The sequence below is a fragment of the Rhea pennata genome, chromosome Z, assembly GCF_028389875.1.
Source record: "Rhea pennata isolate bPtePen1 chromosome Z, bPtePen1.pri, whole genome shotgun sequence".
Lineage (NCBI taxonomy): Eukaryota > Metazoa > Chordata > Aves > Rheiformes > Rheidae > Rhea > Rhea pennata.
In genome coordinates this window covers 36,449,992-36,522,080 of record NC_084702.1, presented here as the reverse complement: position 1 = coordinate 36,522,080, position 72,089 = coordinate 36,449,992, and the positions used below count along the sequence as shown (strand labels likewise).

The following is a 72,089-nucleotide window of genomic DNA, read 5'->3' as shown; positions in this document are numbered from 1 at the left end:
TGCTCTCTCCCTGGCAAGTAAGCATTAACTCTGATGGAGAGGGAGAGGGGCCTTTTTCCCCCCTCCCTCAAAAAATAGTCCACCTACACTTCAGCTGAGATTTTCAGCACTTATTTCTCATTTAATGTCATTTTCAACTCATACATTAGGTGTTCCTGCACTTATGAGCCTTGCAGATCATGCTTTCCCCTGACAGCCAAGTTCAACCCAAAGCACAGCTGTCACTGCCAGCTTAATGCAAAAATAAAGCTAATGTTACCTCCCACACTTGTTTTTTTCTGTAATTGCTCTAACTATAAGACTCTCACTCAAGAAACAGGAGACCAAATTTAATTGTCACTTCGGCGTGAGGAATTTCAAAACCAGTAAGTGCCCATATGCCCAGCTGACTGTCCTAATAACCTGCGTACACTCTTAAAGCTATAATGTTTTGCAGAAAGGCATGCAAGATTCATGAAACTGGAGAGAGGAAACACACAAAAAAACGCTTAACTCCACAGCATGGGGATGAAGGCAGTTTGCTGGGAAGAGGGAATCCTGACTTCCAGTCTGCCTTCCCAAAACAGCTTATGATTTTGCATTAAAGAGATAAAAAATATCGAAAACACACTGAATGACCTGACATTGCTCCCCGTCCCCTACCCCAAAAACTCCTTCAAAGAAGGTAAAAGAAACGTATAGACACTGTTGGAATAGAATCAGCCTGCATGCACCAGGTAACTTCTACAACCAACATCCCCTAAATATTCTCTCTCCAGCGTAAGTTCAAGTTTAATTTTTGCAGTTCATTTGGAGCCCCCCCTTTTATTAATGCATACGGGCAGAGTGAAAGCTGAAACAAGAAGGTCATAAAGGAGTTCCTTAAGGATTTAGGAAGACTTTTGCGTCTCAGTTACATCGGCACATTTTCAGAATAACTCCACTGATGTTGGTCTTTTCAACAGTATCACTTAAACAGTTACGTCAGTTACTTAAATTCAGTCCTTGGACCTTAGCTCTTGCAGGCTGTTTTTTTTATAAAATTAGCAAATCCTGGTGAACATATGTTTATCCATTTACAAGCAAAGGCTGAGATTCTGGCCTCTTAAGTGCGCAGCGCTGACTTTAAATCAAACACCTACTCCTGGTGCAGATGTTGACCTCTGTTCTTTGCTCGAGTGAATTAGTATTCAACCTTCTAAAAAAGTCATCCCTTCAGATCGAAGGTGTGTTCTCTTACAGCATAACAGGACTCGCCAAAATGAGTATCCTGTTACAAAACATTTGCATAAATAAACAGAACGTAAGGCAACTGATGTGCATAAACTACAATTAACAACAGAAGGAATAAATTACACATTATGCCTCCTCATATGTAACCAATGGGGAGCTGTCTGGCTACATTAATTTTTACATGTTACAGCTAACTATGAGATGCTAATGCAAAAGCTACTATGAGAGGTTATGTATTTGTGTCATTCTCTGGAGGACATGGGTTGCCGAAACAAATGGATAATCAACACTGATCTGTAGGTGGGAGATGCAAAGAAGCAAAACAGCTTATGACAGTTGTGCAGAGTGGTTATCAAAATATTACTCTGCTAAATTGTTCCTATACATTTAGTATAGGACATACAATTTGATGCAAACCTCAAACGTGAAATGGGAGAGCAGTTAAAAAAAGTTCATGACTCATGCAAGCAGCTTCATGTCAAATCTCAATGTTTTAGCAGATTCTTTTAATTACTTTATTCTGTCCTGGAAAGTGTAATATTAAAATAAGACAGACACTGCAGCTAAGCATCCTTAGTAGTGCTCCTCCCAGTTTGGATTTTCTACTGATCAGATTTTTCCCAGGAAAAAGCCCCTTAATCAGCACAGAACTAAAGAAACGGTCTGTTTGGCAAACTGCACATCAGACAATAAAAAAGCAAAACCCAAATCTTTCCAATTTTACAAGTATCAAACTTTTAAGAATAATCTTTTCCAACACCTAAATTCCAAAATGTTTTTGAGAAGAATCCAAAATGCTTTGCAGATTAACTTTTATGAAATAAAAGAGAGTATCCCCCTTTTCACATGACCTAAAACCAACTAGTCTTTTTCCCTGGGGTACAGGGTGGGGGGGGGGGGAAGCTCTCTTAAAATTTCCTTAAACATTAGATAAAACCACAGGGTGCTTTCTAAGTTTCTTTCTCTCTCTCTCTCTTTTTTTTTTTTTTTTAAATAGAGCTAACCCAAAGCACCCAATTTCTTTGACACAAATGTCAGTATGTGGAGATTTGTTTGCAAAGAGAGTTTCTCCCACTAAGGTGTCACAAATGTTTGCAAGTGAAGTCCTCAGCTGGGATTTTGCGCCCACTCTCTGTTCATTTTTGCTTTTTGTAGAAATAAAGCATAGCATATGTATACATATACATACGCTTTGTGTGTGTGTGTGTGTGTGTGTGTGTGTATTTATACATGCATACAAACACACACATCTATACATCTTTTTCCTCCCACGTACTGGAAGCCAAAAACAGGAACTTGAGGTCAACACTAAAAATTCAGAAAGATACAATCATAAACACACGTTAGCAGCAGGACAACATAATACAGAAAATACAGCTTTCTGTGCCAAACAGCTGGAAATTTTTGGCTGGCCCCCATCTAAAAACAGCCTCCACCACACTGCACAGCATCTGAGGAACCATCTGCCGTGCTTTCCCCGAGCCTGTAAAAAATTTTAATGCTGGGCTCTTGTACAGTGAGCTACCAGAGCCAAACACAGTTCTTGTTTTCACCGAAACTCCTTGAGGTTGACAAAGAAAATGGACTTTAATAACGCAAAGGTAAAGGGGGTGAACTGACTCTTTCTACAACTTGGCTTGTTCATACAGCATTCTATTCGATTTCATTACAAAATAAAAAGGAAAAAAAATCATCCTCTGTCAGTTTAACACTAAGGTTCAGATTATTTTAAAACCCTTAGTCCTATATACTACCATGCAAGGAGATACAAAAAAAGCACAGATATTGGTTTAGACATCTTAAATGGCAGACGTGTCATTACAGTAGTACTGAACGGCAGCACATGTCATTAAAAGAAGCTGTAGCATGACATGTCTTTCAATTATTTGGATGCACTGGAAATACTGCAGGAATTTCTTTTAAACGGTGTAAAACTAATGGCATGCCAGTCAAAGCCAGGGGAATGTCACGTAAATGTAGATGGCACAGCAAAAGTAAATTGTAGCGCTCGGTGTGGTGGGTTCTCCTCCCCCTGCTAAGAAAGAGGCATCACTTACTGGGTAACATGAAAACAAGGCAAGCCGGCACTCACATCCCACTCGCATCTCTTGGCTTGTCTAAATGCAAAAAAGGAGTTGGCATAAATCTTAGCGCACCGGGATTATGCAGCAGGTAAAGAGAGGCACCAGCTCGCCTTGCCTAACAGCAGGAGATGCTTGCCCGGAGCTTGCAAGCTCCCAGCCTGGCTGGAGACACGGGATTTGACAGACTGAAACGCAGGGCGAACATCTCAAGAACTAAAAATATCACCAGAGGCCAGAATGGGTGTCAGTGACTTGTAACCACATGCGAAATGAGGCAACTATTGAATGGAAATGTTTGATAAATGATTAAATTTCTCACAATAATGGAACTGGCATGGGGCATTTCATAAGGCTTCCTACCCAGCTGGGGTGAACGGTCCTTGGCCATGCTTCAGGCCATCATCATCCTTCTGTTGATCATTAATCCTTCTTAAATGCCTTGGTCATTACTTTTTCAACACTGAAATATTTTTACCTAGAACATTCTGCTCGCAGTGATATAATTTCCAGGTAAACTCAACCAATCAGGGTATTTAATGAAACCAGAACAATAAATGAGACGAGGCAAAATAAATGCATACTCCAGTCTCATGCCAAAGCCTGGAACAAAGGGCAAAAGAACACTAACTAATATCCCATTAGCGCTCCATCTACAGCGGGGAAAGCAGAAACAACAACGTGGGGGTGGGAGCACCGAGGGGGTCAACAGAAGAGTTGCTCTTGCAGGAGCCCGTGTGTTATTCCCAGGCAAACTAGGAAGACACTTGGCAGGAACTGAACAAGTGCTGTGGAAAGATTTTTTGGAAATACAAAAATAGTTAAATAAATAAAATAAAAGGAAATTTGCAACTTCAGTGGGGCTTTCAGTGCCAGGGGTGAGAAGTTTTCCCAACAGCAGGGTTCCTAATTATGATTAGCTATTTGCAATTGCAGAGAAAAAAAGTGCGTTAAGCGTCCGCGTTTTCCTCACCATGAGAGGACGTGCTGTTGAGTTTTCTTTGCAGGAAGCACCGGCCCTTTGCAAAGCTTACCATTTTCTAAGGAGGAATGAGGCTGTACAATAGAAATATTACAGAGTGGGCCTACTTTTGACAATTTATATCAGCAAGTGTTGTCGATTATGCTGCACACAAGCACACCCTGTCTCTATTTCCTCTATTACAGATATAATACAAATGTGCAGACTCCTCAAATTAAAGTTTGTCATACCTTTATTAAAACTACTCAAATGTTTCCACAGCTGACACAGGGGATAACAAAAAGAAAAATCTTCCTAGAATAATAGAATTGATGTGAAAGAGGGAAAAACACCAAATTTTCCATTATGCCCTTGCTATGGAGCACAACAGTTCTGAGGTTGAGAGCAAAAGGTAAACTGCTGGGAAAACTCTACTTTATAAATTTATTTATTTATGGTATTCCCTCAAGAATCTCAGCATTTTCACATAGTCTTAATGTGTCCTCCAGCCCCAACTCATAGAGCAAAGGAGAATACCTATTGCTTATTGTGGTGATCTGGCAGAATCACTGCATCCCTGCAGCTGTCATCCATCTAACTCCACCTTTGCTACAGTCGTTTATCACAATTCATGTCTTGAATGCAATGATCCTTGCAATTTTTCAAATGCACTCAAGCTATAGCACAGCAGAATGATGGAAAAAACAAAAAATCATGATTTTTCCTATTCTATGTATAGAAGACTTTCCCATCAGAAATGTAGTTCATTTTTTACATGTATACATACTTGTTAAAAAAAATCAATAATCATGATACAGGAATTATACCATTGGTAAGATGACATTCCAGCATTCAACTGACTATTATATAGTCAACTGCCATAACTTGTTTACATCACTACAATAAAAATCAAAATTTAAGATGATAATTCAGAGCACAGCCAGCAGGAAAAATAGGAGTATAAAAAATGAACTGTATGTGACCCAGAAAATAACCTTGTTGGCCACGGTCACAGTGATACTTAGCCTTCATCAGGGAATGATTCTGTAACATGGTTTTATAAAATCAAAACTATTAGGCTATGTTTTATGTTTTATTTATTGGGTATTATTGTCATTCTAGATCTAGATAAGCAAGTGGCTTGAAATGACAAGGAAACCTGCCTAATTGATTTTCTCTCTTTAGAGTACTGCAAAGGTAACTCATTTGCCTGGAGAGAATCATCTTCACTTCCCGATTAAATGCAATCAGAGTGCTTTGGCTGGCAATCCAGTCTAATTTAAAAACTACCATACCAACTGATCACTGCTAATAATGACACAGCTTTGAAATGAAGGTCCAGAGCTGTGGCTTGAAAGCCAAAACAGGATCACAGTTCTACCATTTGCTCAGGGCATGAACCCGCATTCATTGGCTTGAATCCAACTGGTCCCTATGACAAATCCCCATGGTAGATAGTTTACTCAGCCCTCACATAAAGAAGATTAGCAAAAAAGAGAAGACTCAGACCTAGAAATGTAGAAATACAAAGAATTAGCCCCCACCACCCAAAGCAACTGGGTCAAGGCAGGTGGTTCCCTTAGATCTACCAGTCAGCCTCAGACCTGGTATTATATGGCAATGGACTAAGTCAGTGTCAAAAAACAGCCAGTCACACAGTTTGTATGTTAGTAGCTCTTAAACTTTTGTGGCCCATAACATAAAGCATGACTAAAAAGTTATCCTACAATTGTTTCAAGCCAAGCAGAAATCTCAGAACAATTTTCATTCATTCTGTCATCAGCTGCATGTTTTAATTACGAAAGCACAGACAGTGCAGAATGACAGAAGAGGGGCCCCTGCACAAGACTGCTTACGCCTCCCCCTCTTCAACCTTCAAATGCTCCATCTCCTACCACTACACAAGAATGCACTTTTCACAAAGTTCTTCCCATGCTGCTTTTACAACGGTCCTGATTTTTTTTTTTTTTATTACAGCTCAGATTTCTGATGACCAAATGTGAATCTAGGGGCTGAGGCCATCAACACTGTTTCATAATATTGCTGTTCTGCTCACGTCAATTCTGAGGCCAACAGGTGTTTTTTTTTTTTTTTTCTGTGGGAACCCATAGGTCCCACCTACACTGCAGTGCAGCAAGCAGTAGGGAGGGTTTTCCTGGTGCCTGGGTCTGGTGCTGCCTCTGGTCTTTTAAAAGGAGCTCGCCTCCAGTCCCACATCATCCCAAAACCAAAAAAGGTGGTGGTGGGGGGGGGAACTAAGTGCCAAGTTTAATAACAACAATAAAACAGGCTGTGTGCCCACACACCTACACAAGACCCCTTTTAAGCAACCAGAATTCACGCTAAATATGCTAGTTCACAGGAAAGATATCCTACACCTAAAGCCTGCTCATAGCAAGTCCAGAGAGGATGGACAGAGACATGTTCCTTTTTATCCACCTATGCCAAAGAGCTTTCACACCTGCCTGAGCTTCAAATCTCTGTACAGCCATAACAAGGGCATGGTATGGCACAGGCACAATTTGTGGCACATCCTGAGATGCTCAGATGAAAGGTCCTATATGAACGGAAACGGTTATTATCCATATAGCTGACAGATCGCAGCTCCACTGTAATACACTGCTCTCCTCAGGGGGCTCAGGCATGCAAGCTGCTAAGTACTCTCCATCCCTACTACAGCTCCTTGGAGCTGAGTGCACTCAGCACCTAGGAGGATCAAGCGCAGAAAAAAGTCAGGTCAAGCCCCGAATCTCGCAACCCCTTTGCATATGCAAAACGTTCATCAAGGCTTTTAATCTGTGGTTTAGGCTGTGAGAAGCAGAGCTGAAAGAGGAAGGGTAGCAGCAGCATTACAGAAAAGCAAAATATGATACAAACCATAAAGATGTAAATTAGTTAAACCATTAAAAGGCTTATTGCTGTTTGAAGACTAGATTACTGAAATTACTGTCCTCCCATCAGATGACTAAATAATGCATCACATAAGCAAGAGACATTGTATTGGCCATAAAACTCACATAACAAAGAAATATACATTTATTAAATGACACACAAAATGAAATAATAATTACATTAGCATTAAATGTAAAAAATAAGTGAGAAATTCAAAACGTTCTTGTGCATGAACTGAAACGTTTGCTTTGTTTTACCCGGTGTGTACACACAAAGCAGTAAATTTGTCACTAAGGGTTTGGGGGAGTTGAGTTTCCCCTCCCCCACTGGGAACAGCACAATTTCAAATCCTCAGTATTTCCACCTCTAATTGCTAGAAGGGTTCATTATCAGCTGTCTAAAGTGCAATACATCAACCTTGCAAAGCTGATATACAAAAGACTTTCACACATCTGATGGGCTGCTGTGCTAAATACATCTTAATTTGTGCTGCATCTGCCGTTTTCTAATTTGTTTGTCATGCTGTGAATGCTACAGACTTTGCTACAGCAGCTCCCTGATTTTTTTTTTCCCTAAAAACCCAGCAGTTACTCAGAAAAGAAATGGCTGAGTGCCACCATTGTTCCTCTGATCCATGGAGCGACATCAGCTCTCTTCTCTTCAGCACAAAATACTCGGTGATAGGCATGTTTAAATATATCACATGCATATGCTTACACATATCTCAAAACACAAACTATAGCGATTTGTGTACTATTTCTATCTTTTATGTTAACATATGCTAGACCATAGGTCTCTTCAAAGCAGTTTCCTGTGCGTTTGAGCGCGCTTCGTTTAGGCTGCGTGCTTTGTGTGCCTTCAAATTTTGCTGGCAGTCCTTTCTTTGTTTTTTGCCAAAATCCTGGAAGGGAAGTGTTGCCCAAACCCTAATTCTTAATGATTCTTTTATGCGAATAAAGGCCAATGGCTTTTTAGCTCCTTTGAGGGCATTTGTGAATCCACCTACGGTCGTTAGTGAAATGAGTTTGGTGTTCTCTGTTTAGTCCCCGCCGAGCTGAAAACCAAATGATAGAACAACACATGTAATTCAGCGTGATTGAGGATAGATCAAAGTCTCTGTACAGAAGAAGCCTCAGCTTGAGCTGGCAGGGAAATTAAATTTCTACTCTCTCCTCCTTAAAGTGGAGAGTTTTTCCAGGTACAGTGCGCACTAGGAACACCAGGGAGAGCCTGGATGAATTTTTAGAGAAGCTGCTTGAGCTGTTATTAGCCTTCACGATTGCAAAAAATGCCACTCACACCTCCTCGAAAATGAGAAAGAAATGCCTGAGCGGTATTTTGCGTGTGCGCCCCTGCAACTTTACGGGGAGGCGAGGCTGGGAAAGCCTGACATGACACCCAGCTTCCACGTGGCCTGCATCTCTCAGGGACCTTTCTCCATGGCCCACCACCACCAGCTTTCAAATCAGTTTAAAAACCCTTGCTGCCGCCAAGCAGAACCCTCGCCGTCAAACCCGCGCGTCGCCTACGCCGGACGAAAGGCCGTAAGCCCAGGCGCGATCCTCGCGGCGCACAGCGCCGAGGTGGGACACCCTGCCTCGCGCGCCGCGGAGGAGCGGCCCCGTCGCTCGCGCGCCGCCCGGGCCTCGGCCCCGCGGCGGGAGCGCGCGGTTACCTCCCCCGCTTCCGCAGGGCGGCCCTCGGAGCTCCGGGCCCGGCGAGCCGTCTGCGTAACGCCAAGGCGTCTCCGGGGCCGCAAGCGCTCGCCGGAGCGCGTACCGGCTACTGCGGCGGCGGGCTTTACGGCCGGGGAAGTCGCAGACAAATCAGCGCTGCCGCACAGGAGCGCGTTTAATCAATACGGCATATTGCTCAGCCGGCGCTGGGGGGGAAAGAGGGGGAATCCTCGTAAAGTAACAGCATTTGTAAAGGTTAATCAATTCAGCTAATTGTAAATGCTCTCAATTGTCAGTCCCTGAACAGTTCCTTCCCTTTGTAGCTAGTAATTCACTGTGGGATGCGGCAGTGCCGGGCTGGAGAGCAGGGAAGGAATAGAAAGCGGTCAAATTTCTCATTACTCTCCATGTTGTTCTCTGCCTCTGCCTGTAACATCAATATATTTACCACAGGGAGATAATCTTTCTTTCTACCAGCACTACCTTACCTCCTTCGTTACGCACAAAACAAAGTAAGAGCTCTACGTTTCGTGGTCCAGGCAGATGAAAAGGAAATCAGGGTATTGATCTTTTTGTTCAGTGCTTTAAAGGCCACGTGGATGACTAATCAGTGGGGTAGTTATTGCAGTGTTCTTCTGTAATTCGCAGCTATAAGGAAAGACTTTTTTTGTAAAGGCACCACAGCTCTTTGTGAAAAAAGGACAGTCGACATGTTTCTGTGTCCCCGAGGATTAAAGACAGGCCTACACAGCAACGGAGCAGATCCAGATATTAAATGTTGTCTCTCAGTGGTGCTCTGATCCACAATTCTGGCTTGGCCTCCACTAGTGTTGAAATGCCAAAGGTGGTTTCCGAAAGCTCGAACGTCCATGGCACTTCATACACCCGCCTCTCCAGCGTAAAGCAAAAAACAAGGGGCAAGATCTTCAGCAGCTTCAACAACTCCGTTACGTTTCTTTAGGATAGCAAGAGTTTAACAACCTGATGGATGAAATCAGATGGCAACTTACTCGTTGCAGCTTCCCTAACCCCTACAGAGAAGACAGCAGATGTGGGACACGATGGCAGTATCTAAAGGAGGGGGCTGGTCCACGCTGCGGCACATCCTGCAGTGTCGGTCCCTGAAGAAGCACCTTGGCTGAGTGCTGACCGCATGCTGCTTTTGAACAAAACTGTGCTAGGAAATACGTCATTACAGGATACTACTGTGATTTAAAATTGGCCTGTGAAAGCAGGCTGATGCTGACACTCTTGAGCTGTACATGTGCATTTGTTATTTCTGAAACACTTAGCGCTTTACAAGGTGATGGCTGCTCCCACTTCACTGGACAGCCCAGTCCCACTTCCATATCCTAGCTTTGAAATACAAAACATTTTCCTGATGACATCCGCTTCTGTGTGTCTTTCAAAGAATAAAATAAAGTTATTGTATGAGCTTGAAAACAGCATTTGTTTTTGCCCCTCATGTATTTCTGGTGTCTTCAACAACTGAAAGTCATTAGCATGTTTTAATGCTACTTTTGCAAAGCCAGCCAGAGGTCAGAGATTTCAGGTCTTCACAGAATCAATCCACATCGATTAAAGGTCAAAGTAAGTATTGAAAACACAGCATGCGCTCTCACCAAACAAAGCACTACTTTTTAATTGCAAAAAGGATAAGGAACAGAGGGAGAAATAGCTGCTTGTCTCATCCTCTTCTGCCTCCTGAACCCCAGTTGCCGACACCTTCCTTGGCCACCCAGTGCCTCTCCATGGCCACCAGAGCCCACCCCTCTGCCGGGATATCCCACAAGAAAAAAAAAGCTCTGGACATTATTCCTGTGAGAACCTCAAAAATCTCAATACAGGCTGCACTAGTCCAAAGGCTGCCCGGACCAGGCCCTGAGGATTGCTAACAACGATAAATCCAGAAAAAATACATACTTCTATAAAGTAATTCAGTCAAAGCTGCCATTTAAGTCCTCCTACTTGGATTTCATATGAAAACTGAGACATACACATTGGTTTGTTTTTTCTAGTGTTAAATGGCCTAATGTCTTGCCCTTTTTTCTGTAAACTCTAGGAAGGTCTGTTCGTGCTAGCCATATTAATATGTCAAAATGCAAGACAAATAATTAAAAACAAAAAGGGTTACAGTAACAGAGGAGACATCTGAAGTACAAATTTCATTACTGTTATGGCAATTATGTTTTTAATATGTTGTGTTAAATGAACTGGCATTTACGTTCCCTACTTCTATTAGAAATATGGGACATAATGCTAAGTTTGGGTGAATCAAAATTAAGCAACATCCTCATGGAAAATGTGTTCCATGAGACAGAAATGCTCTTATTCTTAGAACTGTTGTTTTAGAAATAAGTTCGCCAACTGTTTATTTTACAAAACTAATTACAACTTAAGAGTGCCATGCAGCTTTATAGCCTGAAGACCTTCAAGGAAAAACATACATCTGCATATCAATTCAGTATCAGGCTAGATATTGAAAAGCCTAGGAGATCTTTGGTCTGTCAACTGTGCTCTTCCTAGAACACATGGATTCCTTTAATCTGTCACTGTCCCACCTAACTTTAAAAGTCCTATTACCATAACTTTAGGGAAAGCTTCCTGGTCATGTTTAAGCCACTATTGTCATGTCTGGAATTCTATTAACCTACTTCTCAAACAGCAAAGAAAACCAGGAGCCTGCTGGGGGTATATTACTTCCCCTCTTCTTCATTCTCCTAATCTCCAACCCAACAGACTCTTACCTCTTAGACCTTCTCCCCTTCCCTTTCTCTCTCCATCTCTCCTGTTCTCCTTTTTTTTTTTTTTTTTTTTTTTTTAAAGAAACAGTTTAATTTTCTTTCCAGATGGTAAATTTTTACATCAGTTTAATAATCTCTTGAAGGTATACTGGAGTACTGCTCAACTCACTTCTAAATTAAAGTACTTATTAAAAAACTTTGAAGTACTTTAACAATTTTAAATCACTCTGCACATAGCAATTTAAAATTATTGGAGCAGTTTTATAAGCACTTGAATTTGGAGGTGATCAGAGACCTGAAAATGTGCAATATAGAGTAATTTAAAATTATTAGAGTACTTCACATTTTTTATAAGCTCTTCAGTTTGGAAGTGATCAGGTTCTGACTTGTGAGCTTGCGCAGTGTAATGCGAGTGCTCCTCATTCTCCGAGAGATATAGCCTATTAAATCAAACTACTTCAATAATTGTAAATTGCTATACATAGAGCATGCTCAGAACCCTAACTTCACTTCTTAAATTAAAAATATTTTTCACTCCAAATCTATAAAAAAGCTCTTAAGTGACACAACAGTAATTTACCCCTTTGAAGAAGGTTGTTTGAAGTTTTCCCAGGATAAAAACAAGTAGTCTACACACAAAAAAAAAACTTAAATCATATAAAAATATCTTCTATAAACCTGTGCTAGGAATCTTCAATGTTCAGAATCAGCCTTCCCCACATACATATCTATTACACATATTTCAGGCCACAACATGTTTGTGATTTTAAAATCCACCATGGTATAAGGAAGTCCTTCATCCAAAAATCAAAGCTCTTACGAGACACAAATCTTGTATTCACATCTTCATTTCATGCAGAAGTGCTTGTACCATCAAACGTCATATGCTGAACAAAGAAAGATTCATATGGGAATAATGCTGCATATTTCCATGTTGTTCCTACTAGTGATTAAATATAATCCCACTAGAGATTTTTACATGTCCTAGTCTTTCAGTCACATAAAAAAAAAGAAAACGTATTGTACTTGTTTAGGATAGCATTTCACAGTTACATCTATCAATAAATGAAGCATTCTGTTTGGAGATTAATTTCAAAACAAAAGCCCCACAAGAATTCAGATCACACACAACAGGGGATGATTTGGGAGTGATTGCTGCATATTCATAACATAAGCGCAACAAATATTTTATACCAAAAAAAAGTGTATTTAGGTGTTTTAGGGGAGGCTGCTCAGTTTGGCCTTTTTTTTTTTTTTTTTAAGGAAATCTTCAATCAGTGTAAATACAGTGAACAAAATAACAGAAAATGTGAACTTGCTAACACAACTGGAAACAATGAAAAGCTAACGTTATTCGCGAACAAGCTGAACTGCTGCTACTTCAAATTACCGCAAGCCATACAGTGCACCTACCAGAAAAAAAGCAAATAAAGCCACACTGAAGCAAATAACACCAAGTGGCTTTCCATAAAATAAAGCATCTCTAAGAGTTCAAAGAAAGGGCAACGGTAGCAAGACTACAATGCTCCATGGCAGATGAAAGCATTAGACTGGTAATTTAAGAGTGCACGTATTGGTGTTTATCTTTTGCAACTTATGTTCTTTTACGCTGTATTAAAACTGTAAGAATGAAATGCTGGAGTTGATGGCTCCCATGAAAAACAAGATTTCAGGCAGGTAGACAGGATTAAATACTAAACCCAAAATAGCATCGTGATTAACTGTCATATATCAGCCGTAAATGCTGTATCTGTAGCAATCATCAGTGATTCAATATTTACACAATTTGAGGAAATAACTTAACATGCAACATTCAATATCAAGGCTACAAAAACATCTTTTTTAAATAATATTTTTTGAGCTATTAAAGAGTTAGAAAGCATGAAGAGATACGTTAACTGGTCAGATGAGTTGCGTTTCTGAGGGTTTTCAATTTAGTTGGCTGAATTTAACACAACTGTGAATTCATTTTCTAGAAACCGAAATGGCTTGACAGTGGAATCTAATGCAAAGGTTTGGAGCTGACAGGGAACAGACCCCTGTAATAAAGACTTAAAGAACTGCAGAGTAGGCTATCTTATGGACGGGTCAAGAAGTTTCATCCTCTACTATTTTCCTGTAACAATCATCTCGTGACCGTTACTGTGCCAGTTTACATCCCTTCTTATACAAATCGTCATGCCACTGGATTTACATTTGTTCGTGCAATATGCTCCCCTCCAGCTCCTGCAGAGTCCCTCACCTTCTTGATTTCATATGCTAGTGTGACACAAATTAATACACTATAAAGCACTAATGCACTGACCTAAAACGTGCTTCCGTTGATCATTAAAATTCCAGTCTTGCCCGTAACCATTGAAACGGCAGCCATTCCTCCTACACAGGGTCAAACTCCTTAATATTTCTCAACTACTAAAAATGTCAGTCTACTTTTCAACCTTCTTTCATCTACAACTGAAGTCTGGACTAAATGTCCCCTTTCTTCTGTTGATCCCACAGATGCAACTTCAAAGCGCACTTCAGAAAAGCTTTGGCAGGATCTGTATTTTTCTAAACACATTTTTCCGGACCTCCTTTCTGCTTTTCCGCACATCTCTGATACCAACGCATATCTCATCTCTCCACCCAGAGGCCGTAGAAATTTATCGGATGACTCATGCTGTTGGTTACTTTCTCAGTCAGCACATTAGCAGCCATCAGTATTTATAAATTTCTCAGTCACCTGCCCCCCGCGATACATCGGAGCCCGTGACTCGGTGCGAACACTCAAGCTCCTAGAGTCGCCTACGGAAAATTAACTTCCGCAGTATCTGTTGGAAGATGGGTCCTAAGTGCCGCAATTTCTTGATCTCCCCTACTATGTTCCCACATCCCTCGTACCAGGGACTCGCTCCTCTACAATACGACGTTTCTACGTGATTCCAGGGTATTTCTGTATTTAGGCTTTGACACCTTCAGGGCACATGCATACACACGTACCATTTGGTCATTAGCGTGCCAAGCAATAAACTGGACGTAATCTAACGCTGCTCTTTAAGTCAAAACTAAATGGATGATTTTACTTGCTCATCGAGTTTACGTGTTATCAGGTCAGGCTCTGCTGCTCCACAAGAAGCTACGGCTATTGTAGTTTCCTTAACGTGTTTTATCAACTGCAGTCCACTAGAAGTTCTCCCCCTCATCCAGCAAACACAGCCGAGCTCCCTTGGGGTTACGCAGAGCGTTGTCAGAGGCTTTTCTCAGCCGTTTCACTTTGTGAGATCGTTTGTCCCTAGTAATACATACGTAATTCACATACGAACGGGAGGAGTTCCCCGAAAGCCGTCCATCCCCAGAGGAAAGGGGTCTTTAACTGTTTGCCATGCCCTCGCAGCAGGGAGCCGTGCCTGTGCCGCACGCGCATCATCTGATTTCGGTGATGCCCTGCCTTGCTCCACAACCTGCCAGAGCTACTTGATCTCGTTCTGCTGGGGCCGCCCACTGCACAGCGTCCCCCGAGAGCAAAGCGGCAGATGAAACGAAAGCACTCTCGGTTCAGGCAAGCCCTTTTAGCAAGAGCAGCATGCAGTGGAGAAATAGGTACGCTTCCAAGGTAACCACAATGGCTGCATCTACCTATCTTTATTTAATGTAGACATTTTGGGATCCCTGAGCATTAACTGCAATCTCCAAAAATCTGCTTCTCTCCCATCGTCCTTCTCGGTCATGCTCCCTGCTTGGGGACCCCCGAGAGTATCACCCAGGAAAGCAGTGAGGGTGACGTCCTGCAGCACCGGGCCACTTCTGCTGTTAACCTGCCCTCCTCCTTGTGCTTGGTCCCCTCGTTGCATCGCTGGCCACCCACTGTTGCGCTGCAATGTCTTTGCAGCGGGATTTCCCACCAGCAGGTTCCCCGTGCCCAGCATTAACGCAAGCACAAAGAGGCTCAACAGCATGAAGCCATTGCCGTGCCTTGCAGGAGAAGAGCACCTCACACCGAGCGGCGCAAAAGCTGAACATCAGCCATTCGGCTTGACAGATGTTTACAAAACCATCTCTTTTAATATTTGGGAAATTGTTGCCTGAGGTTTGCTTCGATTTTCAAGTTCAAATGAAGTATTAAAAAAAAAATGCCTGCAAAGCAAAGCAAAATTGCTGAGTTTCACTGGGTTTTGTATCCTAAGCCTTAAGATCACCCCAAGGTTTCTCAAGCAGCTTTATTAAACAAAAAACAAAAACCAAAAAGCCAGGGGGACCTTTCCCTGAATATGGACCAAGTTTCAAGTCTAATGTAACACAAAACTAGGCCATTTTTTTGGTTGTTTCAGGTTTCACAATAAGCTGCAGCCAGCGGGTTAGATTCAACGCGAATGTAATGAGTAAGCACATCAGTATACTTTATAAGCTTGTATTGCTTATCAGGCTAAAGCTCATTGTTAAATCAGAAAGATTAGGGCGTTCTAATTTCAGCATTTTCCTGAGCCTAACAAATTTTGCCTACTTTATCGAGTCTGAAAATAAAAATGCGCAGATTTGACAGGCGCTGAGGCCATTCCCTGCAGGTTCCTGAGCAGGGTTACTGAGCAGACAAAGCCTTCTTCTCGAGGACCAAAATCAGGGAGCCCCAGCAACATGACGCGGATGAAACACCCCAGCAGCAGCTGCCGAAGACCTCAGAAAAATACCTGCACAACCCCAGTTCCCCATCACACCCTTATTTCTCATTCCCAACAAGTCTGAAAGGCCACAAAGCCCCTGCCAGACAGGCAAAGGAAAGCGTACATTTGTCAGGTAACTCACTCTTGCATCTCCTCCTCCAGTTTTACAAGAGGCACAGATTTATTTTCCGTATTTATAAGCCAGATTCTTCCTTGCAGACCAGGGACACCCCACAGAGCTCTATGCAGATTTGCCAAAAATAATTACTCTGGTCACTTAGCAAAGCAGAGGAGCTGTCATCTAGAAATCTATTGCCTAGCAACAATTCGCTTACCCTTCTTTTCCTTGCTCTGAAGCAAACATTACTCGCCCTCCCGCTGCTCCCTTTAGATTTATTGGCTTTCTGGATGCTGGCGGAAACAACCGCTCACCTGAACAGGGTTCAGCTTTACGTCCCAGCCCCACTGGAGAGCATCGACGCTCACCAGAACCGAGCATAAAACCCTTCGGGGCACTGATGCGGGTATTTTCTTTGCTGTTTAGGTCCCAGCGCACGTGGCAGACACCTAGGATAGTCCCAGAAAATACTAGCTGTCCGAAGACAGCGCAGCTCCTGCCTTTCCTAAAATAGCCCGACACTAAACATAGATCAGTATGACTTCAAATAAAACCCTCAAAGTGACAATTCTGGGCAAACGATGTTCTGGAGTGGTAGAAAAAGGGGAGAAGAGGAGGAAATAAAGCCAGTTATATCAGAGGAAATTATAACAGCAATGTGAGAACACACCCACAGCCATAGGATATCTAATTTTCCTCAAAGGTTTTTGATTAGTGCAAATTTTCTTATTACTATAATGTCATAGAGTTGTAAACTGCATTTTAATTTTGTTTCACGTGAAATTATTTAGACAGTGATTTATGGAAAAGAACTGTACTGCTCCTCCTCCCTCTACACAGGCAGAAGAATTTGCTTTTTAGCTGATAATCGTCATCGGCGTAAAGGGGTTTTGTTATTGCTGATGTTCTCCGAGAAATACTTTTGATATTTGAATGATTTCTTTTGCTAATAACTGTGTATAATATTCCAGGAAGATCCGGGCCATCTGAAAGCTATCCCCAAAGATTAATTTAGCGCAGTACAACTTTTGCCGCCTTCTGCACCACCCACCTCTCCCCGCCGCGCTACACGAGGCAAGCCGCAGACCTGACAGCTGTCCTTACTCCCAGGGGCAGCACAGCTGTTCAGTGCCAGCTCCTCCAAAGCCAAATCTACATAAGTGATGATTATCTAAGATGATACAAATACCTTATATTCACCCTATGGCACATCTGTGCTGCTGCACGGAGTAAAATTACCTATAGGCTGCATCTATATTTGTCACATCTTGACATGCATGTAATAATAGATATATTCTGAAAGTTTTTTCAGGTTTAAGAATATCAAAAGATCCTCACACTAAATTTCTTTTCAGCTAGACAGACATGACTTTTAAAATGACCATGAACACATAGAAACTTGCACACATCTTTTGAATTGTGCCCGTGCTCAATCCCTAAGATCCAGCCCCCCAAACCACTAGGCACTAGAAATCAATCTTTGCTTTAAGCGCTGTCATATGCTAGTCTTGAAATATACCACCTTGAGATGGGATTTTAAATTGAGTTACATTTGAGTGATTTAATATCCAGCGTCTCAATCAGCCAGTGAACAAAAGAGATAAACACGAAAAACATAAATAATCTATATATTAACATTTGGTACTGTGATTAATGGAGCGCCTTTTGAATACCAGCACAATGCCCTTGAAACCATTAGCTATTACCTTTTAGGCTATGCTTGCATTTTTTAGAAATTGTTTCAAATTCAAATTTTAGGTGATGCTATCAACTGATTTCAATGTAGTTGTTACTTTATTGTTTGTCATAAAATGCTTCAGTCTAAACTAAAATATCTTTTCCTAACAGCCTTGTGTCTACCCATTTGGCAATGATTTTATCTTTTGTTTTTAATGCCACAAAAAATAACACATTGTCCTTGGTCATGTGCCAGCATCCTAGATTATTTTAGCTGGAATCTGAACAGCTTGGGGAACAGTGTTTGGTCATTAGCTATTGCTGAAGAACCTGGAAACTAAAAAGAAGAGTACAAATACTTGCTCTTGAACAGGTCCTGTCATTACATGGCACCTGGGTTTTTGTTTTGTGTTTTTTTTTCCCTCTACCCCCCACCTTTTCCTTGTGTTTTTCCCCTCAAAAAGAAAATGGCAGTTAATGAACTAAAGAGTTGCAGAAAATCCCTTGACTAGTCCCTGGTAGTTATAACTATTTTAACAGATATTAGTTAAAGGTCCTAGAATTTGCCCTTTTCTAAACTACTTGGAGTATATATACACATTAGTGTATGTCTTCACGGCATATATACATACATATATATACATATATATATATATATATATATATATATGTATGTATGTATACACACACACACATATATAAATAAAAGCAAATGCTTCTAGAGGGCAATATTACCATGGCTCCTCCATCTCAGGAGCTGAATCTAGTTTTTTAAGATCTTGTGACTGTTCTCCAGTTAAACTGTTTACTTATAAAATAGTATTTCAGGTAATAGGCATCTACCCACAGATTTAAGGATGCCCTCTTAGATGTACTTGAGTTTCCACAGCAACATCTAATGTACATCACATGAATTACATTAAGTGCAAATGCACATTATAATGCATTCATTATCTTAGATGTTCGTAAGATAAGGCTTGATCCAGCACCATCGAAACCTATCGGAGTTCTACTATTGCTTCAAAAAGAAGCAGAAACATACTCATGTTCAATTATCAAGTCTAAATACAGACAAGAAATTTGAAATATTTTGAATATAATGCCATACTGAAAAACATTAAACCTGGAAGAATCGAGTTTACATTCAGAATGAAAAATGAACAGAAGACAATATGGACATTAAATTGGGGTAAAGATAAGGCAAACCAGGCATGAATATTGGCAGGAATAAACCATATTTTGCAAAGCTCCACCTTATCAGGCACCCCGACGTACACCGCTCTAGGGATACGTAGCAGCAGAAACAAGCAAAATACAGATTATGCAAAACTTCAAAAAAAGTGCTCTTAGATGGCACAAGAAACATGCATGAAACAAAATAGAACATTTCTATTTCCTGCCTGCTTCATGTTTCTCACTAACCTCAAGTGCCCTCCAGATTTAGGTCACAGACTTTGAAGGAGTTCAGGAAAATTTCTCTTCCACCAACACAGCTTCTCCTCTCAAGCATGCGGTCTCTTCTCTCTTTTGCTGTCATGCCGTACTCTGTTCCAATCTTTTTGATTTTCAGGCTGAGAGAGACTCTTTTACTGATAAACTTCAAATTCACACGACTCACCGGTCAGCCTCAGTCTCCATTTGACTGATTTCTGACTGAGTTATTACCCCGGCAGTCTGAACCCGGAGAAGAGAAAATGGTGAGCCTTAAGTAGCTGACGTTTTTTCATTCAGTGCTGCTGCATTTGATCAGATCCCAACAACCCCATTAAGGACGATGTTGTTGTTTATTAAGAGATTTTCGTTATTACCCCATGTTGCTCTTATCTACGACTCAAAAACCTCAGTGTCAGAACCCAAATTCTGCTGGACCTAGACCTGGTATCAGCAGCGCTGGATTGCCCCAGACCGCTCTGCACCCAACTGTGCATCAACATCTGCAACAGGCATGGACAGGGACTGGCCCATTCTCACTACCAGGAATGCTGATGGAGCAGAAGAGGACTTGCTTGGTCTCTTTGAGGACTACCACCATCACTAATCCCTGCACCAGTTTCCAACAACGGAAAACCCCATTTCCAAAAATTTTCTGTACAGGCAAAGCATAACAGGGCCAAGTACATCCACATCCAAGCTCAGTGCATTGCTTAACTTCTTGTTCCTGCCCTTTGTTTCGGTTGCAGACGGTACATGAACAGCAGCTGATTTTGTTCACTTTCAGAGATTTTTGTAACGCAAACTACCTTCAGCTTATTGTATTAAGTTAGCTTTTGTTTTGAGCCTCACACTTGCTTTAATAGCAACCAGTCCACACAGTGTGTGAGAAGCAGCAGTGGGGAGGGAAAAGAGCCTGCCAAAAATGAGAGGCTTAGGCCATATGGAGACATCAAGGGATATCTCTGATGTGGATGCTGCCAGCATAGCTTCTTCCTTGCTGTCTGGCATTTCTGCAAGGCACCTTACATTCGAGAAACTCTCCCGTGTTTTGCTAGGGAGCACGAGGACTGTTCTCCAGTAAACGAGACAGTGAGCTCGGTCTTTTCCAAAATGCCTGGAGAACTCAGTGAAAAATAAAAAGCAGATCTAGGGTTTTCCTGCAGCTGCCAAACAGCCGATTCCAATGGCAGACCCAGACACCTGCGCATAGCCTCTCTAAAATTAATGGGACAGCAGAGAGGAGCAATGCATGAAATAGGGGTAAGTGGCTACAGCAGGCACAAGAAACCAGAGTAGAATTACAATCAGAGAAAGGTCTCCCTGTACCAAGGTTAAGCATTTTACTATTCCTGAGATGGAGTATTTAAATCCATGCTCATTTGGCATCTATGCCCTAATTAAAAGTTTTGACCCGCTCACAAACAGCCATAATACCATCCCAGCAAACAGGCAAGGCTGAAAGACAAGAAATTGCATATGGAAGGGAGCTGGAGTAAAGCAGTTCCAAATGAAAATGTCCAGACAACTATCCGTTCCCATCTGATTTCCTATGGGTAAGAAAACATGCCACGGCTAATCCAGGTCTTGGAAACACAGCATAGCATGGCCACAGCTGTAAGGCTTTTCTGGGGGGAGGCGTCCTTGGTGAGCCGAGCAGACGGGTGTGGGAAACACCTCCCACACTAATTTTTCCTCTAAGTGCTACTCTCCCACAGAACTGAACAATGCAAAGTTACGTGCCCCAGATGGCTTCAGGTTTAATTAGTTGGCAGAGAGTGATACAATTTCTGTGGGATTACGCATTCATGACGGGCACAACATTCTGCTTGAACTGATTTCCTGACAACTGATCAAATGCTGAAAGATCAAAAGTTCATTTTGGAAAGTATTACGTTTACTTAAACAAAAGCTTTCCTCACCAGGTGCTTGCTCTGTACTCCTGACTTCTACAAAGCCCATAAATGCTCACTTGTAGCACTGTACAGATCTGCTCCTGTACGCATTATTACTTACAATAATGTTACTTATAGCATTATTTAATATTCATATTAAAGCACTACTGCTAGGATTGGATTCTCACTGCTAAGCACTGTGCAAATATACTGAAATGACCTGTCTTTCCTTTACCATACAGTTTCCTTTAACTTTTCTATAGCTAGATAAACCATTGTTGACAATTATTCAAGGTATAACTCTCAAATATCATTGAATAAAGTGAAGAAAGTGTCTCATGGTCTTGAAATCACTGTTTATTCCAGCAAAAGCGTGTCTTTGCAGCCCAGCAGGTGGAAGTAACTTCAGCACACAAATGCTGTTATTTTCAGCATCGTTGGTATGTAGCTAGTCACACAAGCCTTTCCAGATAGTCTCTGATAAAAACGCTCTTCACCGTACATCGGAAATGAAACCATCACATTAGGAAGAGCGATCCACCTTTTTGCAAAGTAAAACTTTACTCTTGCATGTGAATATTAAAGTTGTGATAAAAACAACATCCTACAACATCTGACAATTTCATCCTACATAAAAGAGGAATATAGGAATCTGCTTAAAAGCACAGAGATTCTAATACGCCTAACAGGGAGGCAAAGAGATCTGACTACTGTAAAAACAAACCACAAATCTGGAAATACTTTTCTTCAGCTGCTTAAAAACCCTTACCTATTTACTGTAACATTTTCACTCTAGCACAGTCCAAGAATGCCAGTCGTCATTCAGTGTCTGTTTGTATGGATACAAACAATTACCTGGACAGAGGGAAAGAATAATGCCATGGAAAAGTCTAGCAGTAATTTCTGTCTCCAGTAACCACGGAACAGCAGCTCTACACACTAAACCGACAAACAAAAGCACAAATCCTGACTGTAAGCAAGTGCTTTAATACTTCTTCCATTTCATCCTTTCAAATTCAGTAACACCAGCTCTTTTAAGATTTTTTTTTTCTTTTTTCCCTTAGGTGATCAGCAAGCTTGTTTTTGGCCAGCTGCCTTTAAAACAGGAGGGCTGCCATCAAAACATCTCTTCAGTGAACTTCTGCAAACCTACGGACAGATAAGGAGATGAATTTTGAGTGCTTAGGACACATCGCAGCCAAGATTCCTGCATGCAATAAACTCGTCTTCCCCACAGAGGAATAGTTTCTCTGCAGATCCACTTCCCAGCCACATGGTAAGAAAGCAGGCGAGGCTATTTCCACGCGTGTTGGAGCAGTCACAGCAGCCAGCATAGAGACAGCTACTCCGCTCACTGAAGTGCGTAAGACATAATTCAATATTTAGGCACTGTTTTAAGACATGTAAGTTGATACTGAAATGTAATGCAGGTGCAATTTGCCTCCACTCCATTTGAACAGGCACAGACAGAACGAAACCTCGGGAGACTTGCCCCTTCGCATCGAATTTCAAGTCCGGAAGAACGGAAGGGAGAAAAGCGGGTTCCTGTGCAATCCCTCAGCACCAGCCCCACGGCCACCACGCGCCCTGCAGTCCCTTGCAGAACCGGCACACGGGAAGTATCGGATCTGAGGCACTTTTCCCGAAAGAGTCCGCAGCAAGGTGTTACGGGATGCACAGTCAGCCGACCTTCAGGCGAGCCTACGGTGAGCAGTGCAAATGCCTGGTTATTTCCCGCTAAGCATTATCGTTAAAATACTTCTGAGCTGTTAAAGCATTTGTAAGGTGTTCTGTAAAGATATTCATTAGACCATCCAGAGTATTAAATGTCCCTGAACTTTGGAAAGTGGGAGGCTTAAGAGTTTCATTCATGTTTGCTGCTTGGTTTGTGGGTTGACTATTTCATTTTTATTACCCCACAAGGTACAGAGAAAAACTTAAAATAGTCATCACTTCCTGAGCAGAAGTCTGAAGGCGCCTAGAAAAGAATCTGCCGAACTGCAACCTGGTCCAAATATTTATATATTCAGGAAACATTAGTCTTCAGATGTATACTACAGAGTCTGTACAGATGCTTTCTTTGGCAGCAGTGTTGCATGCTGTAATTTCTCATTAGCAACAAAGTTCTCAACTACAGTCCAGCTCAAAAAAAACTGTAAATAAATTTTACATTAGGCATTTTGTTCCTCAATTATTTTCACATGTTGCTAATAAAGCTTCCTGCTGTGAGGACTGTTGGACAGGAATGCGTCCAAGAAAAGAGAATGTGCTCTTATTTGATTTTCCACAGAAAATGAATGACCACATCTAATTGTGGTTATAATGAGCAACGATGGCTTAAAAGAATATTATGTCATGTAATTTGAATGATAGATTACCATTATGCAGTGAAGCAGTTAAATATGCTCTTGACAGGTCAGTGAAGCTGAGGTTTTAGATTTTTAAAGAATAGTTTTATAAATTCTCCATTTTTAGTACACTTATACTGATAAATAATGCTGGTGATTGTTGCCATCCACGCTGTTATTTATTTCATTGCTGCTTCTCTACCAGAAGCACTTAGATACATGGGGATTATGGGCGGACTGCAGAAGTGGAGGCAGAGATTAAATTCCTACCATTTCCCACATTCCAGTCCTAACTCGTACTTTCGGCCACTTCTAACCTCCACCGGCTCTAACTGCTTTCGACTCTGCTTAGTGCTGCCACTTTTCTATGAAACGTGCATTTACGTTAAGAAATAAAATAGCTCTTAGGAAATATTTCAGCGGGGTTTGCTTCCTCATTTTTTCTCATAGAGGAGCATTACCTCGGGTGACATCGTTTCTGCAAGGATTATTGCAGCACATAGGTTATACGGAGGTGAAAACAAGGGTTATTAGTTTATTAGCACAGCCTTGCCCCTGCAGTCCGCACCATGAATATGTGCCGCCATCAACCCAGGGCCTCCACTCTCCTCATCTCTCTGGCGGTTGTCCCATACCGCCCAGCCAGCGATGCTATACTGCCCAGCCATAGGAGGCAAGAAAAGATTTGTCATTTTGGCTTTTATACTAACCTCTGCTTGGTGGTTATTGGACCCTACAGATTCCCTTTCTTTCCTCAGTTGCCTGTGCCAGCCCTCACTGAAGGCTTTGGATGACAAATACCTGTAATCACGCCGGGATTCCCCAGTGCTGCTACTATCGAAGTTAACAATGATGCTTTATACAGATACACACAGCCAGAATTTCTTGCATCTCAGCTACGTTATGAGCAGATTTGAAATTCCTACTTATCCTAATTCCTGCCAACTATCAGCAGTATTCTCAAAGCGATAGCCCCGTTTTCTCTAGTGGAGAGGGCAGACCTTATACGCAAAGTCATCTTCATCAGGTTTGTTGTTAAATATTAATGTCGAAATTAAGCAAGGTTTAAGCACTGGGCTTTAAGATTTATTTTTCATTACCTCTGCTATAACAAACCTTTATTAATATGCTGTGAAATGAGAAATCTACAGCATCACTAATAAAACCTTTTAAGTGGTAATCCTTCCGAATCCTCCCTAGTAATGGCTGAGCATTTGCAGCCCTAAACCAATGAAATTCACACACTCGGCAATGGAGTGCTGGAGCGATTATTACAACATTTTTTCCAAAGTACCTTAGGCTTTAGATGATTAGAGCATAGTCTTACGTTTTAAACTTTCTGCCAACAGCGAGGCTTTAAGTTGAGTCGGATTGTGGATAAATTGTAGCCTAATGTACGTTGACAGTTTAATAACAGGGGTTACTATCCTTAGTTTGCTTTATGATGTAATACATCTTTATAGGAGTCCCCGGAGAGTTCCACTATGATTTTCAAGGCAGAGAGAACTCAATAAACTAAAATACTCCGAGTAAGGTTTCTATTTCCTGTATACTTTGGAAATTTTCCTGAAAAATAAATAGGTGCTACAACTTTTAAAAGTTTTTCTGACATGACTTTTTGTTTTTCTTGTCATGTAATAGATTTTAAAGGTACATTTCATATAAAGTTCTACTTTTTTTTAAAGTTCCTTTCTATAATAAATGGTCTTATTTTTCAGATCTCTAGGGGAATTTCCTTTTCTATAAAACACTGTAATTGGTTTTCTTTTCCCCTCTTTCAATTCTCATTATACATGCATTTAGATCATACAGTTTGCAAATGTTTTCTGGAAAAGGTCACATACATTTCGACTAATTATTCCCCATGTTTTGACAAATATATGTGTCGTAGTGGTTAAGCGTCTAGCAGCACACATCCAAATAACAAAACCAAGTATAAAAATTCTTCAATAGCTTTCATTTCATTTTTACAGGTGATCAAGAAAAAAAATGAATAGGAAGGGAAACAAAATACTGTTTTTAATTAAATATGAGACTAATTGAAAATAGCTGAAAGGGTCTTCAATCCACTTTAACATTAAATCTTAGGAACTCGGTTGTAAATTTTGACAATATTTCTGCAATACTAGCATTTAGAAACTACTGAAAAGGAAATTTACTTATTTAACATATTTCTCTCCAGGTTGTACACAGAGATGTTAATTTTTGAAGCGTAATTGCTTTTTTTTCAAAATTACGCCTACAGACAGTGTGTTCAAAAGCATTTCAGTCTGCGAGCGCGTGATTTGCTGCGATCGCGTGGCCTCAAGCGTTTGCCTAACCGGTCGGCGGTTCTCCAAATAACACGGTCTTCCTTCCCATAGCAAACAGGCTGACCACACGAAGCCTCCAAGAGAGCTGTACGAAGCACTTGTAGTACGACTGACTCGTACGCGTCACGCTGCTACGCGCACCCGGGTATTTGTGACGCCCTTTCCGCGCACACTGCGTCAACAGCAGCTCGCTCGTGGGAACGTTTGCAGAAAGCGCACAGACGTAGGCATAAGAAACGCTGACACAAACGCGTACTGTTTGTCAAACAAACGTTAGCAAATACTTCCATAAAGTACTCGTGAGCTCTAGTTTCCTGTTAAAATAAACCTATTGTAAAACACGCCTCATTAGGAAATTCCTGAAGGACATATGGTAAGACCACCGGCACAGCAAAGGTCGACCAGTGTGATTACAGACACTCAATAAAGACAAAAAGCAGAAGCTGGAAGATGTGACCTAAAAGGTCTCTTCACTATCACTTTATCTACTCCCTTTCATCGTCCTTTTGCTGAATCAGGATAAGCGCCGCAGCCAGCGAGCTTCCTGCAGCCTGCCGTGCCCCTGCCAGGAGAGCGCTCAGCTCAGCTCTTGCGTGGTCGGGGCCCCGCTGGCCTTCTGCCAGGAGCCCGCCGGCCATGCCTAATTGACGTTCGCATCTACACACGGTTTTATCCCCAAAAATACAAGCGTGCACACGACCGTGACATTTGCTTAGACTAGCACTGCTGAGGAGAGATAATCCTCATTGCTTGAAATCCCCGAAAGGCGCTATGTTAGTTATCGCCCTGCCTTCACCGTGCACCCCACGGGTGGCATTTGACTGTCCTGTGGGCCGTACATCAAATGACAAACCTCCACAGCACCAGAACCACCCAGGGCTAGATATTGGAAGGCATGTAGGAAACAAGGTGTGCAGATGGGCACCAAGGACGGGTTGAAAAGCAGGTCCTTCAACCCCACCAGCTGCTGTTGACTCGCAGCATTGTTAAACGTCTGGTCCGGTAACCCAAACCCTTGGCAGCCTACTGCAGCTTCCTAGCTTTGCTCCTTTTTTAACCTGCTACAGAAACATGGATCCTGCCTAGTCCCATGCTAGATGTGAATGAGACAGCTCCCAACAGTGCCAATGGGTTTGCTGAATGACTGGCAGCCTTCAATATTATTTCTGCGACTGATCATATTCCTTACTCAGCCTGCAGATCCCAAGAAGGATGCCAAAAAAGCGTGCTATGCTGAAGGCAAATTTAACTGAGAGAGACTGCGGGCTTTATGCTGGAAGTTATTATTGTTATAAACGCCATTTTTCCTGACAAGCAGCCAGCGCACAGGCATGCACGCACACCTCCCCCCGCTTTTATTACTGCATTAGACATATGCTTTCAGACCTACGTGCATCACATGTGTGATCAAGCTCCCTCCTGATCAACAAGACGGCTAGGGCCACAACTTATTACTGCTTCAGCTCCAAGGCTATCTGGGAAGAGGCAGTAACACCTCGCACCTCCTGTGAATCATTACAGCGGAGGAACTGCAGGACTCAGTTGATCAGTCATCACTAGGCTACACACTGCGTATCTCATCTTCCCTCGCCAATATTATGAACATGTACTTCCAGGATCAGCTCTCAGTTCCTGGATCAGGAAAAGAAAAAAAAGTGTTGCTTTCAATACACAGTAGAAAGTGAAAAAGGCGGCAACCATTTAAAAATTAATCTTGGAAACAAGATAGAGCTGCTGCAATTTAACTGTTCATTCCATTTCATAATATTTATAGCAAGCCTAGAGGAAAATAAATGTACATTATTAAGCAGCAGGCTACTTTAAGCTTTCATAGGGACTTTTTAAAGATTATTTCAAAGTACAGTATGAACTCAAATCTCACAACAGCCCCATTTAAATCCTGGAGCACAGAGAGGTTAAATGTTCAGAATCACAGACCAGCACAGTTCAAAACCAAAGCTAAATCTTGCCTCCCAGCTGAAACTATCTATAACTGTTAACATCAGCATTTGAGCTGGCTTAATATTGTTACTTAAGAACAATTTCAGTTAAAAACTAGGCTTTTCACAGAAGAAAATTATGTATTGTAAACAAACCCTGTAGCTTGCGCTACATTAAAAAAGACTGAAAGCAGGGAAACTCTCAAATTCCAAATTTTAATGTAAATACATTACATCATTAAAAGCATTCAACACCTATAGACAGGATAGGCTCTTCTAGATGCATCTATCTGTGACAGGAATTAATTGTGGGAGATGTTCGGAGCCGCTAATTGCGGGAGCTGCTTATTTGGGTTTTTTTTTTTTTAAGGATATCTTATGGGTCAGATTTTTTCCATTACCAATTTTACTGTACAGCAAACTATTTATCAGAGATTCTTCTAATATACATGAGCCTAAGTAATAGGAGCATCAGACTCTGCAACGTGCAATTTCTCTTGGTAAATATTCTCAGCCTTGTCCCTGGAGCTGAGAGAGTTTTCTGCAGACACAGTGAATCAGTGCCAGATACCTGACCCACTGATCTTTAAACTCCTTTCTCCATTACTAATAACAGCTGATAGATCTGCTTTGTTGAGAAGAAATATAAAGCAAACAGTGAAGGACTCGCTCATCCAAAATATTTATTTGGGCTGCAGAAGCTATCATCGTCACTGACTCTGAGTCATGGCGAACCAGGGTCCTATTTTAGCCAGCACGTGAGACAAATACAACACGTACAGGTTACTTCCACAAGATTTGAAAGATCCGGTCAGTCTCAATATAAGTTGAATCCCACAAGCAAACATAAACTGGGATCGAAGATGGGAGCCCTTTAGACCTCCAAGTATCGCTACACTATCCACGAGTACATACAGAAACCAGAGAAGTGAGTAGCAGGGCTGCAGAAAAAGGGTTCTCTATAAATACTTGGGTCACACAAAACAACATGGTTCAGAATAAGATGTCGATGCATCAAATATGCAAACGATTAGATTACAATTATAAAAGTCACTGCAAAGCATTAAAGACATAATTGGCAGAGCTCCTACCAGTTAAAACTGCTAATCTCCAATATGCATCAGCTCTAGCTTGGCTTGTCTTGTTAGGTAAACAAAATGTGTCTTGACTGTCATTGCCATAAAATATTAATGCACTGGAAGTCTCTAAACCTTGCTAAGCATAAGGCCTATTATCACACTTAAGAGCAAAGCAATCTAATAAATCGCTGGCTGTATAAAAACTAAGTCAGCTGGCAGAGACAGTAATCTCCCTAAGGGATAGTAAGAGCCTAATCTTCAACTACAGCAGCTGCAGTTCCAGAGAAATTATGTTTCTGCTGCTCAGTAGAAATACATTTGTGCTGAATTCTGTTATTTAAACTCTAATGGAATCATTAGGAGTATCCATACATTATCGGCAACACAAAATTAACTAACAAAATCATCTGTGGCATAGGCTTATTACAGTCATCTTTTTTTCATTATTACTATGCTTCATTTTTGTTGGTGGTGGTTAGGTCCAAACTAAAGCTAAACCGGATGCTACTAATACACATTTTCTAACAACATCAAGCCCTAGCTCATACATAAATAATCTTGTGTGTTTACTGAGCACTGAGATGATGTCCTTAATTGAAAACAACTTACTTGTTTGGCACTGGTTTGAGGTCCTTGAGGCTGTATTTAACCATAAACACAATATTGTCATATACTTTGTAATAGAACAGATAACATCATGATTATGTTATTTTTATGGTGTACTTAAGGAACATACTGTGGGATCCAAGAGAAACAAATCAGTAGAGACATACAAGACTGTACATACAGAAAGCACTTAACAGACAAAATATCTTAGCCAGGATATTATCAAAATTATTTATTTTACCTTTAGAATTAATAAGAAATTAGTCTATCCTCAGTATGGACTAGAATAGCATGAATTATGTCTTTAGACAATACTAAAAGACTTCAGAGGAAAAATGTGTACCAAAAAAAAAATCTTAAAAAATATGCTACAAGTAAACATAGGTTGTTCCTGAAGAGGGTTTTGATAAATGGTTATACAGCAAAATAAATTACTTCATATTGTGTTTGATTGCACATTTGCTATAAAATTCTACTTTAAATTGATATGAGTTATGTAGAGGGTAAGCAAGTTACTTTTTTTTTTAGTCTAGATAATATGAAATCAAAATCATTCTTTTCTTGAACTCTAGAGTCCACCTCAGTGGGCCCCACATAAAACCATAGAATATGGTTGAGACTGGAAAAGACTTAGGGGTGTTTTTAGTCCAAAACTTGCTCAAAACAGGTCCAACTAGACCAAACTGCTCAGTGCTGTGTCCAGGTGAGTTTTGAGCATCTCCTAGGACAGAGATCTCACAGTTTCATCAAACAATCCAATATTTGATCATCCCCATGGTGAAAAAGCTTTTTTCCTCATATCTAAACAGAAGTCCTCATTTTCTGTCTGTTGCATCTTGTCCTATCACTCTGCACCTCCAGGAAGAGTCCTTCTCCATCCTATATCCTCCCATTTGGTGGTTGTAAAAAGCCATAATATGCCCCCTCAACCTCCTCTATGACTGCACAAATCCAGCTCCCTCAGCTTCTCCCCATACAATACATTCCAGCCCCTTAACCGTTCTGGTGGCCCTTCACCAGATTTATTCCAATATGTCGATGCCTACCATGTAGTGGGGAGCCAAAACTGGACACAGTGCTCCAGGTGTAGTCTCACAAGTCCTGAATAGACAGGAATTATCAATGTCCTCAGTCTGCTCACTACACTCTTGCTAATACATCTCTTTTAAATCTAAACTCCAACAGCTGAAGTCATCCAGGAAATCTGAATTTGGAAGCCATATGAGATTGTGCTAGGATTGACTCCTACAATTAAGGTGAATGTTCATGTAAAACTAGCTTTTGTTTTAAAGATTACATTACCTATACTAAAAAGTGCAAAAGGCAGGTGGAAGAATAGAAGAGTACATGGATGAGCATTGAAAACCCTGGGAGCAATGAAAAGACAGCATTAATACAATTATACCACTTTAAATTCGCTGGCACTGTTTTGTTATACTTTTTAGTTGTAAAACATATTTCCAGGATTTCTTCCCCTTATAGGGAGACTGAAAAAGGTCCTCTTCTTTCTTCAGAATGCATTTTTCCCTTTCTTAGCTCTGTCAATATTTTTTCTATGACATCCTGACCAGTTCATCAGCTTTCTGTCTTGAACTTAATTTTAAGTTTCCCAGAAAGGCTCAGAGACTGGAAAAAAGAGCTACTTATCCACTTAGGGACATCGGCTCATAAAACTACAAGAGAAATTGAGAAAGTTGGAGCTGCTTAGATTCAAAATAAAACAGATGCATATAAAAGCAGATTTGGAACAGAAAGCATACATCAAGCGGCTCCTACGTGGCAGCATTCCTCAGAAGAACAAAGGGGCATGAAAAGACACTGAAAGGCAGTAGATTTTAAAATGATAAAAGGAAAGAAAACACTTCTTTTACAAAACCCTACCTGTAGAAATCATTGGCATAACATATCACTGGGAATGAGCTCTTAGCAGGATGCCAAGATTAGGCATTACAGTAATACTAGCTATGATTACTTCCATTTAAAGATCTTTAAGGTTGCAAAACCAAGCTCTCAGCTGTTCGGAAAAAACGGGACGCAAAGTTACTTAAGCAACCTTAATTGACTCCCTTGTGCATATGCTTTATGATACAATCTTCGTGATTACCTACCTACATGATTACCAGCTATTCCCTCAAATACCGGCAATTCATAACTTTCAAGTGCTTGACTTTTCACCCCTAATAATGACTTTGTTTCCTTTCTTTTCAACCGAAAAATAAAATTTCAATATGAGAATATACAGGAACTCCAGGGTGCTTGAACACTTATTTCCACCACATGAGCATGCAGTACCCAAGCTAACGATGCAACCGGCTGCAATGGGAGGTGGTGCACTACTAAGTCAACTTGTAAAAGAGGGACCGCACTTCTTGCCACTGAGTTTCGCAATTGTTTGCGATGCCAAAGAGAAGGTGAAGTCTCTGGTTCTAGAGTCAAGCACACAGTACTGACCAGCCACATCTCTTAATTGTAGTAGTAAACTTCTCTAGCTCACGGCTCTGTACTAGCTCCATGCCTCCAGCTTCCCTATTCTGTGCCTCTCTCCAGCTCACTTACTCTGCAGATTCCAGTCGTCATTAAATTTTGGGTTACTTTCTCCCACCTTCCCTTTCCACCAGATCTGTTGGTCCCTACAGGGCCAAAAAAATTTTTTCTTTCTAGTCAAAAATTTTTCTGGAAGGATCCCAACACCATTATCTGAATCTTTCAGGATTTGTTTATGTTGTAAATAGGAAACAGAACTGGCAAAACATGGCAACCTCTTGGCTCTCCTGGGAGAAGTCTTAGACCAGAGATGCCTGAGTACGAATGACTGTGGCAATTATCATGCAGATCAGGCATGCTGCCTAACATCACTCTCACTGCAGCTGCTCCGGTCACAGTGAAGGATGACTCAATGAACTCTCTCCTTCCATAATAACCATGCTTTGCCTAGGTATCTAGTTAAATATGTGGACCAGATAAAGGCAGTATAATAGAGGCGAGGCAGAAGAATGATTTGTAATAATACTGTAGGCTCCATGAATAGCCTTCTCTATTACACTTCAGTCACAAGTCCTCATATCTTTCCTGTCAAGTCTGACCCATGATTTGCAAATGACATTCTTTATTCATACAGATGCCTAGATAGTCAAAAGCATCAAGTTATTAGGCAGCTTTTTACTGAAGACTGACCTGGAAACAAACAGGGCTTCTGTGTTTTCATTACTGAGCAGTTTTATCAAGGTTGAGACGCACCAGGCTACATTCTGATCCTGTTTACAGAGGCATAATAAACCCATCAGATTCAGCCCAGTGAGAAAGACGAGAATACGGCCCATGAAGTTGGGTCACTGAGCAATTGCTTAATTATGTTTGTTTAAAGTAATAGCAAAACAGTGGCACCTGTCTCCGCAAAAGAAACAGGGAGCCTAAAAGGAGAGATTATTAATGTAACACTCTGCTAAAGTGCTATTTGTGTTAGGCCAGCTAAATGGAATCAATTTGTCAGAGACCCTGTCCTACTAGCTAGTATTTCTTTTCCATCAAAAGGGAGAAACTACTCCCAGCTGCATTTTATTCCCCAGGGTGTGAGGGAAATAATCCTGACACATCAGGTTCACTCTCCAATTCAGCCTCTCTTCTAAAAACAGACCAAAATAGTGGTACAGACTTCTTTAGCGCTCTGAGGTCTCATTTGTTTGGGGAGTAGGTGTTGATGCATTTCTTTAAGATTTACTGACTTGCATGTATAACTTGTATGCAGATATGCTTACAAAGCAAAGAAAGTGTCTAATATCAGTTGTTATCTTGATATTACTCATACTGCCTTGCTGGCCTCACTCTTGAACTTGTTCATGAATTCTGATATTTGCATACTGCATAGTGCTGATGAAGAAAAAATTTAAACAGTTGCACTTGCCCTACCTTCACCCATAAACTAAACAGTCATTTGAAAGTGCTTCCTAAATAGCACATTCAAGCTCATTTTGGCCATCTTTTCCATAGATGAGTAACACCAGCTGATTATTTTTAACACCATAATCTGGTGTTCACTCTTAACAAATCTTCACATACCTGTGTACAATCAATTGAAAGAATATATGGAATACTCTGTGACACCAACTCTTCTTTAAAATCAGGGACTGGATTTAGAGGGGGTATTTGTTGCAACTACTATAACCATCAATCTTCCTTCCAAGTACTCTGGTTCTTCAGAAGTCTTTTAGATTCAGGACAACTTTATTGATTTCATCTCACCCATATTAGATTTCCTGCCAAGAGTCATCTATTCCCAAAAGATTATGTCAACAACGCTAACCCAGGATAATCTAAATGCAACGGCTTCCATTCAAATTCAGATGCTGAAGTGATACACGTTCCTCTCATAGTGATACAGTGAAACTTCAATACAGGTAAGTGAAGCTATCCCATTTCTAATTTGGGCTATATAGCTTTAATCATGTCTTACTAAGGATGTCAAGCTACCCTCGTTCTATTTACTACTGTATCGGTACCCTTTTGCCTCTAGAATCCCATCTTTCTGCCAGATTCAGGCAGGCTGTTATTGTAGCAGTTAATATAATGAAACAGCTGATAGTGCTCAGCCCCTTTGCACAAGGGAGAGCCATCAACTGTTCAGTAGTAATGGTCTCATGTTCAAAGGCTTCAGCTAGCACTTCTGAAGAACATGATTACACATTTGGATAACAACCGGATCTCTCTCTCTCTCTGTGTGTGTCTCTTGCAGCCAGGTGGCAGATATCAAGGATCTTGCTAGAAGTGCTCACCTGCACATCTGCATTCTTGATACAATACTCCTTAATGTTGGAAAAGAAGTTGAATTAGAATTAGGTTGGTATTTGATCTGGGCCACATCTCCAAATGTATGTTTGAACCAGTGACAGCAAAAGGGAGAGGATAAAGCATTTGGAAGCACAAATAAACAAACAAGCTGTAACTGAAAAATTCATTTCTTCCCCAGAAGGCTAGATGTTCTATCAGGTGGGAAAATAATTTAGTTGTTCTGCATTAACCTATGAATCAAATTTTGCCTCAAAGAATCCAGAGTAACCAAAGTAACCTCTGTACCCTGCAGTGTCAGATGGACTCCCGTACAAAAAACTGATACTCCCAAAACAACATACACGCTGCTACATGAAGAATCTCCCAGTTTCCTTAAGGCACACAGTCAGAATTAAATAGCTGCCAGACACTGCAGGCTCAGTTCACAGTAGGTGACACAGCAACTTTTGCTAGCACCACAGTAAGTCTTACTACCTTTGCCTGTACATCAGTCCATACCTGTTCATATCTGTTATGAAGCAGAGAAACAGTACCCACACAGAGGACCCATCCGAAACTCATTCACTCTACTCACTTCTCGAACATTGCAAAACTGACAAGTAGTCTCTGAAATCCTGTGCATGCGATATTGGCAATCTAAGCATGCTTTAGTGTTCTGTAAAGACATACTAAATATTATATGAGATAGCTAAAAACATTCTTGATAAACAACTTGCATCTAAAAAGTCTGATCTGAACTCCCATCTCATCACATTTTTAAGTGAAGTTGCTCTTCCCGTGAGCTATTTTAACAACTAGAAACAATTTTACACTTCACATTACCTACAGTGATGCTGTCAGCTTATCTGATCTAAAGTACTTTATCTTTAAAGAAGTTTCTTTTCACCTAAAGCCAAAAAAGGCAGTCTATTCCAGTTGGTATTGCCACAGTGAGAGCTGCTCTCCACCACCCACCACTGTCCTGGGCAGGCAACAGAGTGATCCCACTCCTCTCCTTAAGGTCTTTCCAGTTGCTGTTCCTGACATCTCCTGCTTACTGTGCTGCCATAGATATTCCCTATTTAGCTGCATTAGTGAGTAATTTGTCTAGGAAATCAAGACAGTATTATCAGCAGTAGTCACAGAAAATACATTTAGACATCGCAAAAGCACAGCTTTTTTCGGCTCCAGAGCTATTAGTCATTTTCTACCCTTTGCTCAGCTTTCAGCTTCCAGGGTCTTCAAGACAACACTTCATTCCTATCATGAAAACCTGTTCCATACAACACGGATGGCCCATCTGAAAAGCCATTTTCTGCTTGCTCTGTGAAGTGGTACGCTGCCAGTTCTGCCTCAGTTTGAAAGTTTTAAAATTGAATACATTTTGCTGTAGCAGACACACACTTATTTTTAAAAATCTTTATTAAAAAACAAGTTTCTTTATCTTTTACCAGTAAATTTTCCACAGTTAAGCTGCAAGCATAAAGAACTGTTAGTGCTCCAAGTAAGTTCAGTCATTAATGCACTGGATGCACTCCCGTAACCTAATCACTGAATCATCTGAGTAACTAATTACAGGATAAGTCTACAGTTCAATGCAGAGGAATGACTTAGTACATAAGATAAGAAAGATTTCACTTATTCGGATGCTCCCCACCGAATTCCAAGATATATTACAATCTATAGAGATGCTACCATATGCATGCATTAAAAAAAAGGGAGGGGGGGAACTCCACATGCTAAGTATAAAGTTTTCTTGGAAATTTAGGACAAATTCTAGTATTAAAAGAATGATGCTCTGCTTCAAGAAACAGGAGTAGATTCATAGCAAAAGCACAAGCAATTCCACAAAACTTTGGAATGAGACCATGGTAAAACTCAGCAAGTGAAACATTTTACTGAAAGGACAGCAAGCAGTACTTGTTAATGTCATGTTTTCAAAGGTTGTTTATATTCTCAGTTGATTAAGCAGTTGGTATAGATCATCCTATGTTTTAGCTGTATAGATAAACTGATGTATTTGATGTATATCACAATAAGTTAACCTGTATGCTGACCACATTTGATTCAAGTAAATTCCATTTTCTGGTGGAAGTGGGCCTATGCACATTCTTATAACTCAGACTTTGCATAGACCGTGACTTTATGTTACGGTATTCTTTTATTGAACTATTTTATTTTATTTTATAAAGAGATAAGCAATATTTACTAAACCTTTGTTATGGAAACCTCTTCCCCAATAGAAAGCATGGTAATCATTCGTAGACAGAATGTTCAATTTCTCTTGCAGTCTCAAAAGATACAAAGTATTCATAGGAGTTTGTTTAGAAAACCGGTTAAGAAATACTGCATATTACATACTTCCTGAGATACACCCATGCAAATTTTTCTGCTGCCTGGTTTAATTAAATGACTGAGGGTGATTCCCTCTAACCATTTTTTTTGAAAGCTATTCAATGACAGATATGAACCTCAGAAGCAGGCAGGCAAAGTGCACTGCTTAGCCAGTCTCCTCTTCCTCCCTGCCAAGCCCCACGCACTGATTTCAGAGCAAATAATAGGCAATTTCAGAGCAAACAGTGGGCAAACACTGTGGATAAAGAACTCTGTCTACAGTTTCCCAAATTCCATATTCCTCAAGCTGATGAGCCCTTTCCAGCCTAGGAAATGTTTTACTACAGTCTTTACAAAGACCTGTAATCCTGACTAAATTAATTTCAGCAAGACAAAGCCTCCTTGCATGAAATACTAATATATTGCATGCGCTCTGAACCAACGAAGCAACTGTTTTACAATGCTGAAGGCCTGGTCGGAAAAAAAAAAAAAAAGCATCATACCAAAATACTAACATTCAGCTATTTTTAGTTACTTTAACTTTTGAATACAATCACACTAAATGCAAGCCTGTTTTGCTGACAAAGGGTGTTCCACATGCAACTGGAATGGAGAAACTTTAGTAAACCACTAGTTAGCAATTACATTCAGGCTTTTACATACCACTGTTGAACTGAGAGTTGACAAAAAATAAATAAATAAACTGTTTGCATGAGACTTTTCACATTTTCCACGATTCACACAAAAATCACCATTTCCTGATTAAAGAAAACTCGTTGCTGATTGCCGCAAAGTGTTTATGATACCTCCCAGCAACCCAGGCATTACTGTCACATAAAAGCTAACCTGGGTGGAAAGCCTGCTGAATCATTTTCTCATCCATGAGTTATTGAAAAAAATAGCTCCGCACACTAGGTCTACAGCTTCAAGATGGGATGGTTGCAAGTCCCCCTTTCAGAATGGCTCATTTCCCTTGAGAAGATGTGAATAGAGAATATGACTCCAAGGCGGTTCTTTTGCTTGCTTGCTTAGGATTTTTTTTGCACAGTAGAAAAAACAGTTTCCACCAACATCACTGCTCTTTTGTCATAGAATTTTGTCATAAAATGCATGTGTTCTTATTCAGAAGATAAGAGTCTGAGATAAAAGTTTGCAAAACAATCAGCACAAAACAACCTTCATCAGCGATGATTTGCCTCACCTCATCAGCAAAGGAAATCTGGTAGGGACCTGAACCTTGCCATCCCTGAGCAAGGCAAACATTTGCATGCTGAAGAGCCTCACAAAAGAAGTATTTTAATACCATTCTAATACTCTTTAATACCATTACAAAGGCTATGCTTTTTTTTTTTTTTTTTTTTTTTTTGGTGGGAAGGGGACAGAGAAGAAAACTCTTGTCACTGACAAAACATTTCAGTCAAACATTGAGGCTTTTAGTCTTCTTTGCTACTCCTTGACTATCCGAAGACAAGCATGGCCCCTCCCTCACTTGCCTCTGAAAAGCCAATACTCCAGCTGTAAGAATTGCTATAACCCACTATTACTCTGCCAAAACCTTGCCTTAAGGCCTATTTAAGTGAACATAGGCCTATACCATTGCTTGGGCTGACGTGTACACTTTCTCATTGCTTACTCACGAGTACCATAAACTCTATAACTCCTGTTTTGCTGACAGCTACAACTGTGGAAAATCGTTTTGCTGATACACAGGATTTTGCTTGTTGAAACAAAGCTGCTGCTGACACAAAAAAAGCTCTGACACAAAACCAGGAGAGGGTGACCTGAAACTAGGGTGACTTCACTACCTTACCAAATATATGTAAGGTATACTGACAAGGTCTATCATGCTTTGACCATGAGGGTGTAGAAGCTATGGAAAACTAATCCATAGATGCCATAACACTAACACTGTAAAAACAGTAGCCCTCCTCACCATCATTAGAGACAAGACATCATCTGTGAAAGTTCCCATCTCTCTTTATGAGGTTCCTATCTCTCCCATCAAAGAGAACAGGATCTGGCTGTGACTTCTTCAGCTCAGGTGACTCAGGGAGTGGGTGTATTAATCAGTGATGTATGGTGTCAAAACACATATAGTTTATGATGTTTTGCTCTAGTTGCATCCAAAACATGCTCATCAGCAAAGATTTTCAGTGTGCCTGAAAATTCAGTGTGCCCTGCCTTCCACAGTCATCTTCATACCAAACAGCAACTCTTGTTGGCCTCATATAGTTTTAAATGACCTGCATCTGCCCATAAGCCCATGAGTCCTGACATTTAGGGGCTGCCAGGGGCTTCCCTTTTCCTATGAAGCCAGTTTCTCGTCACAAACCTGCAAAGAGGTATCGTATTTAGGGAGTATCCAAGGAACCACACCTATCTGATCCCAGATATATATTTGCCCAAAATAAAAACACTAGACCTGTGACTGATGCATGCAGATGAAGAGTAGAACTAAATACATACACAAAAATTCAGCTTCAGTATTCCTCCGCTTCAATCTGAACTGTTCCTTAACAGTGTTGCTTTGAACGAAAGAATGAATGACGTACTTGGCATGGTCCAGATAACTGAATCCAGAAACAGAGATAGGTCTCTTGCTTTTACAAGTCAGTCATTAAAAAAAAAAAAAAAAAAAAAAAAAAAAAAAACCCAAAACGAAGCCAAAACACACCACACTACAGACATAGAATAAGAACCCATCTCTCCCTTTTTATCAGTACTAAGTCACTGTCCTTTGCAACTGTAACGTTAGTGCAATAACAAATCATCGCAATCTATTTGTCTGTATTTTAGTCTGACTACCATAGTGATATTCCCTCACCTTGTTTTTTTTTCCCCTCGATTTTATTATACTGAGATCAGTTTCTGAAATCTTACAGTTTTCTATGAGTTCTTGCCATAGCACATATTTGAATCATTTGACCCACGCTGCTAGATAGCATTCTTCAGAGAATATGTAGCTGTCAGAAATGAAATTCCTGCTAACATCAATTTTAACTTGAAAATATTCTTTCACTATTATCCAGTTAAAATGCAGATAAAACGCATACATATGTAGACAATAGAGACAGCAAAAAAAGGCGATATATAGAGACAAAGCCTACAAGAGAAAAAACTTATTTGAATAGCAGGTCAGTAGGTTAAAATATAACATTAAATTCCATTAAGTTACTCTGGAAGCTACTCTATAATATGAGTAAAAATATTCAGAAATAGCAAAAAAAATCCTTTCTACTTCTACTTAGCATTTAAGGCAGATAAAGCACAAAAGTCAAGGGTGGCTAGAACCAGTCAAAACTTCAGCCTGTTAAAATACTTATGTATTGCTTGCATTGCAATGCATCACAGCGCACAGATTTAAATCTGAAACAGACCATTACAGCAGCTCTGAAATTTCTACTTCTTACGCACGAGTTTATTTGCAACGTATAGTAAAGGTGATATTAAGTAAATCAAGTCTTCAGAAACATATACATCTTAGAATAGCACACAGAGAAAACTTTTTGACTTTATTCCCAAAAATGCAGCAGGCCAATAAAATTTGGTATAGACAAAATACTACTTTTATAGTGTAGCGATCCAAGAGAAACTCCATCAACTGAACTTAAATTTATGCTAATTTTGGTGGAAACTACTTTAGCTGTATATAAAGGGAGTCCTTAGAACTCTTACAAGAACTAAAAAAAGAGGAGTAATGTATACAATAATACAGAGAACTGAGAGCCAGGAAACAAGTTCTGAACCTACCTCTTCCAGAATGTTGATTTGTGACTTTTGGAGAGACATCTAACTCTTGGGCCACTTGTCTCCTCCTATGTCAAAAAAGTCATGATTACACGTCTTTGTAAAGCAATTTCACTTTATATATATCATGTTTAAATGCACATAACTAAATCCTAAGGCATTCAGAATTCATGCAAGCAACATTCTTCCCACACTCTGCTGGGAGAGAGTTCAGTATATATTAATGACAGCTCAAAAGCACCAGATTTTTGCCTTAGTTTGTTGTTTTTTTAAAAAAAAAATGTACCAAATTAAAAAAAAAAATCAAAAGAACATCTGTTAAAGCTGACTTGTAATTAGAAACGATGACGAGTTTTGTCAGTTTCTCCGTGTTTCATTTGTTCATTTCAGCTCTTTTCCCAGGAGCACTTTGGCAAACAAGCCCCGATTACCCTACGGTTTGTTACTGTTCTTTGACACATTAACCAGCACCGGCTCCTCACCAGAAGGTACCTGACCTGGAGAACGGTCAGCAGGGCCCAGAGCTGGTTGCCTTCCAGAAGGACTCTCCTACACGCTGCCCAGGCAGAGAAGTGGAGCACTAGGGTTTTTAAACACTGCTATCTTTCTCCCTATCTCGCTTATCCTCATTCCTTCCATCTTTTCTTCACCTTTTTTTTCTAGCCTGGAGAACAGGGAAGAAAAGAAAGGAGGAAAAATGTCAATGAGTATTTTCCAATTCCAAATCATGTACCTCAGAAAGAACATCCCCCAAATGAACAACTCTTCAGGTAGACAAAAGAAAAAAAAATCTGTTCAGAGACTATTTTTACCACTGTTAATCTTAAAATGGGCCTAGCATTACATTCCATAATGGACTTCTAAGCAGGTGGCTACTGAGGGATTCGAGTTTCCTGGAGACATGCCATGCAATGCAGTGAAAGAGTTGATTTCCTCAAAATGGCCTCCAAAATCGCCTGCTCCCTAAAACAGGGCTGCCTCCAGCTAACCAACAGCAGGAGGAGGAGGGAAGGCGTCTTAAAACTTTGTGGTACAAGTGCCCCACGCTTACAGGTGAAGGTAGATCCCTCACAGGATCTCCTGCCAAAACCACTCCGTGCGCGTGGGTGCCGTCACCTCACTTTCAAAGACTGAGGCAGCACTTGCCATTCCCCTCTACGAGGAGGCGAGGAAACGCCTGCCTCTCACAAGGCAGTTCCTCAGACACGCGGCTAGAGACTTGCCAATGGAGCAGATGCTCCGTATTCGGTCTCCGCTCGCCAGATGGGGATCCAGGTGGGACCCAGACCCCTTGTTGCAACGCGCTCTGTGAGGTTCTTGCTTCCCAACTTGAAGAGCTGCAATCGCATTATCTCATCTCACTCTGCGTTTTGCATATTGGCTGTATGTAAGGAACCAGTTTGTCCATGGGGACTGTAAAAACTGGACCTTGACTAGATGTGGTTATGGTAGAGACTGCCCTCTCCACTTGTGCTGTTAAAAAGTGCTTTGGGTAGAAGACTGGTCCAGAGAAAGAAAAGATTATTCTGGGGGCCTAATGCATAAAAACCTGCTCCTGGAATGGGGAAACCAGAAGTTTCGTCCCTAAAAAAAGTGTGGAACTGTGTCCTCTGTTTTTCCAAATAGAGGACACAGCAGGTCTTGTCACTAGACCTTACGTCAATGGGAGATCCCTTTCCTCCCCTAACTCTGTTATGATTTGATTTCTCATTGCTGGTGCCTTCTGCACAGAACCAGTTTGCTGACCACTAAGCAGGCTGCCAGAAAGCTTTTCAGACCAAGACCCATGGCAGACTACAACGTAATCAGGCTCAGATGAGATACCCAAGTAGGCAAGTGGTAACTGCTGAGCCCTGACAGTATGTAGGCTCCAGAGGTAAACCTAAGCACCTCCAGGTAACCCTGCAGGTGACCTCCATACTAGACATGCTAGACTGTTGGCATGAAAAAATGTTACTGTTTTGTTCTAGAAACCACATGAAAAAAAGCAGGAGCTTGTGAAACTTGGGCAGTCAAGAACAGTCCCCTTAAGGTCCCGAATCAAGTATTTTATTTTTAGACTACATGAGTGTTTCAACAATAAGTACATTAAATTAGAACTTGCTGTTCAAACAAAGTTGTAGTAATTACAAGTGCTGACAACAATTAATATGTTCCTTATTAAAAAGCATTAACAGCAATAGTTCCCTTAGCTGAATGTTTTCATAGATAATGGATACTAACATGCTCCCTGAAGTAAATTATTGCTGCTGGAGCTCACAGAAATTGCAACAACACTAAACTTCACTCATGCACAAAGGTCACATATTTAAACATGATGGGTTAGCATGGTTTTCTTCTCTATAAGAGCATTAGGGACAAAAACAATGATGAGGCGAAAATAAACAGTGAAATGGTATTTTGCTGCCTTAGCCATGAAACTTAGTCCCGTAAGTCTGTGCTCACAGGGATCGGATAAGCGCCATGAAACACTATCTGTGGAACCACATGCAGGTGCAAGTTGCCAAGCAGCAGTGGTGTTCCCGCTCTGACGCGGCACCCCAAAAAATAAGCATTCCCAGGAGAATCTTCAAGGTGAGCCCAGTAGAAGTTACATCACCTCTCTTGCTGAACTCTGCCAACCATCCTTGCAAAGAAAGAGTAATTCTTAAAGAAACCCCTACGCTGCAACAAATCTCAGCATTGAGCTGTTCTAATCTATCAGCACCATAACAAGATTATCTGCCTAACTAGTATTTCTGCCCCAAAAGCACAAAAGGCCATGTGGATATCAGCCTGAAGGCTTCTGCAGCTAAGTGCGGCATTTATAACACTATGTACTTACTGTAGTCAATGTGATTAGAAATTACGCCCTTTTGCAACACCTTCCATAAAGTTTTTGTTTCCTGGCCTAGAGAGCTATAGGCATGTTAACCCCTCACCTTGCTGTCCATCGACTGTGCGCGAGGTAGCAGCTTCCCCATGGTGACCACAAGGCTTTATGGTCCAAATTCCGGTTGTGTTGAATCTTTGCTCATTAGCCATGCCTCCCTGCATCGCTGATGTCCAGTTCAGAGTAGGAATTTTACCATTAAAAGTTATGATTCCCGCCAGTCAACAATAATTTGTACAAAGTGGCCAGCAAACTTTGCTAAAGGCCAAATGGAATCGTTATGAAAATATGTTATCTGGGATATGACATAGCCAAACCTAGACTTTTACCCAATAACCCCTCGGTCAACTCAGTAGTCAAGGTCCAACTACAGCATTTTCTCACAAACGCATCAAATCTTGATTGGAAGATGCCAGGTAACAAAAAACAAACACGTACACACTCCTACCCACAGTGTTTTGGTGTTAGTTACCTCAGCTATTAAAATCTTGCTTGGGTCTAGGGGGAAAAGAAAACAAAAAGTGACAGAAAAACTTACGATAAATCCATTTTAGAATTCATCTGCCTGCTTTTAAAAACTTGAAAAATGAATGAGAAAATAGCTTTCAGATTATTCACGTGTTTTTCTTTCTCCTCAGACAGAAGTTCCTCAGCTCTATTTGTCATTTTAAGTAAGGCTAGTTTATGATCATTTTTTACAACTTCATAAGAATATAGCTTATTTATCTTTCTACGGAAATTTTGTTGTGATCAAACTGCTCTGCCGTTCTTTTTCCATAACAGTTCACTAAAATCCTCTCTCTGCATGTAATATTTTCACATAATAGTGGAATTGTCCACTAAGTCCTACTGCTTTATCCCTGCTGTTACGCTATGTATAAACCAGATGGGTAGGTTCTTTCTGGGCTCTCCTCCAAGAAGTTATCAGCTTGGTGTCTTGTTGGCCAAGCCTATCACCTTCAATTTATAATCACTAACCACTAACTCAAGGACATCAAGACTCAGTTCCTAAGTCATGTCTCCCTACTGCATTTCTGCCGACCACCTGACAAGGAGGGCATCTTTGCTCCCAACCACAGAGTACTCGTACAGTCTTTGTGCCCTGTTACGGCCGCAGGACATGCACCTGTTTCCATATATGAATGGTTTTTAAGAATTTATAAAGATAGAAACCGTTTATGCTTGTTTGGTTTTCTTAAAGTGTAATACCATACTTTTCAAAACAGAAAAGAGCAGGTTTTATCAGACAAATCACACTGGCAGGTGCAGCTCAGGGTTGAATTCTGACAGACTAAATAAGAGGAGAGTTAAACGTGTTTCACTAACAGGGTTTGGTTTCAGCTACAGAGACCTCAGCACATTTGGTTACTATAATAAACACGCTAGGAAATACATGACAAAGTTTGTATGTCTTAGTGCATAACAAAAGAAAAAAAAAACAAAACATGACAGAATATAAGCAGTACCAACTTAATAAAAAGTTATCAAAGTCTCTTTTTCAGAGAAGATAACCGTTAAAGTCTTTTATTCTGTCAGGTAGTTCTACTGAGGAAGAAAGAGCTAGTTCTGTTTAATTCTGAGTTATGACTGATAGGTACTTTTCCTGCCTTTGATAAAAAAAGTGGGTCTGAAAGTGGGGAAATCAGCATTATAATAAGTAGAAAGATCCACTGTCTGGTTTGGTCAGGCCAGGTTCACCAGCCTTTTTTGACTTCATTCAGTGTTGCATTACCTGTGTCATTGGATGCTGCTGCCACCATAAGCTAGGTCTCTGGACGAAGTGAAAAGGAGAGGGAGACAGAGGAGCAAGTGGTGGAGGTTACTCCACCTCTCTCTTCTTTATACCTTTAGCATCAGCTTTTTTAAGTTTGAGGGGATTTTTTTTGTCTTTTTTAAACAAGGATGCTGATTTTTTTTCTTTTCTTAGTTTGAGAGTAGAAAAGATATTGACTTAAAAAATAAATGGTAATTGCTAAAACAGGTATGTAATGTTAGTAGCAGTCATTAATCCTACAAGAACATCAGGAAAAGATGGCAGGTAGAACAGTCTCATGAGAATGAGCTTTACAGAGGTATCTTTGGGGATGGAGAACAAGCCTGCTGAATCTGGCCAGCTTCCTAATCTTCAACTGGATGGTCTCTGTCTACTTTGTGCCATGCCTTCACATCAGCTTTTTTCCCTACCCACTCTCCCAAAATTAAAAACTTAACTGTCATCAAATATCCAGCACAGAAAAGAGCTCAGAAAACTGGCATGAAACTCCAAACTGTCCTAGTATTTTGGCAAACAATTTGTTTTGTAAGCATTCCTGAAGTATTATATGGTAACAGCCAAAAGCTGAGCTTGTGGTATTTTTAATCTATCGTGCACAGCATGTAGGCACAGGTGCGTGCCAACATATGATATGAATACAGCATTGGTCCAGTTCCATGTGTGCAGCTTTACAGCAATGGGTAGAAGTGTTAAAGGCTCCATTACGAGGGGGAGCATACATGTTCTCACTAAAGATTTTGCCACTTGAGGTAGCACATAAAGCTTACTACCTTGCCTGAAATGAACTACAACCAGATAGCATCAGTCCTCGGGTAAACATATTGGTTCAACAATTCTATAGCACACGTATATCTGAAAAATGCTCAAGTTCAGCATACATTAAATTACAAGGACTATTGTCAATGCAGCAGCACTCCTATTTCCTGCCACATTCAACAGCTGCTGTTCTGCAACCTGTCACTTCTGCTGCCTTTCTCCCTTTTACTAGTCTGTGGTCACCAACTGGCTTCCTGTTATCTGCTAAATATTGGTAGCCAACCAAGTGAATTTTCAAGAAAGTCCCGTGAAGAACTATCAGAATAAATTATACACAAAACCAACTTCAAAGAAACGCTAAGAGACTACACCTTGGTGGGCTGAACAAACAGGATGACACTGCAATGAGTTTAAGGAAAATAACATTTAAAAATGATTTCTCATCTGGGCCATGTTTCAACTTCAAAGTACCACAGAGGGATCTCATTTCAGGATGCCACCGCTGATACGTCATACAGTTTGGAGATCTAGGAGCAAAGAGACTCCCGGGAAAGAGTCTGCCCTGTAAGCCAGATCTCTTCCAAGTACGAAAAGCTAGAAAGAGTCCACAAATGTCCACAAAACACACATCATCTAAAACCCATCGTTGTGATGAAATCATTTTAACAGTTAGCAACTCAACAATCAATATGCATACAGGGTGTTTAATTTGCCGTCGCTAATTACCTGGCTGATATCAGGTGAGATACTGTTTCCTAATTCTTTATTTCTCACCCACATTAAAAATGGTAACCAGAAATTGAGAGAAAGGTTATAAAGCACATTGTTTCCCTGCAGTATATGGACTCCATTCCCAGCCAGACCACCATTTGCTCTCCATCTCCTTTTTTTCTCTTTACCAGTTAATCTGAGGGAAGTTTAAAAAGCTTCCTTGTTGATTTACTCCATGCCACTTTGTGTTAGAGCAAGTACAAGTAACAAAGACTAATTTTTATTCTATGCTTATTGAGTACTGTGTAAACTACACAATATCCATATTAGTTTACCTCGATGTTTGAGTATTATGTTCCTGGAGTTCCAAAGTTTTATAGCATCAGGTTTTTCTTTGTTCAGTAGTGGCATGGGGTGAGAAGGAGTTAAGCCATATTTTACAACACTAGAAGAGATTTTATTGCTTTTATTATTTTATTGTTGTAGGTTATGAAGTAAGGTACAGCAGAAGAGAATAGTTTTCTTTTGAGGAAATATTTCAACAGCATGAACATGTATAACACATGAGACCATACAAGGATAATATGGCACCAATGAGACAATAAACTCAGAATTTTTCTCAAATTCCAAATAATCTTTGCAAAGTATTATTGAACTTTGTGCATGTTTACAGGTGATACAAAATGAAATTTAAGACCAACAAAATGCTTTATAATATTTGAAGGCCAGGCTGCCTTCCTTCATCCCAGTATAGCAAGCTATGCCCTTCAGTCTTGTCCCATCTCACAGAGGACCTTTCTGGTTACCAACTCATGGGAAATGATATTCTTTACGCACTTTGGGCTCCCCTGGCTGGCCTCCGCTTTCTTAAGCGAACGTGTTCCTTACTTCCCAGGCAAACAAAGAAATGACACATCCTCCAATATCACGAGTACTTGGAGAAGTGCTGATACCATTACTCCTAGCCTGTTCCCATCCTCCATACGCTGTCTCCTCCGCTTCTCTTTGCTGCTCTCCCTCCATTCTCTACTGACTCACCTCATCCTCCAAGACATGCACGTTTTCCTGCCACTCAGACTCAGGCTTGCTGAGCAATCATGTACTGCCATATACTGCTAATAATTTATCCAGAGACTGAAAAGAGGCTCTGAAGATGGGATCTCACTTTTGAAAGATGGAAAACATTTTCCTTTTGGCACCGCGGCAACTGAACAACGAACAGTAATTACCCAATGCTCCTCTCACTTCCCACATTCATTACACCTGCGAGTTGACTTGCTTTTGAGGATTGGACCTTTAGGTACCTCCTGATGCCTCCTGGCAAATAGGAGAGAAAAGGAGAGAGGCAAAAGCAGATCTTTTCCGAAAACTCCTAGCAGCCTGAGGAAATGAGGCCACCCAGCTCCAGAAGGATGAGAGCTCTCCTGGGCTGAAGAGAAGGACAGAGATTCCCCATGACTGAACTTCAGGGACTGAAGGAAAAGCAAGGAAACGCAAAGACCCTGAGCGCCTGCAGACTGCTTTACTTGCAGATGTGCTACAGCCATAGCGCTCCTTCTCTCTAAAGCACCTGAATGCAGAGTACAATTTTTCAGGAGACAGACACGGCTGAAAGACTGTAGTTATACCCAGCTGTAAACCAACAGTCCAGAAAGCTGCACTTCTAGATAAGAACAGGCGGTCATGATGTTTTGGCAATAGTCTTACGACACAGCTCCATTGGTTTAAGTGCCATCTCGCCACTTTTATTGCTGGTTCAAATATTTACACTTTGGCACTGCTAGATGGAGTTTCGCTTGCTATTTGAAAAATACCAAATTCTCTGGAAACGTGAGCAGCTGATACAAAACGTGATTAAGGAAAACCATGATTTCATGAAAAGCACACTTCTCAAAGGTAGAAGGATAGTTCCCAAACATAAATATACTGTCTTTTCATAAACATTTCATAAAATACTGCATTATTTCATGCACTTTCATAAAATATATATAGGGGCTGAATATTGTATGAAATATTGCAGGAGAACTATATGAATTATAATGAAATATTAAATCCCATATATATTTCATGTATTTTCACAAAATATTGATGTACTACTCTGTGCCTATACATAATTTCATCAAAGTTGTGTATGGTGTTAAGTTAATTTTAAAAGCTACGTGAGTAACAGCTTTTATTGTCAAAATGGAAACACAATATAAACCTTACCACACATCACTAGAATGGATTTTTTGCCGAGTGTTTTACCAGCTAATCTCAGTAATCCGAAAATGCTGCACACTTACCATCTCGGTCAGATTACCTTAGAAACTGTGCAAAATGGCACACATCTGTAAGCTAAGTCCTAGCTTTCTCATCAAAAACATCTTTTTAAGATCAAGTATCATCAGCCCCAGGGCTAAGCAAGGACTCCCAGAACCCGAGGAAATTTCAGCCCTGCTAAAAATCATATCTTTAATGCCCATTGAAGTAAATCTCTCTTTATCAGCACCACTGCACCACAAAATCTGATTCTAATAGCAGTGCTCGCCTCCAATTAATTACCTGAAAAGATAATAAAATTAAAATAAAAAGAATTGTAATTAAAAATTAAAAAAAAGTTTTAAAGAACCCAAAACCTTGCTCCCCAAATGCTGCCATAAAAGCTAAGCTCTGCACACATTCCCATAAAAGTGTCAGTCACCATCCTAATATTTCATAGCCAGTACTGGTCAACCTAGGTCTCTAGCTCAATCTATTCTCATTAGTCAGCATGTGTTACACAAGCCCAGAAATAGCTTTACATGAAACAAATCTGATCCAAGGAAATGTCAGTCCATGTTGTCCTCTTTCATCTCCCACTCCTGCTGCTACTGACGGGGCAGCTGCTCCTGCTGCTTCTCCAAATTTCTGCCAAAGCCGGTCAACAACATACCTGCTGACCTGCAAAGCTGGTGTAAGGCAATGGCATCTTTACAAGCCCCTCCATTTCTGAACCACCAGCACAGAGCTCTATCAGGCTACCTAACAACAAAATTCGAAATTCTGCTATCGTACATACAAAAAACAGATCACAGGATATCAGAGAAAGAGTTTATGCAGTTGACCCAGATCCCAGAACACCTCCTTGTTTTGGGGTGACTGCCCCCAAGAAAGCCCACAATACCCTGCAGGCAAAAATTTGCAAGACATAGCCAGCAGCGTGACAAACGTCTTGGTGTACATACATGGACCACGGTATGGAAGCGGTTATTTAGAGTGTAGTTAGATACATCTGGCCACATGGACACATCTCTCAAAAACCATCTCCTCTGCAATAGTTCATATGCCACAGATCGCTGCAAAACAACCCTGTACAGACAAAACTTCAGTTACAGGCTGGAAAAACATTTTCTCTCAATTCTAACGTGCAGTTCTCCCTTTATCTAATAAAAAGGTAATTTTCTGATTTTAGCAATAACAAGAATAATACAGTTTACTCATGCAGGAAGAGATTTCCCACAATGCAAAGGAAACCTTAACAAATCTACTATTTCGCTATTCTTCATATCTGATGTGCTTGACAAAAGCAGCCTGTTCTTACAAATAATAACATGGTCTTGTCAAGTTTGTTATTTCAAACTGCTATAAAATCCCATCCTGTAATTCTACATGTATTTTATGTTTTGTTTCCCTGATATGCTCCTTGCCACATTTTCTTTTGGCATATCACGTGGAATTTGAGAGCAATTTCAATTCAGTTACTCAATGATCATATCATAACTGTACAACAAATAGAATACATTACCGATAGGAAACCCAAGATACATAGATGGCAAGGCTGCTTCTGCATTTAAGAATGACAAAAAGCCTTTTAGAAAGAGGTTTTCGACTAGCTTCTGCCTTACCTGCTAATTTTTCTTGGCACTGCCCTTCTTGCACTTCCTTTTTCCCTCATCTAGATTTAATGAAGTTCTCCTGGTACTAATAACATACCCTTCAGCATCAGTTTTCTTTCTTCTTGGCATAAGACTATGATATTATGTATTGTTTGCATTACAGCTAGCACTCGGGGATTGCAAATAGCCAGGTGTTGCAAGTTGGAAAGAAACAGATTGTAAAAACGTCTGGGAGGGAAAATACCCACTCCCCTCACCATTAAGCAAAAAGATGCAAGAAAAGGAGGGCTCCTTCTCCTGTCTATAACAAAGGAAGTTGAGATAGAAAAAGATTAAAGCTCGAATTTCTAGGAAGCTAACAAAGTCGCATGAGCTTAGGTTTCTCTCCAGGGTTCAGCCAGAGAGCCCTGTACAGTCACAGGGAATTTTGCAGTGGACTGAAGACCTGCAACGTCTGTCACCTTTCCCATCCTTGATCACTGTGGATCACGCAACAGAGCTGCAATAACCAAGAGGAAGGGCATTTTACCTCTAGCATGGTACCATATTAGTGTCTTTGTGCTGGGTTTGGAAGCCAAGCTCGGTTTTCAATGCTGTATCGCACTGCGTTACCAACGTACCTACTCAGCTTGCGACCTTATCTCAGAGGTAGCTGCACCACACTGCGCCATGCAATATAAAACGTTTATTAAGTGTCACCTGGCTCTAGTGACATTTCAGAGTCAGTAAGACCTTTCCAAGCTCAGTAGAAATTGTCCGAAGTTCTCCAGAGAGAGAAACGGTCCCTTGTAGTTAAATGGTTCCTCTGTGTGAGGAACTTCTCATCATGCACTCGAAAGCCACCGTGGGAAACTGGCACTTCTTTTCTTGTCCTTTTTTTGTCCCTGTTTGTTTGTTTTTTGTTTTTACTTACTTAATTTCATGTTAAAACACTTACTATTGTTAACGAAAGAGCACTTTGGAATATTGCTTCTTTCTTGTCTCTTCTCCAGTGAGGAATATTTGAGCAATGATGTGTAACTTGTTAATGCGCCATGCCTCATCTGTGGGCTATCTGCTAAAAACGCTGCATTTAGTACATCTTGTTTGCTACGCATTTCAAAAAACAATATTCTCCTGGGTGCTAGCTAGAATGGCAGAAATTTGCATTCTGGCGACTAGTAAGCAATTAGTAGTAAAAGTGTTTTGTATCACTGTTCAAAATTGCCATTAGGTCTTGCTCAAATTTCTCTCTCAGCTTGATTAGTTCCATTAACTGGGCTGGCTTTTGGTTTTCTTCTTTTCCCTCCTCCTCTCTAAGCTGCCTCTTTTTGTTCTTGTTTTGTGTTTGTTTGTTTGTTTTACAGTCAGGACAAATGATTTTATCCCAGACGAAGAGCGAAGCGCCCTCGGAATAACTGAATCATTTAGCAGCGCTTGGCTTCGCGTGCTTGTCAGCTGCAGATGACATTTAGCGCAGGCTTTCTCTCTGCCGCGGTAATTACTATACTGACATGAGCTCTCATACGCAGCACAGATTGTTTTCAGCAGATGTAACCAAGCAACTCTGCCTTCTCCGGAGTAGCTTGCCGAGCGTTCGGAGCGCCTCCGCGTGCACACGCGCCCCCTCGTAGAGGCAGGCGCGCACCCAGAACCGGCCAGCGCCATTTTTACGGCGGTATCTGCTCTTTCGCGGTTCTGAGCCCACCCCGTTACCCCACGCAACGGCAGCACGGCATCGCGCGGTTGTATACGACTACTGCATTACAGGCTGGCTGCGCGAGTGTTACACATGAAGGTTATTGTTATTGCAATGCATCTCAGTGGTATACCAAATGCTACTTTAATGATGTAATTAATACGCTTGGATTTACCATCTGATGTTCTTAGGCACCACTTGTGTTAGCATGTGATACCACCCATTTCAAAGATACTTGGAAACAGCAGCTTTTTGTTAAGGGAGTTGGCACAGAAAGAAAAGGGATTAATATAAGTCACATCCCCTAACAACACTTTAAAAAATTTTGTGTCAGATGTGTTCAGCTGACATGAGAATTGAGAGTGATGCTGCCTCTGAAGTTTGTACAATTTGCATTATTTATACTTAGCTGAGCTTTTAGTATTATTATTGACTGTAAAGAACAGCAGTAAAGTCCTTAGACAAGCTATGTTTTAGTAGCAACAAATCAATCTTTCCAGATTCCGAACTCTGCAATCAGTTGAACACCTTTTTAGGATAGATTGCCTTCAGTATTAAAAAAATACTAACAATGGCTTGCTTGATAAATTATGTATACAAGCAAGCAAATGTTCTTCTTCTCTCCCCTTCAAATAGCACTTCTTTCCCGTAGCTAAGATAATACATAGCAATGATAGAGTCACCCTAGGGTAGCAGGAACCACACCTAAAAATGAAGGACTTGCAAAAACTAAGATGCTGAATTATACTTCATCAGCATGACTATCACCCATTGTCTGCTAACTAAATCTCTGACTTTGTTATTACTATTATTATTAGAAAAGCAATTATGAGCTTAAATAAATAAGAAATAGTATAAAGCCTTAGGTATGCTAATAGTGAGCAGAATACAAAAGCAAGCAAGAATACAGCACAAAAAGCCAGAGATTAAAATGTTTGTCTCAGTCTTTACTCTCCAGCAGAGATATACCTTCTGTTCTTGATAACACAGAACATTTTTTGTGTGATTTCCAATTTTACTCCATGTCACGTTAGAAACGTCCAAAGAATACTTTCTCATTTTCCATACAGAAACCACAAGTTTGTCAAAGAAACAGAAAGTCAAAGAAATGCCAGCACTGAATTTTGACATATGCATAACTTAAAAAATAAGAAAAAAAAATCAGTTAAGGTTGGCTAAAAAGATGAATGCAGATTAAAAAAAAAAAAAAAAAAAAGAAAAAAGAGTCCAAAGAATATGGGAAACTTTACACTGAAATGTGCTTTCTTCCATTTGATAGATCTAGACAGCTGCTATTACATTGCCAAATGCTTTGAGTTGACCTAACACAATATAAAGCTCTTGGTTAAATAATATTTTAATTGAAAAGCATAATACCAGGAATTTTAATTGCCAAATATCAAATTCATGAATGCCATCACAATTTGTGTTTTCCATGGAAAAAGATATCTACAGAGGGCTCTGTTCTTGCAAGAAATTTTATAATGAGTTAAATGCATCTGCCAACTAATTTACATGACATGTAGAATGCAAACAGCATTCTGCAAAATTGCTGGATTCAGAATAATTTTGATATTTTGCTTCATCTTCTGAAGGCTCTATTACAATAGCCCATTTCTTGCGACCACACTTGCTGTTCCCAGAGCCAGCTTCCTTTAGCAAGCGGTATCGAAATGAGATACCCAGACATTTCAAGTATGCGGTTCTGAGAAATACAGAACTCACTCAGACAGAAAGTATTTTTTTTTCATCTCTGCCACTACTGATACTTGATCTCGAGACCACCGCTGTTTTAAAATGAAGAGACGCACATACACACACACACGAATGCATCGCACCACAGCAGGGAGGCGGGAGCAGCCTTTTGAACTCCTTCCCCCCGTGAATGTTTTGCCTGCAGATTGGTGCCAATTGACACGTTCTTGTAGTGCCAAGAGCTTGAGACTGAGCCCTTGGAGCAGGGGATTCTTTAGGCGAAGCATCTATACCGCTGAAGGAATGGATTTCAAATATTATGGTTTAACATTAAATCCCTCCAAATAATGTTTTAGTACCTTTGCTTTCCTCCACCTTCCCCATAGGCAACTTTGCATATATACAAAAACATGTATGTTAAAACAGGCAAAGTCCTGTGAGAGGCCAAACACCGAGAACTCCAATAAGACAAGCAAGAGCTTGCAGCATTTGTATTTGAGCATTTAGACCGACAAGGCGCAGCGGTGGGGCTGAGGACTGGCACTCTTTGCAGAGCTCCTCCAGCAAACCTGCCTGACGCTGCAGCACTGCACTTAATCCCTACAAGCTCAACCTACAGTCTCATGACAACCAACATTTTTAAAGGATTATTTAACAGCCAAACACAAATGTATTCTACAACCATTGGTGCAAAACAGTCCTGCAAAAGCATCAACTATGCGGTATCTTTGAGCTACACGTTTGCCATAAATGGACAAACCATTTTTAGAAGGCATCTCTTAGGCCAAAACACAGACATTTCTCCTAGCTGCACAGAAACAAAGCCTGTGCGTTAAAGACTTACCCAGAACAGAAGCAGAAGGCAAAAAGGTTTTCTCATGAGAACCAAATCTTTTATTTAATACTACATAGATATCATGTTGCTGGAGTCCTGCTTAAGTAAAGCGATCCAACTAACAAACAGTGGGAAGTCAAACACACGGAGAATGAAATTACAAACCCTCTTCAACTTGTTAAAATCACTCAACACTTCAGAAACTTTTTTACTAATGCATTGTAGTTATGGATATAAAGTACTCCTTTTTCCCCAGCCCCCCCCCCCGTTTTTTTTTTTTGTTTTGTTTTTTTGTTTTTTTGTTTTTTTTTTTTTGGTGTTCATGCAAGTGCTTGATAGCAATAGATAACTGTAATAATAATCTTTAAAACCTTATTCCTACAGGAATTCAAAAAGAGCAAGAAGAATATTGCTATGTTGGTGAGATTTAAGATGTTAAGTTTCCATTATTTTATATATATAAAAAAAAGACTCAAAACCACCAACTCAAAAACATTACTATCAATATTTACTAGCTAGCTGTTGAAAGGCACAGCAATGAAATTCTGAAACAGAACAGGCCAGGCAAAAGACAACAAGACACGTAATCGTAAATCTAGTTTTTAGGTGGTTATTTGTTTATTCTTCTCGCTGAAGTCCTCTACTTTTCTCCTACAGTCACTCCTTACAAAAGGTAGGGCACGATGATGACTTAATCTCCCTTTCAAAGAGGCAGAGCAGCTGAAGTAGCCTAGTTAAGGACCACAAATTTTCCTCACCGTCTCCTTTGCCTCGGGAGGGAAATAGTCTGCTTTTGTCAGTGTAAATGTAGGCTAGTAGCTGATTATTCCTCTTTATCTCCCCTTCCTTACATGCCAGCTCAGCAGTACTGTGAGGTGTGCGTGTGGGCAAGGAGGAGATATTTTATTCAGAACATTTCATTCTGTATTACAATACCAAAAAGTAGCATTAAGCTGTAAATTCATCTGGGGACCAAACTTTCCTCTCCCACACGGAAATCAATGGCTGCTTCACTACTGGCTTCTCTAAGAACCAGATTGGATATTTTATGCTTAGGGAAAGAAATTTGAATACATTCTCATAATAAAACACAAATCCCTGAGATCGCAATATTCTCAGGGATATGCAAAGTGCTGCTGAGATTCTTAACTTGCTCCAAAAAGGGATTCAATTTTTTATTTATTTATGCAAGTGGAACAAGAATAGCAGTTTTACAGACATAATGTTTTGCCTCCGTTGCCTGCAAAAAAAAAAAAAAAAAATCTATAGAATAAAGGTTTGGAGAACCTCCATGCTTTTAAACTTGGATTAGTGGTGGATTTTATAGGTGGACAATTTAGAGACAAATATTTTTCTTTTCTTTTTTCTTTCCTAAACATGGGTTTTAAATGTGCATTTAAAACCAAAAACTATTGGAATTAGTAGAAGCAGTAAGATTCAACGCACAGCAAGTATAACACAGGCGTATATTAAGCTAAGTGCTATACTTTTGTATTCACACAGGAGAAGCTTGGGGAAAAGGCAGAGGACAGATGAAGAGCACAGTAAGAACACACAACTCTGGCCTAAACAGCTTTTCTTCAGACCTTGCTGTGACATCCAACTTCATTTTGCCTCTTTAGCTCTTTTAATGCAGAAATTAAAAAGGAGCCTGCAAGACAGTCTATTGGTGGGGACCGTTCAAGGAATTACCTTGCCCACTGAATACCATTTAGCCTGGAATCGGTGCTAGTACTATTAATTTCTACCTTTTTAATGCACATTTTAGCTAGCACATGACCCATACTGTGCAACAGCAGTTACACCCCAGGGACTAGAGATTAACAGCATGTGCTACGAGTGGTTTATTTTACAATTGCTGTGAAATAAAAGCTGATGGAAATGAGCCACTGGTGAATTACTTTGCCAGCAAAATCAACAATATTTTTATCACCATGGAGGGAAAAAAAAAAGGAAAAAAAAAAAAAAAAAAAAGAAAACACTTCTTCCTTTCCCTCCTCCCCCCAAGATTGGTTTCATAGAAGAACACAATAGTTAGGGGAAAGTTGGAGAAGAGGAAAAGCAGAAAAGCAAGATGTTGTACTCAATCCTACTATTTCCCCGTGTTCGTTGCAGCTTAGCTGAATAAATTTTACCAGCTAAATCTCTATGTCACAGTTAATTAAAACACAATTTGGGCATAAAAAGCAACAGTCAAATGAAATGAAAATTATTTTCCAGATAAACTCCAGTCAGTCAGCTTTTCATTCTCATTAAAGAAACATTAATGCGGCTGCTATGCCCGTTATATTTTTGGAGTGCTAAGGAAGAAGAAAATTAATCACACAGCAGGGTATTTTGGGGAGGTTTGGTTTTGTTGTTTAACCCATAATATGCATTCATTCCAAATTAAAAGAATGCTGCAAACAAGTTCCACTTCTTTTTCCCCTCTACAGTTTTTCAATTTAACAGTAAATATATTTCAATTTAGAACAAGAGATTAGTGTAAAACAGTGGTTGAGCAGAAGAAAACATTGTCGACAACTGCATAAAAAAGTGCATGTGCCCTGACCGTAGGAATTCTTTCAGTGAGATGATTAGAGACAACCTACATTGAACTGCATTACTTTCCAGTGGCACAATGAGATTTTCCCCGCAACGTGCTTCCTTTAAAAGAAACTTATATCACAGAGGAACAAAAGGTGATGAGATTTATCCTGTCTAATGTTAAAGCATGCTGAAGTCCCATTTTATAACTTCTTAAAGAAGTATTCAGGGGAGTAATGGAGATGACTAATATTGGAGATGGACACCAAAGAAGGTACAAACAGAATGGTGGTCATGCCTGGTACCCCAGAAGGTACAAACATGCACATACGTTTGGTAAACAAATAACTGGACTTTTTCTCCCCTTCACACAGAAATTTGCATTAAAAAAAATTACACTCTTGCCTACACTTATCTTCAAGCAAATTATTATTCATCTTTGGCCTCACTCCAAGCTTCAGTGCAAATCTGAGGTTTTCATCGCGTGGGTGTTAGTGCCTAGCATACAGCAGTTACTACCGAGAGAGACTGCTGACTGCCGTGGCTGACCCCGGCCACTTATTTTCAAGTTTGGTTCTTCCTAGTCATTAGTAATTTCATTTTCAGAATTGGCACTCATGCTTTAACTGTAAAATTGTGTGTAATGAGTACACTCAGTCTTACGCATTGCTTCATCACAGAGAGCCCGCCATTTAAATCTCCATCCAAAATTTCCCTTACATATTTAATTGTAAGAATAGACTTAATGTGCAAAGAGGCCTTGGAGTGGATTAAAAAGAAACTGGATCTCAGCAAACTTCAGCAAAGAACAGGTTTTCTAGTTAAGCCACTTGTCTTTAAGAAACATCTCCTATTCTAGCTCGCATAGAAAATATTTTTCAGCATTGTGATTTAAAAATAACCAATGCCCTTTCATCCCCAAAGGAGGGTTTTCCCCAAATGTTCACCCTACAAAACAGATGCTAATATCAGCCTGTGCAACTTTACTGGGTACTCACAAGACCCGCTGAATTTCTTATACAGCCATTTCTCTATTAATTTTCCCCACAAAATACTTAGCTGAACCCAGAATGAAAATCGCTCTGTAATTAGATCCAGCGATCGTCTGAAGTTACCTTATGCCTGACAAGAGCAACTAAATGGAGTACATCACCAAGAGTATAATAAATATATAAATATAATAAAGCTTACAGTTTATAAGAAATAAAAAAAAAAAAAAACAAGAAGAACACCTGGAAGGTGAACACGTTCAGAGCTATTTCCCGTTAGCTTTCCGCGGGCAGCCGAGCTGGCTGGTGAATAAGTGTTTAATCGCGCCCGGGCTTCGTGCTGCCGCTGCCCCTTGTTTCGGTCCGCTGCGCTTCGGGGTTCACGCAACTCTACCGGGAGGAGCTCAGGGAGGTCTCAAACCGGGACCAGCGCAGAGGGGGTTTCTCCCCCCTCCCAACTTTACCCGGCGGGGTCTCAGATACTCGGTGGCGGCACACGAGATAGGTGGCACGGAGAAAAAGGCAGGTTTCGGCAGCAGCGCTCCGCTCCGCACGAATGAGGGCAGGGGTAGGAGGCAAAGAGAGCGAGGCAGATCGAGGTCTGCAGGACGAAGCACAAGCGAAGGGGAACGCGTGCCTCTGCCCGAGGGCTCCCGTGCCTGCTTTAACAGAGGCACACGAGAGCCCAAACAGCACACATTAATAACCCCAAGAACGTTTCGCTGGTGGGATTTTTTATTTATAAAAAAAAAAAAAAAAATTCTAAAGAAAACAGCTATTTTAAGGGGAGAGGCAAGTAAGAAAATAAGCAAAATAAAGAGCGCAGTGTCTGGGTATACCACGGAGCCCTGTTAGAGCATACAACGCTGTCATTTTGCTGTTGCCTGTTTCTCATTACGTTCTGCTTGTATACATCTGAATGTCATTATGTAATTTCAGAAATGCTGTGGGGACACGGATAAGAACAAAGGCACTCAAGGCCGTGCTAAATTTATTCTCCGCAGGCACTGACAAGGTAGAGCCAAGCCTACTCACGTCAGTTCTTAGATGGTGCACTTCCAAAACAGTGTGGCTTTATTAAAGGGAGACACATGTTTCCACTAAAAGCAGGCAATGGCAGTTTTTCTAATTAGCCGAGTAAAACAACACTACAGAGAATTCCTGAAAATAAACTGCACGAAAAACAAAAGTTTTACAGTGCATGATGATCCCCACAAGGTGGATCCAGTTATCTTTCATCACACGGAGGGTGCACCAGATGAACTGCAACGTGATAGGTAGCCCTGCAGTAAGGGGAAAAACGCCCATATTGGCTTTAGTACGCTATCTTCAGGCACAAAGATACTTGGCACTTCACAATTTTGAAGAATACTTTAGTAATCCAAGCCTGATGGCTTCTACCAAACCCAATGAAAAGCGCTCTCAGTGCAACAAAGCTGAAGTTTCAACTGCATGAAATCAAAAGATGCAGAATTTGAGTAAGAAGGTTAAGCTACTCAGTCCCTCTAAAGCAGCAGCTTAGGAAGCAAGCAACATAGGCCGCAGCTAACATAACCAGGCAGGTATATGCAGAGGGAAAACAAGCTAGAATATAGAAGGGTTGCAGGTTTCACAGTCTCATTCACCAGTGACTGAATTTTATGCTCAGTTAATTAACACCGGTATGAAGAAAAGCTGTCAAATTCCAGATTTCGAACCTGTGATTGCCGCAAACTACGTATTAGATGGATAAGCAACAATTCATGCTTCCTTACACAACTCAGTTAACACTGAAAATGACGGCTAGAAGGACAGCACCCCTTCCTCCTTTGCTTTTAACTACTGATACATTTGCAGCATTTGGCAATTAATAATTCCTGGCATGGTGGACTTCGGAGGCAAGAAACATCAATAGAAGTCCAGACAAAGTTGCTCACAGATTACAGATGTAGCTATCATCTACAAACTGCATCAGAAAGTCACAGCTTTAACCTTATTCCTAGGTGATGACTCTCACCACTGAAATGTCATTGAAGGCTTACACACTGATAGCAGGAGCTGAAAAACTTCAGCAATTAAAGAACTCCTCAGCTCAGTTGCTCCAAGAGAGGTCCTTAAACCCTTGTTGATGTAAATGAGCTATGTAAACTTTTGTGTGGCAGAGCCTTAAGCACCTATATTCTTCACTTACCCATCTTAGAGGATAAGGTACATGCAACTATTCACTACTGCTGATACCCAGGTGGCTACACCTCAGAATTCCCCTTCCATTGAGTTTGAGTATTAGAAACATGCAATCACACCAAATTACAACATATCTCTAGACACTTAAAAACAGTCCTACAAAAATAGGAGAATTCCTCTCACCTGGGGACTTGCACAATACACAGATGCTCCACAGGTGTTTTTGCACACAGATTTATTTCATGGGGAACACCAGAAAGGTGTTTCTTAGAAACCCGCATGTTTTGCAAAAGCCTGGTTTTTTACCAGTTCTATTTTAAATGTCAGTATTCCAATTTATTTTTTTTAGAGTAAAGAAAGTTGTCACAAAAATCTTATTAGCTAGCAATTAAGGTTTTTATAGTGAACAACATAAAATGCACGCAATGAACATTACAGCTAAATAAGTATTTAGAAATGTCCTGTCAAGGTAATTTACACAAGTCTGGTATTAAAGTTAATCCATTCAGTAAATCAAAATACTGAAATGTGAAAATCTGTCATTCCCCTCTCTCATTAAAATCTGTTCTAATTTACAAGATGTATTACATTGCATATCTCAATATACGCATTATGAGTAATTGTATAATTTATACAGTCCCTGATAAGTGTATATTACACCCATCTTATAATGGAAGATTTCATAAACGCATCTTGTAGTGCTGATTTGAAGAGGCAACTGAAATGAATACGGTGAATATTTACGTGTAATTGCTGCAGCAAACAATGTACAAACTAAGAATCATAGTATGCTCATATAAATTATTTTAAGTTCACTATTACTGCAGTTTTATAAGTGAACCTGGATTCCCTCCATCACTCCCTGCTTCTTATCCTCTCCCCCTCCTTCTCCTGGGGGGAGGTGAGCTAGGGGCAGTCAACACATTATTTTTCCTGTTCCTCAGCCAATACAAAGATCTACCTACAAGGCTTGAGACTGATGCCAGACTGATGCTGGCTTATCCTGTCTTTCCCACCAACAAATCTCCACGATGCTAATGTTCCTCTTCTACCTTTTCTGTTTCAGGTTTGCTACTGCTATTATGTGTCCTCTGGTGAGATCCGGGAATAAAACACAGGTAAGAGTCTCCCTAGATGCGCCATTAAATTCACATGAGCAGTACACGGAGCCATGCATGAGCTCCCTCTACTTCCAGCACTTACCTAACCCGGCTTATTGAGGCCTTCCCTTACATAACTGCTGAAAATAAAAGATCCACAAGAAAACAAACAAGGAAAAAAAAAAAAGAGAGAGGTTCATATTCTCCCCCAAACACAGATAAGCTTGACTCTTCACCCCTGAATATACTGAGAATAGAATCTCCAAACATCGGCAAAGGATTAGTTGTAATTGATCTGAATGCACTCAAATTAGATTTCCCTTGAATTACGCAGACCTACAGTAGTCTTGACGCTCCAAAACCAAAAATGGAGATTGATTATAGTTCTCTGATGCTACATATATTTTAGAGATTCACCGAAAGCAAGATTCTGCCCACCACAAGGCAATGGGCTTGTTAAACCGGTGTAGCACAATAACCCCAAATTAAATAGCACCATTAAACACATTGCTACAGCACGCAAGTTGAAGGAGAAAACAATCAGTCATGTGCTTGCAGAAACATCACGCTTCTATTCCGTAATAAATCACCTTCTGGACAAAACTGCTCAGACAGTATTCCTCACAAGGAAATCAAAACACATGTTACAATTGTTTTGGAAAATCCTAATTTTCAGTAAAAGCCCATTAAAAAAAAATAACTCTATTTTGCTTCTCCCTGGTGATTTTCAAAATTAGCACCTCTTCCAACAATGACATGACAATACACTCTTTCGTCAAAACGTTTAGGTTGGCTTCCTCAAGAAACTTTCTCTGAAAGGCAGTGGCTATCACATTTCTACTTTATAAGCCAGAACCCTGATGAAGAAACTATTTACAGCCTCCTTTCACACATCGCTCACAAGGAACCTATCATAATCCAAAATAACTTCACATTCATTGTCTGCAACAAAATTTTGGACCGACTTCCCTTTGTCGGAGGAATTTTTCTGCAGATTTGAAAGTGCTAGAAGCTTGAACCACTCTAATTGTAAAGACAAGGCACGCATCACTGTAACTTTACATACACAGAGACAACACTTATTTCTTGCCATGATAGCAGTATTTTCCCACTCTTCACCAACATATATTTTTTTCTCTTACATTTATATCTGTTTTCTACTACTTACAACAATTTGTTAAGATCTATAATCATTTTCAGAATGCTGTTAGGACTCCCTTTAAACTCCAATTTCTGTAAGATATTTATGAAACCATTCCATAAGATATTTTATGAAAAAAAAAAGAAAAAAGAAGCAGAAACAGAATGACAATGCCTATTTTTTGAAAGGACTGTGCCTATACCATTAAGATGATCCAGTAGATCAACCCGTGGTCCCACTGGCCTGCCTGTCAGGAAATCCCCACACTTCACACAAAGCAAGGGTGGCCACAGCAATACAGTAACAACTGTCAGCAAATTGTTAGGGGCTGCTGAAAGACTGTTTTTCCTAATACACTCAGCATACAGTCACACTCATTCCCAATTTCTCCCTAACTGTAGAGAGGTCTACTGGCCTCAGCCTTTCCAAGAATTTCTATCTCTCACTCGCATCGTATTTTAGTCCCCATGAAATTTCAGTTGTAACTATAGATGATCACTTTTTTTTAATATAAATTGCTCATTATTAAATGTTTACCACAATATATAAACCCATCATCAACTTCACAGACCTAATTAAAGAGCACATGCTCCTTCAGCTGCACATGGGAAGAAAGTGATACCATTGGGGGCAATTCTGACTCCTGAGTTAGGCAACAGTCAAGTTCTAAATTCAGGTACTCGAAACACTTGTCTGAAGGTACTACACTCCACGCTGAATATACTGTGAGCCTCTGATCCTAGATTAGGTGTTTGAAGCAGCAAAAATTCTCTACTTCATCCTAGATGTGTGTATACTTTGATAAGAAGGGTAAGAACGGACAGGGTAAGAACAAGGGTATAACCTGTGTATAACCTTCCACTTCACAGCCATATGTGAAGCGTTTCTAATTTTCATAAAATCATGGACCATTTCATTAGAAAGTCAAAAGAAAAACTAACAGATTATATTGCTCTTTGTTTTTTTTCAAATATACAAGATCATTTTTGCTTTTTTCTCCCAAAATACATCATAAAAAAGAAATATTGCAACTATTCCAAATGTAGGTAAACACTCTTTCAGTTTTATCAAGGAAGTAGAAATAAAAGCCTGCATGTTTGAAGGTTTTTATAAAAGCTGTTACAAGCTCCTTGCAGTATGCTTCAATAATCACATCATTTTAAGCAACTTAGTCTAATCCTATGCATCTTTGATTTATTTTAAGTTACATTGACAAGTAAAACAGCAGCCAGATAAACAGACCTTCATTTGTCATTGGCCTATACAGCTGTTCATGAGACTTGGAGGGTGGGGGGGGAAGTGTCAGCATGCATTGGCTAGGAATAAACTGTGTTTCATTTTTATCAGAGACCTTTCCCAGGGGCTCAGCCGAGATTCAAGCCAGCTGTATTTCTCAACCAGCCCAGAACAGCCACCCCTCTTCACACAGCCAACTCATTTCTGTATTGTCATCAATGCAAGAAAAAAAAAAAAAAAAAAAAAAAAAAGGAGATGCAGCATTATTTTCAGCTTGTTGAGCTATTTATTGCTCATGAAAAAAAAATGCAGCCTTGCTATTTGAAGATCATGACATGAGATGAAGCCAAGAGAGTATTTCATATGGCTGCAAAAGTACAAACAGGGGTCCCTGTAATAGGGAGTACAACAAGTAATCATACAGGTCTACAAAGTAAAAATGCTGCGGAGCTTTTAAAACATACTCTAATAAACTACAACATAGTGACAGGTGATGCTAAGGTACAAGCAGGAGCATATAGGTAATCTCATCCTGAAGACAAAAAAAAAAAAAAAAATCTTACTCGTAGGAATGTTTAAGGTATGTTCCTATAATGTTCATTAAATCAGCTTAATAAGGTAACTTGTTAAAAACATCATACTCTGCTCTTACAGGCTGTCCTTGTATTTATTGGCATGTTACTGGTCTAAACTAAGCATTCACATGCACAACTGTAAAATGGAATTATAATCTCCTGTTCAGTTCTACAGATTATTTCCATGATATTTCAGTTTCTTACAAGATTTCCCAGTTGCTGAAGTCTGTGATTTTGAAATACAGTTTCACTGGATATTTCATTACATGGGCCGTGCTGTAAAATTCTGGGATGGTTTTCAGTCAGAAAGATAGGCAAAGAACAGAGACGCTAGAACACTGATTTACTAAGGCAGTCTTTCTTCGGTCACTCGTTTATTTGTTTGAAACATTTTGAGCCACAGTTTGCATCCAGACCATTCATTTTACCTCCTTTTATTGTTTTTTTTTAATGACCTTCTAAATCCATTCACAGTGTTATTTATCAAAGAATTCCACATTTCAGTAATGAATTGTTTCAAAAAGGATTCATTTAGTTTAGTTTTTAAATCTCCCGTAATAATTTCATTTGACACTGCCTACCTCCTATAATGTGAAAAACTGAAAAATAATTTCCCATTCACCCTCTCCATATTGCTTGCAATTTTATGGACACTTATCAAAAGCACCTTCAGTCATTTCCTTGCCACCTGATAAGTCTTAGTCTATTTTTCTTTTCCCTGTAAAGTAACCAACTTTGATCATTCTTATTTCCTCCACTAATAGTGCACACTCACTGTGAAATCTTACTCATTTTCTTTGTTTTACCCTGTAATTAATTCACAAGACCTTCCTTCTCACTCAGGACAAGCACTTTTTCACTGAAGAGCTTCCTCAGCAACTTTCTGGAAATTCAATGCTTTATCAAGCAGCTCCCCTTACTCTCATTTTGCTGACTTGACTTTGAGCTTTCTAACAGAAACGCAAGACTAGACGTCCCTCAACAAATACCAAGCTGGCATTTCACTACTGTTTCTCAAGCATCTAGCTAAATCTGTTCTTTGTTATAGTGCCTAACTGTACAACTAATACAGAAGAAAGACTCAGTGGTTGGTAGATCCCTAGACACCCTTTGGGGCTCAGACCGAACACTAGTTCTCATTTGTTTGTTCTTCTGGTACCAGGACTGAGCCAAGCAAGGTTCTTACGTCGCGCGGTAGCAATTGCACTCAAGAACTCTGCTCTGAAAATTTGTTACTCCCCAGTTTTGCTCCAAAATCTTTTTCAGTGATGTGCCCATTTAAGATGCCTCCTCAGACTCCAGTCCATTAACTGTAAAAAAAAGCTATCTCTGTGTAGGGTCTCCTTTAAGTAACTCTCTAATGAACACAAATAGAAGGGAATCATTTAGATTTTCCTGCTGTTGCCTTGAGTGCTCAACTTACAAACCTGCCCACAGAATCAGAGTTGACTTCCAGGTTCTCATGTGCTCAGGAAGATTTTTATTACTTGATTTTCATGCTTAAAACTACTTGCTCTTCAAAAATCTTGTTTTTGCTTGCCTTATTAGGTGTGATTTCACATTTAGCTTGCCAGAATTTATATTTCTTGTATTTCCGTTGTTTGGACACATTTTTTTGAAAGACATCTTTTCACTTCTCATGATCACTTTGCTGCTAATTATGACTAATGCAGCTATCACAACAATATAAGCACTTTCAAGTTCTTTGTGAGTTTACCCTCCCTCCAGAACCTGTAAGATTCAAATGCAGATGTCTATGTTTGGCTCAAAAGCAGATAATTCAGACTATATCATTATATAGTTTGATATCACTACATTCAAGCTATATTTTAGCAAAAATCAGACACCAACTTGAGAATTTCTGAATATATTTCTCTATTAACACACTTATGGCCAAAATTTATATGCACACACACACAACAGAAAAATAGGATGGGGGAAGCCCTCCCCATTCCCCCTCCCCTCCGTTTTTTTTTTAACCTCAGATCTTAAAAAAACCTTTTAGCCACACCATAGGGAGTCTTATTATTCCTAATATTATCCAACAGATCCAGGTGACAGGTGGTCAAAACATCAGCTAGTGTGTAAGGGGAGAAATAAGCCGCAGTTTATATCTTGCCACTTTTTAGAAATGTAACGTCTTTTTTTTTCTCCTCCTTTTTTTGCATTGTTCTGGCATAGTAATTCCACAGAAAGCATGTGATTAACATGAGCTAATGAGATAAGGCACCAAGATGCTTGCCCCTTGCTAACACAATCATAGGGAGGATGATGCTGAAATAGGCACACATAACAGGACTTATCAAAAAAAGAGTCAGGACTCAAACCATAACGAAACGTATTGACGTGTTTTACGCTGTAGTGTTGAGGCAGGCTTGTTATTTGTGCAGAGCTCCCAGTAGACAGTGGGGTAGCTGTGATTGAACAACAGTTTATGTTCAGCTGAGCCATTTCACCATGTAGGTTCAGTTAATCTGACTAATAAACATGCCACATGCTAAAATTTATTTTTGGTTTCATGATGTTTTGACTAAAGCAACACAACTACATATGCATACAATAGTCAACAAACAGGAGTGATCAGAAGTAATAATATTTATTAAATTTCTAATAAATCAGGAAAATTGATTTGAATTGGAGCTACTTTACTGAACTGGACTTGGAAACATGGAATTGGTTCTTCACCTAAGTCAGTGGGCCAATTCCACATGATCTCCACAATGGAAGAAAAGGATTCTGCTTACAAGAAGGAAACCACCTCTCAATACACTGAAACAGTTCAAATATGGAACTATTCTCATAGCTGAATACTAGAAAAACCATAAGTAACTCAGAAAACAGAAAAAAAATCTGAAAGTCTGATCATTTTACAGTCATCATATGTCCTGGCGTTATGCTCTACATATCCTGAGGGAAAATGTTTTAGAACCAGACAGCAGTTTTCTAGCTGAAATACATTTCACATGATGGATCCTTACCTCGCGATCATTGACTCTCAAGTCTGCATCAGGTAAACGCATTTGGAGTTAATAACACACGTACAAAAGAACACTTCTGTTCCATCATTTTCACAGACTCAGCTCAAACAACGGTCGGCTTTTCAGGTCTCAGCATCTGGATCCTAACTCCTAAACTCCCCGCATGGCCCGCAGAGTAAAGAATGCATCTCCTGATGGTATTTTTCATCCTAGTAGGCTGAATCTTTTCTACAGCCTTTACAGTAAGGCTCAGGCAAGTCTGCTCTTACTTTGGGAGCCTCAACAAAGAATTTCAAGTTACATAGGATGAATTTAGGATGGCATTTGCAGTTGCTACCAGGCACTGACTTGTTTCTTACAAAAGAACACAGCTAAAGCCAAACAAAAATCTTCATTCAACAGACTTTTGTTTTCAAATTTCATTTGCATTTTCTTTTCAGTTTTGTTGGCAGTCACCAGGAATTGGACAGTTACTATCAAAAAGGAGCACAACTGTATCTCATACTGTGGTCTCCACAATAAGTGCATGTATTTCACTCCACGGATCTTGTTTAGGTATCACCCTCCAAGAGGCTTGGACTATGGTTTTAAAATCACTTTTAACAGCCTGAATAAACTGGTGCACAAATTTCTCTCTTGCCCGTAATTTTTTCCTTCATGTTTATCCTTACCCTCCTGCAGTCCTACAGAGTTAGTGTTATAAGTACCTTACTCCAGTTCTCTAAGGATGACGTAGGAACACTACACTTCTGAGGGATCCCCTGCACACTTCTATATATATGTATCAAAAACCTCTATCAAAGAAAGTGAAGCTTTCAAAGCTTGGTCCCCAACAGCTGAAACATACACACAGAGCAAGCTATAAAAAAAATACACTCAGTCAAGAATACTTTGAAATCAAAGGATAGTCTGGATTTCAATTTAACTTTGTAAAGAAAATATTGTTGCAAGTGTAACAACCGATGACTAAGACCCTAAAATAGGAAGTACCTAGAGATTTGACTGATTATGTAGAAAGCAAAGAAAACAATGGAAGAATTCTTTATATTAATATGAGTAAGAGACTGACTTGTCCATAAGTTCTTTAGCAACCCCACTGTTTTAAGGAAAAATAACATTAAGTACAACACTCCATACCAGGAATGAGTTTTGCTCTTGCAGTTTTCACTTTGTGACAAAATGAGTCATGAAAGCAGCAGCAAAGTCTTTTTCAAAAGCTTAACCCTTTAGCAAACAGGAAAGGACAGAAAATTAAGACACCTTGCAAGTGGAAAATTTTCATTAGACAGCCTCTTCATATTTCAGATGTAATTCATATGAGTGGAACCAAAAGAAAAGAGAGCTATCAGCCCTCCAAAGGGTCAATTCTGGAAGGCGCTATGCACATTCAGAAAATGTGCTGGCCCACGCATCCTTCTACTGAGTGCTGTGGGATGCGTGAACACTTAGTTCTTTAAAGAGTAAAGAAAAAGTAGTCTAATTAGCAGCAAGATGCCCAGCTGTACATATATCTGTGTTTACTCCCAGCAACTACAGCCTATAAAATGTTTAGTCAGACCTGCTGGCAAGAAAGATGATTAACAACACTCTTAAGCTTCACATATTACAAAATCCTTAGCTTCTGCCAGTTTCCATTCATGGCAGGACCACAAATTTCAGACAAATTTAGCTGACATTACAAATAAGACTGTTGTGAAAAAAAACTGATGAAATTCTGACTTCATCAAATTCAGCTTCAAGGCACCCACGGATTTCAGCACAGAACAGACTTCTCCCATGGGATCTCCTTAAGATTCTATTATGCACAGGAGATGGGAAGAAAAGTTCTTAAAATTCTTAGCGCAGGATATTGTCTGGTATCTGGGGAAGGGACCTGTTATTTTCTGGATAAAATACTGCCCAAGTGTGTAGTTAGAGAAGTTCTAATTTTTAAGATAGCATTTCAATATTGAAAAAAGTGCCACAGTGCCACACTGAATTCAGGATTGCCAGGAGGACTTCACAAGTGCCCACCATGCTGGGGTCTCAGCACATACAGGGAGAGAATCTCCCAAACCTCTTAAAACATAAATTAGCCATTGACATACCCAGCTTGGTGAAGAAGGTGGCACTTTGGAGTAGTCACAAAAGAGAGAGCAAGATTTATTAGGCCAGAAGGGAACAAAAAGGCCAAGAGGTTATAACCTAATGCTTACAGCAACTCTTTGGGGATAGAAATGCCTTCTTTCCTGTTCACACTCTAAGGACTACAGATCCACCTTACACGATAACAGATGACTTGAAGGTATCTCAGCCCATTAGGGATCTGGATGTTTACATAGGCTCCCTTTCCAAGGCACTTTCATGATTCCTCTTATCAGACTTACTGTTAGACTTCCAGCCTAACCCTGACCTAAAGGGTCAACAAAATCCACAATCTACTATTCCTATACTATATTTGCTTGCATGTCTATGCTGTAATATAGTAGAGTGACTCTTAAATGGAACAAAATTCAATTCTGTACAGAGCAAAATCCAACTCAAAATCCAAGATTGATATTTTGGTAGCTTTCTACTTTGAGTTATGAAAAGATTTCTGTGCTCATGAACCTTTTGATGGCCTCCTCCTTCAGGCAGAAAATCCTCAGTAGAAATGTTCAGTTTCTAAAAGTACTTCACAGATGACAATAAGAATTCTTCCATAAGCCAACTGCTAACACATTCAGATAAGTAGAGCTAACAACAGTATCTCTAGAAAAATACCTTGTCATTGCCAGGAAAGGTTGTTTACAGTGTATATTGCAAGCCAATACAATCTTGCTCTTGCTGAAATGCTGGGCAGACACAAGCTTGCTCTGCACGGATGCAGGCTGGAGTGTGAGCCACATAACTGCATTTCAGTTGATATCAAACCCGAAGTAATCACTGAAAAAAAATGCTGATGGGCTGGGGCTCTTCGTCAATCTTATTTAGCACTATATTAGTACTTTTTACTCGTTGCTATCCTTTAACGCCTATAGATTGCACCAGAATATCAGCCTCTGCATTGAATTTCAGACTGCTGCTCAGTTCAAATCAGATGATGCTCTGGGCCCTCATTATGGCATGTTTCCCAACAACATAAAGAAGGACAACAACACTTTAATGTCTCTTTCCTATATAAGAGGAATCAGTTTGCAAATGGTAGCTTCAGAAAGAAGAGTTCTGTAAAGAGAGTAAGGCCAAAGGAAAGAAGAAACTTACTTTCTAACATCCCCTTCCAATACAGTCTTTTCCTGTTCATCGCTCTTGAAAGGAACATAGAAATTCAGGAGTTTTGTGGCTCACTGTTACAATGTATGACACATTTTTCTTCCTACAGTGAGCTTTCACGCTACATAGTTCTGGATAGATAAAAACGAGCACCACAGTCTTTTATTGCTCGAAGGGTTTTCTTTTTTTCTCCTCCTCAACGAAAGCATTATAATAGAAGCGCAAAACAGAAATTAAATAAAAATCTGGACATGAAGACCCCCTTTAAAATCAAAAACATAGGCATCCCGTGCCATTTGAGATGGCTAAACATGACTTTATTAGCCTCCAACTGCTAACTAGAAGAGTAGGCTTCTCTACAGGTCTGATCCCCTGTGAGTCATGCTTGTACTGATGTCTTGGATAACTAAGGGCATCTCAAATGGCAGTAGACACCTACAAATGAGCAAGAAAACAGAGTCCAATGTGTCAGCAGAAACAGCAGAGGGTCATTTTCAGAACTGATTACACTCATACACTGTCATTTCAAGGCATTATTTACATGCAAGCACTCAAGAGAGCTTGATCTTTATATCCTAGCATCTGGTCGACAGCTTTCCAAGTCAATCTCTTGTTTTTCTTCTCAATAATTCATGCTTGTTTCTTTGCACAAAGAGGTATTTTGGGAACAAAATGGTGACTACTGAAAAGGGACATCCCATGCTTTGCAAATATAAATACATTCTGTACTTTGCTTTTTGAACCGCACTAAAATATCATCACAAAAAAGTCCAAGTTATGAAACAAATTTTACTTGGCTGCCTTCACCCAGCCAGCCTCTCCCGGTCACCAGGGTCTCATACAATTGGAAGCCCATTATTTCCAAATCCTACAATTCTGTAAACATTCAGTACTTCAGTCCATTAAAAGTTTCAAAAATAGAAGATGAGCTAAAATTAAAGCTCTCTGAAACACACCAGCAATGCTGTGCGATGCAGCTACGAATGCAGTACAAGCTGCAAGGGAATCACAGGGAACTTTCCTTCTGTCTTATGTCAGAACGGAAAGTGTGCAAGAACTGATGAAACAGAACAGGCTGAGACTTGGTAGATGACAGAAAAGTTATACATACTCGTTTTGATGACCAGACACAACCATTGCCATCCTAAGTTAAAAATATAAACATCAAGTAACATACAAGAAAAATCCTTATATATACACAGGATTGCATTAGACAGCCACTTTTCACTAACTATGTTCTTACATGTCAACCAATCTAACAGAGACCTGTGCAAGCCTCCAAAAAACAAGTCATCTGGACCTCATGTCCTCCAACTGACCAAGAAGTAAACAACAATAATTTACTCTACCCACAGATAATAAACATCAGGACTGAAAGATCTCAGTTTAATTTGTTGATTCAGATGTCAATTTAACTGCTGTTCTGAATATTTGGAGATCATTGTGATGAAATGAGCAAATGCACCAGAGGTCAGTTGTTTTTTCAGTCCAAGTTAGTAAAGCTGTTCAATAAATAGC

At 40.1% G+C, this 72,089-nt stretch overlaps 1 long non-coding RNA gene across 5 annotated transcripts; it reads left to right on the top strand.

Moving 5' to 3' along the window:
- The first annotated feature begins 22,536 nt into the window (after nt 1–22,536).
- LOC134153263 (uncharacterized) lies at nt 22,537–56,432 on the top strand. Of its 5 annotated transcripts, XR_009961141.1 has the most exons (5): nt 22,537–22,683; nt 22,785–23,030; nt 33,858–34,003; nt 51,771–51,900; nt 56,136–56,432. It is a non-coding gene; the product is annotated as an uncharacterized LOC134153263 (long non-coding RNA). The 5 variants fall into 5 exon arrangements; XR_009961140.1 differs by lacking the exons at nt 51,771–51,900; nt 56,136–56,432 and adding an exon at nt 34,339–34,737; XR_009961139.1 differs by lacking the exons at nt 33,858–34,003; nt 51,771–51,900; nt 56,136–56,432 and adding an exon at nt 26,036–26,325.
- Nucleotides 56,433–72,089: the final 15,657 nt, after the last annotated feature.